The sequence below is a fragment of the Arachis ipaensis genome, chromosome B5 (assembly GCF_059453495.1).
Source record: "Arachis ipaensis isolate K30076 ecotype BB chromosome B5, ASM5945349v1, whole genome shotgun sequence".
Lineage (NCBI taxonomy): Eukaryota > Viridiplantae > Streptophyta > Magnoliopsida > Fabales > Fabaceae > Arachis > Arachis ipaensis.
The window spans coordinates 95,974,864-96,046,952 of NC_142440.1; the positions used below are offsets into that span (position 1 = coordinate 95,974,864).

Genomic DNA, 72,089 nt, shown 5'->3' on the forward strand with positions numbered 1-72,089 from the left:
CTTGGGGCATTTTTGTCCCCTTTCATTGCTTTCTCTTTTCCCATATTTTTGTTTCTTCTATTTTTTTTTCTATTTCTTTTTCTTACATTCTCATATATTCACAATTTTTTTTGGTCCCCTTTTTCTTTGGGGTTTCATGTACAAAAGTTTCAATGCATATGGTTCAATCATTCAATACATGAATATGTTTCCAAATCCCATAATTTTCGATTACAACTACAAATACACCTCTTTACGCCTACCCAAGTTCCCAAGTACACCCTCCCATTTGAACGATACACACCTTCACATACCTAAGCTAATCAAGGATCGAAATCTAGGGACATTCATTGTTTTTCACTTAGGGTTGTTGATGTGCTCTATTTAAGAACAAAGAGGGTTTATCATGGGCTCAAAATTGGTTAGCAAGGGTAGATAGAAGGGTTAAGGCCGTTTGGGAAAAGTGACTATTGAAATGATGGCCTCAATCATGTAAATGCATTCATACACAAAGTAATGGACATATAGAATCAGACAAAGCAAGGATTACAATCATAGAGAGAAAATAATGCACACAAGAATGGAAAATAGTGGTTAGAAGATATAACCACACAATAGGCTCAAAACTCACATGCTTGTGTTTGTAGCTCAATCACTATGTTTCAAAATACATTCTTGAAGCAAGTTCACTGCAAAAAAAAAAATTTCAAAATTGGTAGGGTACCCCGAAATTACAGTTTCTTGGGGAAGAAGTCATTATTTTGACCAAGTAACTCTATAGAGACAAACTATCATGAAAAGGGTATTTACAAGCAAGACTAACTACAAATGCAATGTACTAACTACTAAGCAAAAGATAAATCCATGGGTGTTGAAATGAAGAGGTTGTTACCCATGGAGATCGGTCGAACGACCTCCCCGCACTTAGAATTTAGCACGGTCCTCCGTGCTATCAACAATGCGCAAAGGGCGGTCGGGACCGGAACCTTCATTGTCCCCTTCATCAGAGCTCCCATCACTTGGGTTTGAGGTGGATGTGAATATTTCGGGTTCCTCCATGCTAGGGGTAACACAACGCAAGAGCTTCTTGATGTAAGTGTATCGGCGTTAGTTGCGCCACTCATATCTATCAATCTTCCGGTGTAGATCTTCTATCCTTTGATGGGTGGATCTTTGCCATGGTGGTGACGATGAGGTGGAAGGAATAGTAGATGGGAGGGCTATGTCAAGGCTTGGGTTGTTCACAGGAAGCTGTAAGTATTTCCCGCTTGGGACCACATCGCCCTTAGCCGGAACTATAGCCTTCGTGTCCATGGCTTCCTAAGGAACACCCGCAGCAGCAACTAAATAAGATACCAATGCTGGAAATGGCAAATTACCCCGGGCGTGGACTTGACCCATCGCTTTCTTGATAAGAAGCGGAATGTTCACCGGTCTCTCCGTGAGAACACACCAAACAAGCAAGGTGAGATCCGCCATAAAGGATGACTTATGGGTGCTAGGTAGCACATAGTAGGATAGGATCTGGCCCAAGCTCTAGCTTCTACAGTGAGGAAACGTGCGTCAATGCACTTGGGCCTTATCTGGAGTCGACCATGGGTCCAAAATGTCTCTGGTTCAGCAATGACTCGGAGGATCGAGTCCCAATCAAATCCAAACTCTTCTTGCTGGCGTAAGACCTCTTGGTAGCCATCCATGTCACTTGGTACTGGTAAGACATTAAGCACTTGCTGAATAGCCTCTTCTGAAACTGAGACTTGCTTCCGGCGCACGTATACCGATTGAAGAGAGGGAAGATGGTAGTTAGTGTATAATTCTACCACCCATGAAAGGTTGACCTCTTGTGGTTTTCTCAGAAGAAACTCCCATCCTCGCCGTTCAATGCGGGGTAGAATACAAGAAGCCATCTTGTCCGGCGGGGCGACTAGATGCTCGGCATGATAGTTCCTTTCAACCATGGCAGGGAACACAAGTTCATAGAAGTGGTTGGGGAACCTTGAAGAATCCTTTGCCGGTTTGCTCTTCTCTTTTTCATCAATAGGAGCGGGTGCCTTCGCCTTCTTAGATAGGGGTTTGGCTCCTAATGTAGGGTGCGCTTTAGAGTTTGACTTTTGGGGTGTCCTCTTTGTGGTTAATTTTCTTGATGCTTTCTCCTTGCCTTTCTTGGTGGCCATCCTAAAAAAGGAAGGGAAAGAAGGAAAGCATTAAACCCAAAGGATCATCTCAACAAAAATATGCAAGTGAAAGATAGTGCTCAAAAGAAATAGTGCAACATGGTAATCATAGAGGCATGGTGCACAACACTTGGCATGGGATGCAAGAGGGAGTAAAGCATACAATATGGCATGAGAAGAATAATCTCAAGCATCCATAACAAAGAGCAAGTCATGTTCAATGAGTATCTAATTAGCAAGTCATGACTCGAAGGTGGAAGCAATTGCCTTTCCATTCCTCTTTCTAGAGGTTTCTCCGGCCTTAGGTGCCATAAATGGTTATAGAAAAACAAAAAAAGCTGAACTTTTCCACACCAAACTTAAAAGGTTTGCTCGTCCTCGAGCAAAAGAATAAAGAAAGGAGGAGAAGAAGAAGAGATGGATGAGATGGAGGTGTGTGAATTATTCGGCCAAGGGGGGTTTTAGGTGGTTATGATGTGGAAAAGAAAGGAGTGATGGTTTGAATTTGAGTGGGTAGGTGTAGGTGGTTTGTATGATGGTTTTGGAGGAGTAATGGAGGTGATTGGTGGAGGTTATTTGGGGAAGAGTATTATGAAAAGGTGTGAAGAAGTGAGAGAGTGAGTTAAGGTTGGTGGGGATCTTGTGGGGTCCACAGATCCTGAGGTGTCAAGGATTTCCCATCCCTGCACCAATTAGGCTTGCAAAACACCCTTTGCTGCCAATCCTGGCGTTAAACGCCAGGTTGCTGCCTATTTCTGGCGTTTAACGCCAGCTTCTTGCCCTTTTCTGGCGTTAAACGCCAGTCTGGTGCCCATTTCTAACGCCCATTCTGCTGCCTTTACTGGCGTTTAAAAGCCAGTAGGCTTCTCCTTCAGGGTGTGTTGTTTTTCATTCTGTTTTTCAGTTTGTTTTTGCTTTTTCAATTATTTTTGTGACTTCACATGATCATCAACCTACAAAAAACATAAAATAACAATGGAAAATAGAAATTAACATAGATAAGTAAAATTGGGTTGCCTCCCAACAAGCGCTTCTTTAATGTCAGTAGCTTGACAGTGGGCTCTCATGGAGCCTCACAGATACTCAGAGCATGATGATGGCCTCTTAACACCAAACTTAGAGTTTGGTTGTGGCCTCCCAATACCAAACTTAGAGTTTGAATGTGGGGGTTTTATTTGACTCTGTATTGAGAGAAGCCTTTCATGCTTCTTCCCTTTCCTGTCTGCAAACCATGGTGCTTCCTGAATGGCAAAGAGTTGCTCATCTGGAAAGGTTTCAGAGATCTCAGTAGGAGGGAGGGATGCCCCTGCTACTGGTTCTATCCGGGACAGGTGATCAGCTACCTAGTTCTCTATCCCTTTTCTGTCTCTTATTTCTATATCAAACTCCTGCAGAAGCAACACCCATCTTATGAGCCTGGGTTTTGAATCCTGCTTTGTGAGTAGGTATTTAAGAGCAGCATGGTCAGTATACACAATCACTTTTGAACCTACTAAATAGGATCTAAACTTGTCAATGGCATAAACCACTGCAAGTAACTCTTTTTCTGTGGTTGTGTAATTCTTCTGTGCATCATTTGAAACATGGCTAGCATAGTAAATGATGTGCAGAAGCTTGTTATGCCTCTGTCCCAACACTGCACCAATGGCATGGTCACTGGCATCACACATTAGTTCGAATAGTAATGTCCAGTCTGGTGCAGAGATGACTGGTGCTGTGACCAGCTTAGCTTTCAGGGTTTCAAATGCTTGCAGACACTCTGTGTCAAATACAAATGGCATGTCAGCAGCTAGCAGATTGCTCAGAGGTTTTGCAATTTTTGAAAAATCCTTTATAATCCTCCTGTAGAATCCTGCATGTCCCAGAAAGCTTCTGATTGCCTTTACATTGGCAGGTGGTGGTAATTATTCAATTACTTCCACTTTAGCTTGATCCACCTCTATTCCCTTGTTTGAAATTTTATGCCCAAGGACAATTCCTTCAATCACCATAAAGTGACATTTTTCCCAGTTTAAAACTAGGTTGATTTCTTGGCATCTTTTTAGAACAAGTGCTAAATGGTCAAGACAAGAGCTGAATGAGTCTCCAAATACTGAAAAGTCATCCATGAAGACTTCTAGAAATTTTTCTACCATATCAAAGAAGATAGAGAGCATGCACCTCTGAAAGGTTACAGGTGCATTGCATAGACCAAAGGGCATCCTTCTGTAGGCAAATACTCCAGAAGGACATGTGAATGCTGTTTTCTCTTGGTCCTGAGGATCCACCACAATTTGGTTGTAACCTGAATAGCCATCCAAAAAGCAGTCATATTCATGACCTGCTAGTCTCTCTAGCATCTGGTCTATGAATGGTAAAGGAAAGTGATCGTTTCGGGTGGCTATATTGAGCTTTCTGTAGTCAATACACATACGCCACCCTGTAACTGTTCTTGTAGGAACCAGTTCATTCTTTCATTATGAACCACTGTCATGCCTCCCTTCTTGGGGACAACGTGGACAGGGCTCACCCAGGGGCTATCAAAAATAGGATAAATAATCCCAGCCTCTAGTAACTTAGTGACCTCTTTCTGCACCACTTCCTTCATGGCTGGATTTAGCTGCCATTGTGGTTGAACCATTGGCTTAGCATCATCCTTCAATAGGATCTTGTGCATGTATCTTGTTGGGCTAATGCCCTTAAGGTCACTTATGGACCACCCAAGAGCTGTCTTGTGTGCCCTTAGCACTTGAATTAGTGCTTTCTCTTCCTGTGGATTTAAAGCAGAGCTTATGATCACTGGAAAAGTGTCACGCTCTCCCAGAAATGCATATTTTAGGGATGGTGGTAGTGGTTTGAGCTCTGGTTTAGGAGGTTTCTCCTCTTCCTGAGAGATTTTCAGAGGTTCTTTTATTTCCTCTGATTTCTCCAGATCAGGCTGAACATCTTTAAAGATGTCATCTAGCTCTGATTCAAGACTTTCAGTCATATTGACCTCTTCCACCAGGGAGTCAATAATATCAACGCTCATGCAATCATTTGATGTGTCTGGATGCTGCATAGCTTTGACAACATTTAACTTGAACTCATCCTCATTGACTCTCAGGGTCACTTCCCCTTTTTGGACATCAATGAGAGTTCGTCCAATTGCTAGGAAAGGTCTTCCTAGAATCAGAGTTGCACTCTTGTGCTCCTCTATTTCCAGCACTACAAAGTCAGTGGGAAAGGCAAATGGCCCAACCTTGACAATCATGTCCTCAATTACGCCTGATGGGTATTTAATGGAGCCATCAGCAAGTTGAAGACATATCTGGGTTGGTTTGACCTCTTCAGTCAAGCCAAGCTTTCTGATGGTTGATGCAGGTATTAGATTGATACTTGCTCCAAGGTCACATAGAGCTGTCTTAGTACAAGCACCCTCTATTATGTATGGTATCATAAAGCTCCCTGGATCTTGAAGCTTCTCTAGTAAGCTTTTCAGAATGACTGCACTGCATTCTTCAGTGAGAAACACTTTTTCAGTTTCTCTCCAATCCTTCTTATGAATTAAAATCTCTTTCATGAACTTAGCATAAGAGGGTATTTGCTCAAGTGCCTCTGCAAATGAGATCTTTATTTCAAGAGTCCTGACATAGTCTGCAAAGCGGGCAAATTGTTTATCCTGCTCCGCTTGGCGGAGTTTCTGAGGATAAGGCATCTTGGCTTTATATTTTTCAACCTTAGCTGTTGTAGGTTTATTCCCTACAGAGGTGGTTGGAGAAGCCTTCTTAGAGGGGTTACTATCAGCACTTGCAGGTGTCTAATCCCTTATTGGCGTTTGAATGCCAGGATTGGGCATCCACTGGGCGTTTAACGCCAGTCTTTCACCCTTTTCTGGCGCTTGAACGCCAGAATTATTCCTCTCTGGGCTCTTGCTGTCCTTAAAGGGATTTTGGGCAGTGGTTTGGTCGTCCTCTGTCAGTTGTTCCTTTCTTGGCTTTCTGCTACTTTGAGCTGATTTATTTAATGTCTTCCCGCTCCTTAATTGGACAGCTTGACATTCTTCTGTTATCTGTTTAGATAGCTGCTGTCTTGTCTGATTCAATTGTGCTTCCATATTCTTGTTAGCATTTTTAGTGTCTTGGAGCATCTCTTTGAATTCTGCTAATTGTTTTGTCATAAGGAGTAATTGCTGATTAAGTTCAACAATCTGTTCTTGAGGATTAGGATCAGTAGTTACTGCCATAGCCTCTTCTTTTATTGAGGACTCACTATTTGAGTATAGATGTTGATTTCTAGCAACTGTATTTGAGTTCTTGAGCCTCTTCAATTGTTTTTCTCATGTGTATAGATCCACCAGCTGAGTGGTCTAGAGACATCTGAGCTTTTTCTGTAAGCCCATAGTAGAAGATGTCTAACTGTACCCACTCTGAAAACATTTCAGAGGGGCATCTTCTCAGCATCCCTCTATACCTCTCCCATGCATTATAAAGGGATTCATTATCCTCTTGCCTAAAGCCTTGGATGTCCAGCCTTAGCTGTGTCATCTTTTTTTGGAGGGTAAAATTGATTCAGGAATTTGTCTGTTAACTGTCTCCATGTTTTTATGCTTGCTGTGGGTTGGTTATTTAACCACCTCTAAGCTTGATCTTTTATAGCAAATGAAAATAGTAGTAATCTGTAGACATCCTGATCCACTTCTTTATCACATACTGTGTCAGCAATTTGTAAGAACTGTGCCAGAAACTCAGTAGGTTCTTCCTGCGGAAGATCGAAATACTGGCAATTTTGCTGCACCATGATAATGAGCTGAGGATTTAGCTCAAAACTGCTTGCTTTGATGGGGGGTATACAGATGCTACTCCCATATGCAGCTGTAGTGGGGTTAGCATATGACCCCAGAGTCCTTCTGGACTGTTCATTTCCACTTATGTCCATGATGGAGAAAAAGGAATTGATATGAATTGCAAATAAATTAAATGAAAAATTTTATTTATTTAATTAAAAGTGACCGAAATTAAAATAGAATATAATAAAATAAATGGAAAATAAAATAAAATAAAATTTTGAAAAAAAGAAAATAAAAGCAAATTGAAGACTAAATTAATTAATTAATTAAAAAGATTTTGAAATTAGCAATCAAAAAGATATGATTGAAAATTATTTTGAAAAAGATTTGATTGAGAAGATATGATTGCAATTTAATAAAAAAGATTTGATTGAAAATTATTTTGAAAAAGATATGATTGAGAAGATATGATTGCAATTTAAAAAAAAAAGATGTGATTGAAAAGATATGATTGAAGAAATTAAAAAGATTTAATTTTTGAAAAATATTTGAAAAGATCAATTTTTGAAATTAGAATTTTGACTTGACTAAAAAGAAAAGATATGATTTTGAAAATCTTTGACTACTTTAATGCTAAATTTCGAAAATTATGAGTAAGATAAGGGAAAGATATTTTTTTTATTTTTGAATTTTAATGAGGAAAGAGAAAAACAACAAAATGACACTAAACTTAGAAATTTTAGATCAAAACAGAGAGGACAAACAAGAAAACTTTAAATGTCAAGATGAACACCAAGAACACTTTGAAGATCAAGATGAACACCAAGAACAAATTTTTGAAAAATTTTTAGGTAAATAAAGCACAAGGGACACCAAACTTAAAATTTTTAGAAAATCAAACCCAAATTTTCGAAAATTCAAGGAAAAACACAAAGAAGACTCCAAACTTAGAATTTGAAATTAAACTCAAATAAAAGACTCTAAACCAACAAAAATAAAATATTCCTAATCTAAGCAACAAGATAAACCGTCAGTTGTCTAAACTCGAACAATCCCCGGCAACGGCGCCAAAAACTTGGTGCACGAAATTACAATCACACTTTTGCAACTCCGCACAACTAACCAGCAAGTGCACTGGGTCGTCCAAGTAATACTTTACGTGAGTAAGGGTCGATCCCATAGAGATTGTCGGCTTGAAGCAAGCTATGGTTATCTTGTAACTCTTAGTCAGGATATCAATAATTCTCAGATTTGATTGTAAAAAGTAAAAGAACATGAAATAAATACTTGTTATGCAGTAATGAAGAATAGGTTGAGGCTTTGGAGATGCTTTGTCCTCTGAATCTCTGCTTTCCTACTATCTTCTTCTTCATGCATGCAAGGCTCCTTCCATGGCAAGCTTTATGTTGGGCATCACCGTTGTCAATGGCTACTTCCCGTCCTCTGAGTGAAAATGTTCCAAATGCGCTGTCACCGCACGGCTAATCATCTGTCGGTTCTCGATCATGTCGGAATAGGATCCATTGATCCTTTTGCGTCTGTCACTACGCCCAACAATCGCGAGTTTGAAGCTCATCACAGTCATCCCTTCCCAGATCCTACTCAGAATACCACAGACAAGGTTTAGACATTCCGGATCTCAGGAATGGCCGCTAATAATTCTAGCTTATACCACGAAGACTCTGATCTAAATCATGAGGCTAAGAGATATGCATTCAATCTAAGGTAGAATGGAGGTGGTTGTCAGGCACACGTTCATAGGTGAGAATGATGATGAGTGTCATGGATCATCACGTTCATCAAGTTGAAGTGCGAATGAATATCTTAGAATAGAAGCAAGCGTGATAGAATGGAAAACAGTAGTAATTGCATTAATTCATGAAGAACAGCAGAGCTCCTCACCCCCAACAATGGGGTTTAGAGACTCATGCCGTAGAAGATACAATATGAAACGTGTAAAGTGTCATGAGGTATAAGATGAATCACTAAAAGTAGTTTTTATAGTGAACTGGTGACCTAGGGTTACAGAAAATGAGTAAGCTAGGGTGTTTAGTGTAAAAATTCACTTCTGGGGCCCACTTGGTGTGTGCTTGGGCTGAGCATTGAAGCTTTCATGTGTAGAGACTTTTCTTGGAGTTAAACGCCAGCTTTTGTGCCAGTTTGGGCGTTTAACTCCAGTTTTTATGCCAGTTCCGACGTTAAACGCCAGAATTCTTGAGCTGACTTGGAACGCCTGTTTGGGCCATCAAATCTCGGGCAAAGTATGGACTATTATATATTGCCGGAAAGCCCAGGATGTCTACTTTGCAACGCAATTGAGAGCGCGCCAATTGCGTCTCTGTAGCTCCAGAAAATCCACTTTGAGTGCAGGGAGATCAGAATCCAACAGCTTCTGCAGTCCTTTTTCAGCCTCTGAATCAGATTTTTGCTCAGGTCCCTCAATTTCAGCCAAAAAATATCTGAAATCACAGAAAAACACACAAACTCATAGTAAAGTCCAGAAAAGTGAATTTTAAATAAAAACTAATAAAAATATAATAAAAACTAATTAAAATATACTAAAAACATACTAAAAATAATGCCAAAAAACGTATAAATTATTCGCTCATCAGGTAGCGAATAAAACCATGTTTTTGCTTGCCCTTCAAGAGAGAAGGGAAAGGCAAAAACCATAATAGCCAACTCATTGGCTCCATGCCTTCGAGCCGTAGATCAAGCAACTTGAAAGTCTCTTAGATGTCGGATGGGGTCTTGACCCGGCAACCCATGATACTTAGGAAGTATATGTATCAAGCTACTCTTCAACTCAAAATTTGGATCAAGGTTGGGATACCTTTCTTGCAAAGGTTGAAGTATGATATCCAAAGCTCCTTGCTCATGCAAAGTGATTCGTCGTGGCTCCGTGATTTAGTGAAAATTGTCGTGTCGGTCTAGAATTTCCTCAAATGAATGAATTTTTATTGTAAGTATAGTTCTACACGAACAAACAATCCTCCCAATAAAAAATATTGGTTGTGTCACAATAACAAACCCCAAATAAGAATTAAATGAAGTATTTCAACTCCGGGTCGTCTCACAGGGAATTGCAATGAAATGCTCAATTATTGGCTATAAAGGAACAAAGGGGGGTTGGTTGATAGAAGGGGCAATAAAATAAATGACAAGGAGTGTAAATCGAGCAATTAAAGAAAGCAATTAATAAAGAGAGACATTCATGGCAAGAATTGAGATCATAGGCTTTCTATCCTAGTCATTCAATGATCCATTCATCTTATTTAGTCAACTCCAACAAATAGGGAGAATGTCAAACAAGACTAATCAATCATATCACAATTATAAACAAGAATTTATCTTATTACGTCATCTCCAACATTGGAAGAAGATATAGGTTATCTTCTATGAGAGAAAGTCTAACAAGACTAGCTAATCTCAATCCAAAAGTCCTAATCAACTTACTAATTAAATTAGCAAAAGATTAGCGTCAATGGACACAATATTAGCTAACAACTCTAGATCACCAACATGAGTTGGGTTTTTATGACTCAAGATTGCCTAATTACTCTTTCCAAGCCAAGAATGCTCAAAATCTACTCTAACATCCAACCAAGCATTTTATCAAACACTTGGAAGGCATAAAAGGAAAGCATAATAAATGACAAGAAATAGTAAAATCTATAAACTACAAATTGTAAGGAGACAAGATCAACAACTCAAATTAACAATAAAAGAACACCACACATTAAATTTCATTAAATGTAAATCAAATCCAACAAGAGCATCCATGAACATAAAAGAGAGCATAAAAGGGAAATTAACAAGAAAACTAAGAAGATTAAGACAATAGAACACTAAAATATAATGAGAATTAAAATCAAAAGAAGAATTGAAAATTGTATTTAAGAAAATTAAACCTAAACTACCCTAAATTCTAGAGAGAAGGGAGAGCTTCTCTCTCTAGAATTCTACCCTAAAACATGATGAAAACTAAACTATGACTCCTTGGTTCATTCCCTCCTCAATCCTTGGGTTCAATAGCATCAGAAATGAGTTGGATTGGGCCTAAAATGAGCTACAAAATCGCTGGGGGCGAGTTCACTTTAGTGGGCCACGAGCAGCATCGGTGTGCACGCGTACATGGCGCGTGCGCGCCCCTGAACGCGAAGTAACATATAGCAAATGTTATATCATTTCGAAGCCCCGGATGTTATCTTTCCAACACAACTGGAACCGCCTCATTTGGACCTCTGTAGCTCAAGTTATGGTCGATTGAGTGCAAAGAGGTCGGGCTTGACAGCTTTACGGGTCCTTCATTTCATGAGTTCTCCCACTTTGCATGCTTTTCTCCTCACTTCTTCCATCCAATACTTGCCTTATGAACCTGAAATCACTCAATAAATATATCAAGGCATCGAATGGAATTAAAGTTACTTAAATTTAGCTATTTTAAGGCCTAAAAAGCATGTTATTACATTTAAGCACAAATCAAGGGAGAATTGCAAAACCATGCTATTTCATTGAATAAATGTGAGAAAAGGTGATAAAATCCCCCAAATTAAGCACAAGATAAACTACAAAATCGGGGTTTATCAAATCTCTCCACACTTAAACCAAGCATGTCCTCATGCTAAGAATAAAGAAGGACAAGAAAAGGGTATGAACATTTATTCAATGCAAATAAACTATATAAACCTATCTACATGCATGCAACAAAATGCAATATGATTCTACCTACTTGGTTAAAAGTAAATCAATCTCCAAGAACATATATAAGCAAGTAAGGCAAAGGTCATATGACGACTCACAAACTCTACCAATTCAAATATCAAAATAAAGTACAAGTAGACTTGCAAGAAGAAAGCTCATGAAAGCCGGGAACAAGGAATTGAGCATCGAACCTTCACCGGAAGTGTTTCCGCTCTAGTCACTCAAGTGTATAGGGTCGATCACTCAATTCTCTTCTACTCATGCTTTCCATGATTTGTTTTTCATCTAACAATCAACAATTATTCAATGCATGCATACATTCATCATGAGGACTTATTCATAGGTTGTAATGGGGCTAGGGTCAAGGTAGGATGCATATGGTCAAGTGAGCTTGAAATTTGAATCTTTGATTAACCTAAGATCTCACCTAACACATATAACAACCTATACAATTCTAGTACACAATCTAGCTACCCATGATTCCCACTTTTCCACATACTCATGCATTCTTTTTAATTCACATTCCATATGCATTGATTTTTATTGAACTTTACTTTGGGGCATTTTTGTCCCCTTTTTATTTCTTTTTCTCTCTTTTTTTTTTCTTTTTCCATTTTGATGAATGAACTTTTGTTGATATAGAATTTTCTCAATTGAATGAATTCTCGTTGCAAGTATAGTTCTACACCAACAAAGAATCCTCACATGCAAAAATTTTTGTTATCAAAAAGAACAAACCCTAATGAAAATTAACCGAAGTATTTGGACTCCGGGTCGTCTCACGAGGAATTGCAATGAAGTGTTTAATTATTGGCTATGAAGGATGTAAGGGGGGGTTTTGATTGATAAGAGGCAAGGAAGTAAATGGACAAGAATTTAAATGAAGCAAGTATTTAAAGAAGACAAGTAAATAAGAGAAAGCAAGTAATAAAGAGAGAGACATTCATGGCAAGGATTGAGAATATAAGCTTTCTATCCTAGTCATACATTGATTAATTCATCTCATTTAGTCAACTCCAACAAATGGAAGAACGTATCATGTCATCTTCACATAGGGAGAAAGTCAAACAAGACTAATTAATCATGTCACAAATAATAACAAGAATTTATCTTATAACGTCATCCCCGAAGATAGAGGTGCTGGTGTATTTTGGAAAACGAATTCCAAACACCTAAAACTAGCCGGCAAGTGTACCGGGTCGCATCAAGTAATAATAACTCACATGAGTGAGGTCGATCCCACAGGGATTGAAGGATTGAGCAATTTTAGTTTAGTGGTTGATTTAGTCAAGCAAATCAAGTATTGGTTTGAGTGGTTTGTGATTGATAGAAGCTAAATTGCATAAAATGTAAAGGAAGTAGGAAGAATTGTAGTAAATTAAAGAGAACAGAAAGTAAAAGTGCTGAATCTTAAAGAACAAGTAAATTAAATTGCAGAAGCTTAGATTGCAAGAAATGTAAATGACTAAATCTTAAAGTGCAAGAAAGGTAAATTGCTTGAATTATAAAAGGAATTGGGAGCTGGGATTGCAGAAATTTAAACAAGCAGAAGTAAATTGAAATGAACAGAAGAGCAAAAGATGAATTGAATTTAAGTAGATCTCAAACAGAAAAGTAAAAATGCTTGAAAAATTAAAACAGAAAGTAAATGTAGCTTAATTGCAGAAGTTAAAAGAGAGATTGAAGATCTCAGGAGTGGAAGAGACTAGAAAATAAGTCTAGATCTCAAATCCTTCCTTGATCCAACAAGAACAATTGCAAAAGAAATGGAAAAGTAAGTTGCAGAAGAAGTAGAATAGTGAAAGCAGTAAACAAAATTTTGAATGTAAATCAAAACTTCTAAAATTATGCAGAAAGATTAACAAAAGATCTCGAGGTGAGATTGAAACAGAATTTCTTCAATTCTTCACCCACGATCCAAGACAAGAAGTAAAGAGTGCTCATGCAAGAACAAGGAAGAAGAGAGATCAATTCTCCTCCCAAATTCTCGATCCAAATTCAAAGTAAAACTCTAAAAATTATAAAACGAAAATTCTCAAAGAAGCAAAAAGGTCCACTACTAAATTAAACTAGCTTCTATTTATACACTTTCTATTCTTGGATTTTAAAATTTGGGTGGGCTTTTTAATTTGGTGAAGAATTGAATTAAATTGGATTTTTAATTAAATTTTCAGCCCATGTGTTGCTCCCAGTGGAATGCTCTGCTCTTGTGGGGAGCGGAGCATCAATGCTTGTGTTGGAGCTCCTTGTTGCGTGCCAAGGCTTGGGAGGCATTCAGGATAGCGCTCCGCTCTTGTGGGGAGCGGAGCATTGTGGCTTGTGTTGGAGCTTGTCTTGTGCGCACACCAAGTTCCCTGCCCGTGTCATGTTGCGCGCTCCAAGCTTCCATGGCCGTGTCAAGCTTATGCATGGAATGAAGAGAGTAGCGCTCTGCTCTCCTTGGGAACGGAGCATTGGCACTTCTAAGGGAAGGTCCTTGGTTCAATTCTTGCTGGAGCCTTTTGGTGCAAATTTCCTTGGTTTCTTGTAGCGCCTTCTTTCCACTCTTCATGACTACCCTTGGTTCAAATCCTTGTGAATGCAATTTGGCCAAGTTTTACTCATTTTCCTTAGTGAGTAGCGCTCCTCCACTCTCCCTTGCTCATGAGTTCGAACCTTATAGCCTTTACTAGCAAACTTTGTTTTTGGATTTATTCTTGAGTGAAGCCCGATAATCCTCTCAAGGGGAGTGGAGTATCATTCTTCTCTCCTTTGTTTCTTGGTTCCAAATTGTGCTCCGCTCTCAAGGAGAGAGTAGCATCCAAGCTTGCTTCCTTAATTCTTTGTTGTGCTCCCAATAGAGTGTTGTGGCTTGCCTCCTTCATTGTGCCATGCCTCTTTGTTTCTTTTGCCACTCTTCTCTTCCTTGGGCCACGCTTCTTAGGCCACGCTTTCTTATTTTCTTCTTTTCTTCACCTACAAGTAATCAAAACAACCAATCAAAGTATCACCAAATTCATAAGGTTTATAAATCATTTAAATATCAATTAAATTTAGCTTAAACTCATGATTTAGTATCAATTAAATGGTGGTTGATTGATTCAAAGAAATCATGCAATTCCATTCCAAATTACTTACTTACAATGCAAGAAAGTGCATAAAACCTAATAAAAATAACGAAAAAGACTAGTAGAACTAGGCTAAGATGACTTGTCATCACAACACCAAACTTAAAAATTTCTTGTCCCTAAGCAAGCATTAAACATAAGAGAAGATAAAATGAAATAGAGAAGTATGCATGTCCTTATTAAGCAGATAGTTGAACTTGGTTCATGGGGTTTTATGCAGGTCAATAGTAGCTCATTTATTACTTTTTGCTTATTTCCCTTGTTAACTTTTTCCTTCTTTCTTTTGTTTAGAGAGCTTATTACTTATTGAAGGCTTGGTGGCAAAAGTTGCAGTAGCCTTTGGTTTAATTAAACTCAACATTCCTTCACCAAAGACACATGGCTCACCTTTTTCTTCCTAGGATCATTGATGCCCAGCATCTCTTTGGATAACTAAGTGTTTTGTAGCTAGGTTGCTCTTTATTGTAGACTTTCAGTTGGCAATCCCAAATCAGTTGATCTAAGTGGCCAAGTTTTAAAATACTCCTTAGAACTTACTTGTCCAAGCATATCCTAGTACAAAAACACCACAGGCATATGTCCTAGGGTCCAAGCTATTGGTGCCTTGCCTTATTATTTATTTCTTTGCCACTTTTTGGCTTTTTTTATTTCTTTTTTCTTTCTGTTTTGGTTTATTTTCAAGGGATTTTCATTAGTTGAAGGATCATAGCAGCAAACTAGCTTAAGCTTCAAGTAACATGTCATTTTGCAGCAATTATTTTGTGAGCTAACAATTGCATCAAACACATACCACCACTAACTTTCATTCTAACTTTTGCAACATTGAACAATTACTTTTCTAAATCAAACATCTTTCTTTTATTCAAACAGTAAGGGGGACAAAACAAAATACTCAAGCTAATGAAGGATGACAATTATTATGCAGATAGTTTATTCTAGCAAAAATTATGCATATAGCTTTCTTTGGCAAAAATTAAAGCATTTCATAACAACAACGATCAAGTATAGATACAACCTGTTAGGTTGCAGCTTTTCATTCTTCCTTTTGTTATGCTCCTTCTGAATCGTAATGCATATGTTCTTTAATTTGTTGGCTGTTTTCCTGCATACTCCTCAAACGTTGCTTGCTTTTCAAGCCCTTTAGGTATCCGGTTAATCTGCCAAGCTTGTTTGTGGGCTTTTGAACTTACTTTGGTGTATGAACACCAAACTTAGTTCCTTGCCAATATTTCTCATGCAGCAATTTAACTATTTGTGAAATCCTTTTTCCTAGCTAAAGGTAATAAAACTAAAAACTATGAAACATCAAATAGTTAACTAGTTTATCAAAATGTTTAAAGCTGGCATTATGCAGGAAGTGAGAATGCGTTTTATGATGAGACTTTGGTGGCACACTGATAAACCACTAGTTTATGGTTTATAATGTGTTTAATTGTGTGGTTTTATCATGCTCTTTACCCACTTATTCATATGATTAGCATGCATTTATATTTCCTTCCTAAAATCATTACATGATTGAAAACTTGCTTCCTAGAGACTTTTAATTATGTATTTTAATTTTCCTTTATTCCATTCGATGACGTGATCTGTGTGTTAAGTGTTTCAGGCTTTACTTGGCATGAATGAGTTGGAGATTGGAAAGGAAGCTTGCAAAAATAGAAGGAACACAAGAAATTAAGGAGATGACCAGCGAGAAGTGATGCGGCCGCATGGCTCACGCGACCGCGCAAAAGAGAGGAAATCGCAGTGACGCGGTCACATGGCTCACGCGACCGCGCGGATTGGAATAGCACAAGTGATGCGGAGGTGTGGACGACGCGCCCGCGTGGCAAAGCAAAATGCCGCAAGACGCGTCCGCATGAATGACGCGATCGCGTGACATGCGCGATCTGCATAATCTGCAGAATTCACTGGGGGCGATTTTGGGCCCTGTTTTGACCCAGTTTTCGGCCCAGAAAAGCATACTAGAGCCAGAGAACATGCAGAGACCAACAACAACATTCATTCTACACAATTTTTAGTTTTAGATCTAGTTTTACTCCTCTCCGAGGTTTTTTCTCTACACATTCATAGTTCTTAGGATTTTTATTGCTTTTTTGCATTGGGATATTGAGAAGAGTTATTACCTCACCAAGACTTCGTCATTCTAGTTCGTTTTCTTTACTTGGCTTTACTCTTCCATGTCCTTTAATTTACTCAGTTTTACTATTGGATTATTTTAGAATTTATTAATACAAGAGTCACTTTTATTTTTAATTGATTTCTTTGAGTTTTATTTAACGTGTCTTTCTTTAATTCCCTTTCCTATGTTATAAATTCCACATTCACAATGAGCGAGTAGTTCTCTAACTTGATGGGGAGTTGATTGAGAGGAACCCTTGAGTTGGAATGCTCAAAGGAGAAATTGTAATTGGGTTTATTGTTGGATTGCTCTCTAGTCACTAACGCCAGTCCTTCCAAGTAAGCGGATTGGGACTTGTGAATAGAAACAGCATTCCAACTTGTTTGACTTTCCCTTACCTAGTAAGGGATAACTAAACAGAACGACCTTCAATTATCAATTAATCTTGAGAGTACTGCAACAAGAATAGGGCTTCCAACTAATGAACTCCCAGTCAAGGCTTTTATTTAAATTACATTAATTTTCTGATTTAATTTCCTGTCATTCAACTTAATCTTTTTGAAAACCATCTGATTAATAAAATAGCAAACTTTCCTACAACTCGTTGGGAGATGACCTGGGATTCATATTCCCAGTATTTTAATTTTAATTTTTGTGACAACCTTTCTAAATTGATAAGCGGATTTCTGGTTGTTAAGAACTATACTTAAAATGCACAACTTATATCAATTCTTAATTAGCCAATTTCCGCCACGTAAATTTTTGACGCCATTGCCGGGGAGTTGCAATAGAGTGCTAAAGTTATTAATTGGATTTTATTTATTTACATTTTATTTTATCTTTCTACCATGAGCTGCTTGTTTCTTTCGTTAGATGACACGTTCACTTCCTGATCCAAGCTTGCTAGTATTCGATCCTGAGATTGAAAGAACTATTTCACGAATAAGGCAAGCTCGACGTCGGTTAGTTCTCTCTGAGGGCGGATCTAAAACGTCACTTGAGAAAGAAACCAGCCCCCGTTCTACTGATTTGGTTGATTTACGTGCAGGTAACATGGCAGCAGCTACGAGAGTTACTATCCAGGAGGCTGGAGCCCCTGATTTTACAATGCAACCATTTCAAGCGCATCATCCAGCGATGGATACAGATTTTAAAATAAAGACCGCACTGCTCAATTTGATGCCCAAGTTTCATGGCTTGCCTGCTCAAGAGCCTATCAAGCACTTGAGAGATTTTCAAGCAGCCTGTTCTACTGTCAGGCGTGATGGTGCAGATGAAACTTCAGTTTTGCTGAAAGTTTTCCCGTTTTCTCTTGAGGGGAAGGCAAGAGAGTGGTACTACACTCAACCAGCAGCAACTGTATCCAACTGGGATACACTGAGAAGAGAATTCTTGGAAAAATTATTTCCAGCTGAAGTTACTGATAAACTGAGGAAAGACATTTCCATGATTGTTCAGGATGAATCTGAGACTCTCTATGAGTACTGGGAGCGCTTCAATAATCTTCTGGAAGCATGCCCCCACCATATGATTGACAAGATAGTGTTACTCGGCTACGTCACACAGGGCATGAGGCCCCAAGATAAGACCACATTGGAAAGTGCTAGCAATGGGTCTATGAAAAAGTACAAGACCACTAATGAGGCATGGCAATTGATCAGCAACTTAGCTGAATCTACTAGGAATCACAGGCAGAAACAAGGCCGTTCAAAAGCCGTTGCAGAAGTATCCTCTAGCAGAGAGACTGCTACTTTAACTCAGAGTATCTGTGAAATGACCAACTTGCTGAAGCAGATACAATTGAACCAACAACAAGTTCAGCAAGCTCAACCTTCTCCACCACAGCAAAACCAACAGTTAGTCCCACAGAGAGTTTGCAGAATCTGTAATGATTATAGCCACTATACTAATGAATGTCCGTAGCTGATGCCAGGGCATTTTGGCCAGTTTCACTGACCTTTTCTTTACTATTTTTAGGGTAGTTTCATGCATTTCCTTAGGAAATAAGCTAGTTTTGGGTAGATATTCACTTACATCTTGATTTAAGCATACATTTTGCACTTTACATGATTTCATGAGGATTTTGCATGAATTTAAGGACAAATTGAATGTTGCATTTCCCATGACTTGGATTAGAACTTTGATGCACTTTATTGCTTGATTTCAGGACAAAGGAAGCAAAGAAGAACCACATTAGTGGCTACGTTAGTTACACTAACGTTAACACTAACATGGAATGGGAGTAACTTGCAAAGTTAATGAGAAAAGTAATTGCCAATAATGCTCTCGAAGCCATTATTGCCCACGTTAAGAGTCACGTTAACTAAATTAATGTGAACTCTAACGTGGAAGAAAGGAAATAGAGCCAACGTTAGTGACACTTAACATTATCACTAACGTTGGACCAAGCTCATAAGTGGCCACGTTAGTTGCCACGTTAACTTAGTTAACGTGGCCTCTAACGTTAAGAAGAAAAGGGGAAGCCAACGTTAGTGACATTCAACTTTGTCACTAACGTTGGCCAAGTCACAATAAGCCACGTTAACTTCCACGTTAACCTAGTTAACGTGGAAGCTAACGTGAAGAGACAAAGTGGTCGACAACGTTAGTGACACCAAACATTGTCACTAACGTTGGAAGGAACCAACATAAGCCCCAATAAGCCACGTTAACTCCCACGTTAACTTAGTTAACGTGGAAGTTAACGTGAAGAAGGGAGGTGATAGCCAACGTTAGTGACACCCAACATTGTCACTAACGTTGGAATGAGCCCACATAAGCCACTATGATCCACGTTAACTTAGTTAACATGGAAGCTAACGTGGATAAGGGAATGATGAGCCAACGTTAGTGACATTCAACTTTGTCACTAACTTTGGAGATGGCTAGCATGGCCACGTTAGAAGTCACGTTAACCTAGTTAACGTGGACTCTAACGTGAGAATTAGGGGCACATTGGAACGTTAGTGACAATGGTAAGTGTCACTAACGTTCTCGAAGGTTGGCAAGCCTACGTTAAAAGAGCCACGTTAACTAAGTTAACGTGGACTCTAACGTAGGCAAGGGGGAGAATCCTCAACGTTATTGGGAAAGTTGAGTCCCAATAACGTGTGCGAAGGACATAGTGGAAACGTTAGTGGCAACATTTGTGCCACTAACGTTGAAGTTAACGTGGCTCTTAACTTTGGTGAGGAACGTCAGTGAAAAAGGTGATTATCACTAACGTTCTCGAACCCACATTTTCACTGAACGTTAACACCACTAACTTCCTGAGCTAAAAGTCTCTGCCCACTTCACACTTTCTCTCTGCCAACTTCAAACTCAAGATCCAAAGTCCCATACCCAAGACTTGAAGAATCAACTAGAAGAACAGAATAGTAGTATATGTAGGAGTAGCTTTGAATTATTAGGAGAGTTGGAAAATATAGGGAGCCTCTGGGCATAGAATTACTCTCTGTATTTACTTTCTCTGCACTTCTAGTATCATCATGTATTCTCCATCATTGTTTTCATTTTCCAAAGCTATGAACAACTAAACCCCTTTCATTGGGTTAGGGAGCTCTGTTGTAATTTGATGGATCAATACTAGTTTTCATTATTCTTCTTCTATCTTTTCTCTTGATTTTACTTGAAAGCTTTCGATCTTTATCCAATTGGATAGTTATCTTGGAAAAGAAGCTATTCATACTTGGATCTCTTCTGAACCTTGAAAGAGGAATAAAGAGATCATGCTAGAAATGCTTTCTCATGCCGGACCAAATTGGGTTTGGATGGATATGTGACTTTAATCCTCTTAACACTTGATTTGGGAAATGCATGTGGTATAATCAGTGACCATACTTCATCTCATCTCATGAGCAATTGACCAAGAAATTGGCTATTGATCAAGATTTGAGAGATTGAATTACAAGAAATTGTAATTCAATCACTTAAGATTGCCAAGGAGATCAATGAGTGCATTGATTGAGGAAGAGATGAAAATGAAATTGATCCAGAGAATGCAACATCTCCTAAGCCCAATGAACCCCCCATTTCTGATCTTACCCATTCTCTTTAATTTCTGTTACTTACTTTTATGAGCAATTCCCCCATTTCCCATTTACAATTCTGCAATTTACTTTCAGTCATTTACTTTTAGTTCCTTAATTCTAGCATTTACTTTTTCTGCCATTTACTTTGCCGCCATTTTATTTTCTGCAATTCTCAACTCAAATTCTGATTCGCTCAACTAGAACATTCCTCTAATTAAAGTTGCTTGATCAATCAATCCTTGTGGGATTTGACCTCACTCTATTGTGAGTTTTTACTTGACGACAAATTCGGTACACTTGTCGAAGGAAATTTGTTATGAGACAAGTTTTCCGTGCATCAAGTTTATGGCGCCGTTGCCGGGGATTGATTGTGCATCAACAATGATTAAATTGGAAGATAACTAGATTGAGCATTTTATTTTTGTTTGATTTAATTTTCTGTTTGAGTCATTTACTTTCTGTTTTAGTTAATTTCTTCCCTTCCCCCTACTTTTTCTTTGTTTTTTACCATTCATTTCACTAACCCACTAACTGTTTGATATATTGCATCACTCACACTAACAGTAATTCTGACAAATATACTTTCTGCACCTATTCTCTTTGCTTGTACTTGTTGGTTGTATGACAGGGAAAAGAAGCGGGGCTTCAACTTCCTTTGATTCTGAACCTGAGAGAACCTTCCTTAGACTAAGGAGGGAGGCAAGAGAAAAACGTGTAGTTGGTGCTGAAGAAGAGGAGGAACACTTTGAGGAATACTTTGAACCAAACATGGAAGAAAACATGGAAAACCATCGTGAAGAAGAAGCTCACAACCATAGCGAAAGAGGTCGAGCAAATCATGCTGGGGAGGATAGAAGAGTTCTAGGCTCTTACATTAATCCAAACCCAGGAAACTGTGGAAGTAGCATTCAAAAGCCAACCATCCACGCCAACAATTTTGAACTAAAACCACCGCTCATCACCCTTGTTCAGAACAACTGTTCGTTCGGAGGAAGCGTCCAAGAAGACCCCAATCAACATCTAACCACCTTCCTGAGAATATGTGACACAGTGAAGTCTAATGGTGTTCATCCTGACGCCTAGAGACTGCTCTTATTTCCATTCTCACTCAAGGATAAGGCAGCCAAGTGGTTGGAGTCTTTCCCAAAGGAGAGCTTGACAACTTGGGAAGATGTGGTGAACAAATTCTTAGCAAGATTTTACCCCCCTCAACGAATCAATAGGCTGAGAGCTGAGGTCTAAACTTTCAGGCAACAAGATGGTGAGACTCTGTATGAAGCATGGGAGAGGTTTAAAGACCTAACAAGGAGGTGCCCACCAGATATGTTCAATGAATGGGTTCAGCTGCACATTTTTTATGAAGGGCTCTCATATGAATCAAAGAAGGCCGTAGACCATTACCCGGAGGATCTTTGAACAAGAAGAAGACCATTGAGGAGGCCATAGATGTCATTGAAACTGTAGCAGAGAATGACTACTTCTATTCTTCCGAAAGAGGGAACACTAGAGGAGTGATGGAGCTAAACAATGTAGATGCTCTGCTGGCTCAGAACAAGCTCATTACCCAGCAGCTGGCTGACCTCACCAAGAAGATGGAGAGGAACCAAGTAGCAACAATAACCACTTCATCAACAACCCAAGAAGGAGTGAATGATGAAGCTGAGGGAAGTCAAGAGCAAGCCAACTACATTGGAAATTCACCTAGGCAAAACCATGATCCATACTCCAAGACCTACAACCCTGGATGGAGGAATCACCCAAACTTTGGGCGGGGAAATCAACAAGACCAAAGCCTTGATCAAAGACGCCCAAATCCTAACAATGCAGCCCACCAACACTTCACATCTAGACCTTATCAACACCCCCATAACAACACCTCTCCACATCCATATCAAAACTAAAATAACTTACCTCATCCTTCCACCTCTAATCCCGACCTACAATCATTTGATGACAGACTCTCAAGGATTGAGAATCTACTTGAAGGCATAGGCAAAGAGATTCAAGACAACAAGGCATTCAAGGAGGAAGTGCGAGCCAATTTCAAGAACCAGGGAGACACAATCAAGAGGTTGGAATCTCAAGTGGGGTATCTCTCTGAGCAAATTCCCAAACCCACAGATGGATTTCCAAGCGACACAGAGAAGAATCCGAGAGGTGAAACAAAGAAAGTAAGAATGGAAGATTGCAAGATGGTCACTATAAGTGATAAGGAGACTGAGGACAAGCCAAGCAAGCTGTCAGAACAACCTGAAGATACCTCAGTAGAGAAGAAGGAAAAAGATCATCAATAACCAGAAATCTTACAACAGGAGCTGCTGAGACTCTATGCACCTTTTCCCCAACTGCTCAATGGTGCTGTGGAGAAGAGAATATACTTAGGTTTCTAGATTTGTTTGCATCTCTGCATGTGAACATACCGTTCATCAAGAGTATCCAACAAATGCCTGCATACATCAAGTATATGAAGGAGCTGCTTCCCAGGAAAAGCTCACTCAAGGGAGGCCAAACTATAGTGATGAATAAGGAGTGCAGTACCCTCATTCAACCGCAGTTGCCTACAAAAAGAAAAGATCCAGGGAGTTTTCATGTCCCCTGTGCCATAGGAGAAACAATGTTTGATAGAGCACTCTGCGATTTGGGAGCAAGCATCAACTTAATGCCCTTATCCCTGGTGAAGAGGCTGCAGATCAATGAGATAATGCCCACAGATGTAGTCATCAGGCTGGCTGACAAAACTCAAAAACAAGCAATAGGGGTGGTGGAAAATGTGTTGTTAAAGGTTGGAAAATACTTCCTCCCAACAGACTTTGTCATCCTGGACATGGAAGAAAGTCACACTCACCCAATCATATTGGGAAGACCATTCCTAGCTACAGCCAGAGCACTCATAGATGTGGAGCAAGGGGAGCTAATATTGAGGATCCATGATGAACGACTCAGCTTTAATGTCTTCAAACTCTCATAAGAAGCAGACGAAGAGAACAACGAACCAAGCAAAGATCATGATGATATGCTTAAAGAGGAAGCAAGCACTGAAGCACAACCAGCCCACCTGGGAAAACCCTTGGTTGATGAACATGGAAATAAGCAGTTGTCACAGCTCAAGGAAAAGCTGGAGGAACCTAAACCACCAGAGACATGTGAAGACAACGAAAAAATTCCCTTAGAGGAAGAAGCCATAAAAAGCAAGGAAACATCAAAAGGGACAAAGAAAGAAGGTGCCAAGGGGGTGGAGGAACAAGAAGATCCCTACAGAAGACTTCTCTCTAGGGGATAAAGTGATCTCAGCTTACTTCCCAGATATTCTCCCTAATCTCCCCACTGTACCATCTCAGTTACCTAAGGTCTTCACTATCAACAGAGTTCTCTCCTTGGAACATGTAGAGATCATTGATACAACCAATGGATATAAGTCCAAGGCAAGAGGAGAGGACTTGAAGCATTATCAACCTCCCTGATGAAGGAGAACCGTCGAGCTAGCGACGATAAAATAGCGCTCTGTTGGGAGGCAACCCAACCTCAGTTAGTTTTCTTTCCATCTTTATTTCAATAAGGATCACAAGTTGTTTCCCCTGTATTGCGAGGAGCTAAGTTTGGTGTTCTACACCAAAACAATTCAAGAGTGAAAGTGTGATTCTAAGTTTGGTGTTCCACCAAAGACATTAGTTAGAATTACACCCCACTCCCAAAACATATTGCTAGCTCCAACCAATCAAGGGAAACCACTTAAATGTAGTTAGGCTTTAGTAATAATTGTTTTTTTAACAACAAGATATGAGGTTCTCTGCATATATGCAATGTTTTGTACTGGGCAAGGAACTAAGTTTGGTGTTCACACACCAAATTAAGTTCAAAAGCCACAAGCATACATGCAAGCTAACTATGTCTCAAGTGCTTTGGGAACAAGCAACTTCCAATAACTTTGCAGGAATCTTATGAGGAAATAGTGCACCTTCACCCAAGGAAGTGAAGTAGCAAGGACTAGGATGATGACAAAGAAAGATGGCAACTAGAAATCATCACCCGAAGGTTGCATTGTTACTTAATTCCATTATACTCAGAATTGTTGAAAATTGGAAGTCCGAATGCACTTTTGATTAATAGTTACTCGTAGTTGGAACCTTTTTCAAATTCTGACTTTTAAGTTTTTGTGTTGAAGAGGTCTGTGTTTACTAGTCTTTATGTCAATGCATCCTCTCTTTACTTACTTGTATGCTTGTCCCTTTGAATCAAATGTAAAAGAGAATGAGTGTTTTTAAAGACCAGAGAGGAGTTCATACTATGGAGTAAGTTCATGAGTTTATGGTATAGTCATAAGTTAGCTAAGTTGGTTCAACCACAAGGTGGGAGGACAACTATCTGTCATGAATACTATGCTTGAGACACACCCCATGAGACTAGCTAAATAAGAAGATCCTAATAAGAAAAAAAAGGAAAGAACAATAAAGGTTGAAAATTAAAAGAAAAAGAGTAAGCAATAAGGCAAGGCACCAATGGTTTTAATCTTGAGGCATGTGTCTGTGGTGCTCCTGTATGAGGGATCTACTTGGATGAATAAGCTCTTAGGGGTGCCTTATCACTTGGTAACTTGGGTTAACTAACTCGGGATTATCAGCTGAAAGTCCACTATCAAGAGTAACCCTCACTACAGAGCATTTAGTAACCCAAAGAGGTGCTGGACACCAAGGTCTCAAGAAAAGAAAATAAATAAACTATATGCCCATGGTGTGTATGTATGGGGGAGAGACTTGAGCAAGTAAGTCCTTAGGGGTGCTTCAATACCTAGCACCTTGAACCAACTGGTTCAGGAGTGTTGGCTGAAAGCTTATTTTAAAGAGTTGCCCCCTTACAGAACACTTAGCCTAAGAACACAAATAAGCCCTGAAATAACAACAAAAGGATCAATGAATAAAAGTCTCATGGGATGAAATCACAGTGAGTATTCTAGGACATGATAAAGGTCTGAAAGCCAGGAATGAACCTAAGTTGCTATGCATGAAACCACCATAAAACCAGGGACATGACTTCCACAAGAATGACTCATTTCTCTTGGTATTCCATTCATCATTCTCTTGTTCTAGTACTTGCTTAGGGACAAGCAAGCTTTAAGTTTGGTGTTGTGATGCCAGGGCATTTTGGCCAGTTTCACTGACCTTTTCTTTACTGTTTTTAGGATAGTTTCATTCATTTCCTTAGGAAATAAGCTAGTTTTGGGTAGATATTCACTTATATCTTGATTCAAGCATACATTGTGCACTTTACATGATTTTATGAGGATTTTGCATGAATTTAAGGACAAATTGAATGTTGCATTTCCCATGACTTGGATTAGAACTTTGATGCACTTTATTGCTTGATTTCAGGACAAAGGAAGCAAAGAAGAACCACATTAGTGGCTACGTTAGTTACACTAACGTTAACACTAACGTCGAATGGGAGTAACTTGCAAAGTTAATGAGAAAATTAATTGCCAATAACGCTCTCGAAGCCATCATTGCCCACGTTAAGAGTCATGTTAACTAAGTTAACGTAAACTCTAACGTGGAAGAAAGGAAATGGAGCCAACGTTAGTGACACTAAACATTATCACTAACATTGGACCAAGCTCATAAGTGGCCACGTTAGTTGCCACGTTAACTTAGTTAACGTGGCCTCTAACGTTAAGAAGAAAAGGGGAAGCCAACGTTAGTGACATTCAACTTTGTCACTAACTTTGGCCAAGTCACAATAAGCCACGTTAACTTCCACGTTAACTTAGTTAACGTGGAAGCTAACGTGAAGAGAAAAAGTGGTCGACAACGTTAGTGACACCAAACATTGTCATTAACATTGGAAGGAACCAACACAAGCCCCAATAAGCCACGTTAACTACCACGTTAACTAAGTTAACGTGAAGAAGGGAGGTGATAGCCAACGTTAGTGACACCCAACATTGTCACTAACGTTGGAATGAGCCCACATAAGCCACTATGAGCCACGTTAACTCCCATGTTAACTTAGTTAACGTGGAAGCTAACGTGGATAAGGGAATGATGAGCCAACGTTAGTGACACTCAACTTTGTCACTAACTTTGGAGGTGGCTAGCATGGCCACGTTAGAAGCCACGTTAACCTAGTTAACGTGGACTCTAACGTGAGAATTAGGGGCACATTAGAACGTTAGTGACAATGGTAAGTGTCACTAACGTTCTTGAAGGTTGGCAAGCCTACGTTAAAAGAGCCACGTTAACTAAGTTAACGTGGACTCTAACGTAGGGAAGGGGGAGAATCCTCAACGTTATTGGGAAAGTTGAGTCCCAATAACGTGTGCGAAGCACATAGTGGAAACGTTAGTGGCAACGTTTGTGCCACTAACGTTGAAGTTAACGTGGCTCTTAACTTTGGTGAGGAACGTTAGTGAAAAAGGTGATTGTCACTAACGTTCTCGAACCCACATTTTCACTGAACGTTAACACCACTAACTTCCTGAGCTAAAAGTCTCTGCCCACTTCACACTTTCTCTCTGCAAGTAAAGCTAAGCCCAATGAAGAAGAAAACTGCTTCAAACTCAAGATCCAAAGGCCCATACCCAAGACTTGAAGAATCAACTAGAAGAACAAAAGAGTAGTATATATAGGAGTAGCTTTGAATTATTAGGAGAGTTGGAAAATATAGGGAGCCTCTGGGCATAGAATTACTCTCTGTATTTACTTTCTCTGCACTTCTAGTATCCTCATGTATTCTCCATCTTTGTTTTCATTTTTCAGAGCTATGAACAACTAAACCCCTTTCATTGGGTTAGGGAGCTCTGTTGTAATTTGATGGATCAATACTAGTTTTCATTATTCTTCTTCTATCTTTTCTCTTGATTTTACTTGAAAGCTTTCGATCTTCATCCAATTGGGTAGTTATCTTGGAAAAGAAGCTATTCATACTTGGATCTCTTCTGAACCTTGAAAGAGGAATGAAGAGATCATGCTAGAAATGCTTTCTCATGCTGGATCAAATTGGGTTTGGATGGATATGTGACTATAATCCTCTCAACACTTGATTTGGGAAATGCATGTGGTATAATCAGTGACCATACTTTATCTCTTCTCATGAGCAATTGACCAAGGAATTGGCTATTGATCAAGATTTGAGAGATTGAATTACAAGAAATTGTAATTCAATCACTTAAGATTGCCAAGGAGATCAATGAGTGCATTGATTGAGGAAAAGATGAAAATGAAATTGATCCGGAGAATGCAACATCTCCTAAGCCCAATGAACCCCCCATTTTTGATCTTACCCATTCTCTTTAATTTCTGTTACTTACTTTTATGAGCAATTCCCCCATTCCCATTTACAATTCTGCAATTTACTTTCAGTCATTTACTTTCAGTTCCTTAATTCTAGCATTTACTTTTTCTGCCATTTACTTTCCTGTCATTTTATTTTTTGCAATTCTCAACTCAAATTCTGATTCGCTCAACTAGAACATTCCTCTAATTAAAGTTTCTTGATCAATCAATCCTTGTGGGATTTGACCTCACTCTATTGTGAGTTTTTACTTGACGACAAATTCGGTACACTTGCCGAAGGAAATTTGTTATGAGACAAGTTTTCCGTGCATCAGTAGCTCCAGCAGGAAGACAACACCGTGGCAGCCACTCATAATTTTTATGACCGCCCCAACCAAGGGTACAATCAAGGTGGCAACTACAACCATGGATGGCAGGACAATTCTAACCAGAATTGGAGGGATAACAACAATAACAGAGGAGACAGAGACAATCAGGGAAATCAGAGGTGGAATAATAACAACAACAGGCAGCAGAACCAAAACCAGCCTTACAGAGCACCTCACCTGAGATAGTCCCAAGGACCACAGAATACCCAACAGCAGACCTCTCAAATTACTTATCCTTCCTCATCTTCTAATGATGATTTACTACAATCCATTGATCGAAGACAATAGACCATGGAAAATAACATTAATGCCACTCTAAATGGTCTGAACGCTACTCTGCAAGCTCTTGTCTCACAGATTGGATCAATGAATAACTCCAATAACCAGCCTTTGAGCTCCAGTGGAATCCCCTCTCAACCATTACCCAATCCTAAGGGTGGCATTAATGTCATCACCCTGAGGTCCAGAACCACACTACGGGAGAGAAATCAGGAGGAGCTAAGCCTACCAGAACACGCCTTAGCTGAAGAGGTAGTGGAAATAGAAGATGCTGAAGAGGAAGAGGACATACAGGACGTAGCTGAAAAAGAAGAAGTTTAACCATAGGAGGAAGCACCACAGGGCGCAGATACTACAGAAGACACCATTCCTATCCCATTTCCACAACTTGCAAGGAAGCCTAGGAAGCAGCTGGAACCTGATCCCAAAATGGTAGAGATATTCAAAAAGGTTGAGGTAACTGTTCCTCTTTTTGATGTTATTCAATAGGTACCTAAATATGCAAAGTTTCTAAAAGATTTATGTATACATAAAAACAAAATTAATGAATTAGAAACTATTCCTTTAGGTAGTTCCATATCTGCTTTAATGGGAGGTTTACCTGAAAAGTGTAGTGACCCAGGCCCTTGTATAGTTAATTATACTATTGGTGGTGTGATAATTTCTGACTGTATGTGTGATTTAGGAGCATGTGTGAGTAAAATGCCTTTGTCTATATATGATATTTTGAGGCTCCCTCCCTTAAAAAGGTCGGCAACTCGTTTTGTGTTAGCAGATAAGAGCATTATTACAGTAGTTGGAGTTGCTGAAGATGTATTAGTGGGCATTAAGGGACTCACATTCCCCACTAATTTTTATATTCTGGAGATACCCCAAAATGACTCAGAGAAGCCATCATCAATCCTACTTGGAAGACCTTTCCTGAAGACATCAAGGTTCAATGCTTTTTCAGAAACATACTCTTTTGAAATAGATGGCCGATTAGTAAGTTTCAACCTGAATAGGGTTATGAAGCACCCTCCAGAAGATCATTCTATCTTCCAGTGTGACATCATAGATGAAACTGTAGCTGAAGTTCACCAGGAGGAATTAGAGGAGAAGCACACAGGACAAGGTCCAAGTGTGGGGACATTCTCAGAGGACAATGACAATGCTTTACCATTGTTACCAGCTCCAGACAACCCAGAGCCTGACCATGATCAGAAGTTAGAATTAAAACCCCTTCCTCCACACCTAAAATATGCTTGCCTTGAGGACAAGCAACAGTGTCCAGTTATCATTGCAAGGGAACTCACTTCTCAACAAGAAGAGCAGTTACTTAATATGCTGAGGAAGCACAAGAAGGCAATTGGGTGGAGTTTGGCAGATATAGTAGGCATCAACCCTCAAGTATGTGAGCACAGAATATTTTTAGAAGAGGGAGCATGACCCGTTCGTCAACCCCAGAGAAGACTGAACCCCACTATCTTAGAGGTTGTCAAAAAGGAAGTGACCAGACTACTAGAGGCTGATATCATATATCCCATCTTAGACAGTGAATGGGTAAGCCCAGTACAAGTGGTGCCAAAGAAGTCTGGAGTCACTACAGTGAAGAATGAGCATGGAGAGCTCCTGACAACTAGAGTTCAGAACGCCTGGAGGGTCTGCATTGACTACAGACGCCTCAACCAAGCAACCCGTAAGGATCACTATCCTCTTCCATTCATTGATCAAATGCTGGATCGCCTGTCAAATAAATCACATTATTATTTTTTAGATGGTTACACAGGTTATTTCCAGATTCATATAGCTCCTAAGGATCAGGAAAAGACTACTTTTACATGTCCTTTTGGGACTTATGCTTACAAGAGAATGCCCTTTGGCTTGTGCAATGCACCAGCTACTTTCCAAAGGTGCATGATGAGTCTTTTCTCTGATCTTATTGAGGACTGTATGGAAGTTTTTATGGATGATTTTAGTGTTTATGGCGATTCCTTTAGCCTTTGCTTAGATGGATTATCTAGAGTATTAGATAGATGTGTCAGTACAAACCTTGTATTAAATGTTGAAAAATGTCACTTTATGGTTAAACAAGGGATTGTACTAGGACATGTTGTGTCTAATACTGGCATTTCTGTAGATCCAGCAAAGGTGGATGTTATTTCTAGTTTACCTTACCCCTCTTTTGTGAGGGAAGTCCGTTCGTTCCTTAGTCATGCAGGTTTTTCAGGAGATTCATTAAGGACTTCAGTAAGGTGGCACTTCCCTTATCCAGACTACTGCAAAAGGATATTGAGTTCGAGTTCAGTGAAGATTGTAAACAAGCGTTTGATAAGCTGAAAACTGCCCTGACTCAAGCTCCAATTGTGAGAGGACCAGACTGGAGCCAGCCAATCGAAATAATGTGCGATGCTTCCAACCATGCAGTAGGAGCAGCATTGGCCCAGCGTGAAGGTAAGGATCCTTTTGTTATTGCTTATGCGTCTAAAACTCTAGATGCAGCACAGTCTAATTACACAACTACTGAGAAAGAGCTTCTTGCTATTGTTTTTGCTCTGGATAAATTCTGAGCCTATTTACTTGGTACGAAGGTAGTAGTGTACTCGGACCACACAGCTCTAAAGTATCTATTAGCTAAAAAGGAGTCCAAACCAAGGCTTATACGTTGGATACTGCTATTACAAGAATTTGATTTAGAAATTAAGGATAGGAGTGGTAACCAGAATTTAGTGGCAGACCACTTGAGTTGCCTTGAGCACATTTCAGATGACCCCACTCCTATAGCTGATAATTTCCCATTTGATAACTTGCAAGCAGTATCTGAGATAGTCCCTTGGTATGCACCTGTAGCTAATTATCTAGTTAGCCGCACCTTTCCTCCAAACTTTTCTAAGCATCAAAGAGACAAGCTGAAAAGCGAGTCTAAATATTATATATGGGATGACCTATATTTATGGAGATGTGGCACTAACCAAGTAATTAGATGGTGTGTGCCTCAATCAGAATTCCAGTCCATCTTAGAGGCCTGTCACTCATCTGAGAGTGGAGGACATTTTGGCCCTCAAAGAACTGCTAGAAAAATCTTAGACTGTGGATTCTGGTGGCCTACTCTTTTTAGAGACGCTGCTAAATTTTGTAGATCTTGTCTCCCATGCCAGAAATTTGGTAATATATCCAGGAGGGATGAGATGCCTCAACAAATTATGCTTTTTTGTGAAATTTTTTATGTTTGGGGCATTGACTTCATGGGTCTATTTCCAAATTCTAATGGTTATTTTTATATATTGTTAGCTGTAGATTACGTTTCCAAGTGGTTGGAAGCAATTCCTACCCACACTGATGATGCTAACACTATTGTTTCCTTTGTAAGAAACCACATTATTTGTCGCTTTGGATCCCCACGAGCAATCGTGAGCGATCAAGGCACCCATTTTTGTAACAGGAGACTAACAGGATTAATGAAGAAGCATGGGATAATTCATAAGGTTGCAACAGCATACCACCCTCAGACTAATGGGCAAGCCGAGGTGTCAAATAGAGAAATAAAGCGTATCTTGCAGAAGATAGTCAAACCTCATAGAAGAGACTGGAGCACCAGGATACAAGATGCACTTTGGGCGTACAGAACCGCATACAAAACACCCATTGGGATGAGACCTTTCCACTTAGTTTATGGAAAAGCTTGTCATCTCCCTGTTGAAATAGAGCACAAAGCCTTTTGAGCAGTAAAGGAGTGCAACATGGGAATTGAGAAAGCTAGAGCTGAAAGGAAATTGCAACTGCAAGAATTGGAAAGCCTTCGCCTGGAAGCTTATGAGAACTCAAGACTATAAAAGGAGAAGATGAAGGCTGTACATGATCAGCACATCAGGAGGAAAGAGTTCCAACCTGAGGATTTAGTCCTCCTGTACAAATCTCAACTGAGGCTCATGCCAGGCAAGTTGAGATCAAGATGGGAAGGTCCATACAGAGTAGAGAAGGCCGAACCGTATGGAGTTTATCACCTAAGCCATCCTTCAAGCTCTGAACTTATCAAAGTTAATGAACATCGTTTAAAGCTATACCATGGCGAGCAGCTGAAGAAAAACAAGGAGCTCGAGATCTTCCTCTTGGAAGATCCCCACATAGCCGAAGACTGAGCTAGTGGAGCGTCCAACTTACAGACGTTAAAGCAAAGTGCTAGGTGGGAGACAACCCACCATGGTATGATTGTTCCGTTCTTTATTTTTAATTTTCCTATTCAATAACTCTTCTTCTTATTAGTACATTTCGTGCATTTGCATTTACATACTTTTATTTAAAAAAAGAAAAAACATGTTACGCGACGCGATCGCATCATTGACGCGTCCGCGTCGCAAGGAGATGGGAGAAAATAAAAACAAATAGAGAGTCACGCAGGAGCGTGGCTGGAGGCATGCCAATGTCACAAATCATCCCATGCGACCGCGTCGTTGATGCGTCCGTGTCGAGTGGGAATACTGGCCTCCCACGCGACCGCATGCCCCACGCGGCCGCGTGACCAGGATTTCAACGTAAAAAGGTGCACAACCGAAAGTTGTGCTAGAGTGGTGCTGGACTGGCGCTGGACGCGTAGTCCCTCTCACGCGACCGCATGACCGACGCGATCATGTCACATCCCAATAATTGACCACTCACGCGATCGCATGCCCCACCCGATCGCGTCACCCAATATTTGGCAATTCATGATTTTGAATAGAGAGTTGTGCGAGTGCGAGGTTGCCCTCGCGCCAGTAGCATAAAACAAGTCACGCGACCGCGTGACCGACGTGACCACGTCAATTATCATAAGCGCATTTTGCGCGACCGCGTGCCCACACGGCCGCATCGCTTGCGCCGCACAGCTTCCCTGATTTGCCAATTATCTTATCTTTCTTTTACCCAAATCCTATTTTCTCTTTTCCCTCCTTATTTCTTCTTCCTCCCTTCCCCCTTCTTTCTTCTTTCTCACTTTTTACACCCTCTCTCTCTCTCTCCCCCCATTAACAATGTTTTCTTTTTTCTTCTTCTCTCCTTACTTTTCTATTATTCTTCTTAATTTTATATATTATCTTCTTTTCTTTTCGTTTTACCTTTATTATTCATATTTTCTTTTTCTTTCTTTTTCCTTTTTAATTTGTGTTATACATTTATGTGAGTCATTATTTCTCATTATATGCTTGTGGATTGTTCTAAATTTGTTTGGCAATTATATATTACTTTTTAAAGGGTTGCTTGCATGTTCAATTTAATACTTTCCATACATTATTTCACCATGCATGCTATGTGTTTGTGAAAAAGTCCATATGGCATTCTGCACTTTTCTCCGTTATTCTACTCTACTATTAAATGCCCGTTTTTCACAAAACCCCTTTTATATTTTATTCATTATAAATAATTGTCAATACAAATGTGATGGTTTATTATGAGTGATGCTTGATCTATTCTACTCATGCCTTTGCCAGCATGCCAATAAACACCTTGCATTCACAAAACCCCTTGCATATGCACTATCTTTTTTCCATTGATGACTTTTCACATGTAGTCATGACCATGTGATAACATCATTTACCTTTTATTGTGCATTCATAACCACCCTTTTTCGTTCTCTTGCTCTATCTCTTTGAATTTAATTTACTTTCTCTTTCATTTTTCAACTGCGGTTAAACCCTCAACAAAGAGACTTAAGATGATTATAAAGGTTAATGATAAAGAAAAAGCCCTCCCAGCAAAAGACACTGCACGATTTCCCAATCGCTACTATGAGCAGATGTTCCCCATCCTGGCAGAAAGGAGCTACAACAACGAATACCTTCTTCTCCTCCCAAACCATATTGCTACCTTTGTTGAGCCACAAATTGCACAAAGACAATGGGGTTTCCTACAGAGACAGCCGAGGCAGGTCAATCTTTCTTGGGTAGTCAAATTCTACTCCAACTTCCACCTGCCAACCCTGCAATCTGTCTTTGTCCGTCAGAAGCAAGTACCCATTACAGAAGAGGCCATTCAAAAAGCTCTAAGTCTTCCCCCTATTCCAAAAGGTTTAGACGCCTTTCAAGAAGCCGCACTCAAGCGCCAGATGTACCAATTTGACTGGGATGCCGTTCTCAGAGTTATCGCACTACCTGGCCGCCGATGGATCTACGGATACCATCGTACCCGCCCTAAGGGAATTTCGGCTTCAGCACTTACCTTGGAGGCTCTCGCATGGGCACAGATCATGTCCCATTACATCTTTCCAAGCACTCATGAGTCCTCCTTCACCGCGGACATGGCCGTTCTACTATGGTGCATCCTTACAGACCAGCCTCTGAACCTACCAAGACACATCTGGAATGCCATGGGACACGTACAAATTGCGGGCAACTTACCTTTCCCCGCCTTGGTCTCAGATCTCGTCTCAGCAGCTGGAGTCTCCTTCAGAGCTGAGAACACCAAAGCCATACTTCCACAGGATGATCAATATGTCCCTAATGGGAAATATATCAGACCCTCAGCAGCCACTACAAGCCAGCCCACTGAACCGGCTCAGGACATTCCTCCTTTTGTACCACAATCACCTACCACAGACCAACTGCTCTATCAGATACTCGAAAGGTTGGATCGGCAGGAACACAAAGCTAAGATGAGAGAGCGCTGTAACAAGCGCCAATTCACATACCTCAAGGAGCTGATTATGGGAAAATTCAAGGACTCGGACACCCCGAACTCTACTTCCTTTACCAGCACAGGGAGCCATGATGGTCCCGACTGTGGAGATACTGCTATCAGCCTACCCCTGTTCCTGACAGATGGCATCGAGGATGGTGCAAAGCCTTAAGTGTGGGGAGGTCGGTCAGTACCTGACTTCCGGAGGTAATTTCTCTTCCCTAAACACCAATAAATTAGGACATTTAGTTAGTTTTTCTTTTATAAAATAGGATAAACTGCATAGTAATAGATTAGTTGCATGCATGTTCTACTTGATTGAAAAGACAATAAGTTTCTTCTAAGACTCTATTTTTGGAACAAAATTTCACTAATTTTAATTAAATTTTTATGTTAAATTTGCTTGAAGTTGTATTTGGAACATGATTTTTGAGCTAAAGAACACACAACCTGTGAGATTTGAGCCTTTATGAATGGTTACATTATTTAACCATAATTATTTTATTCTTGTGTGTTTACTTCTCTATGATTGTAATCTATATTTTGTTTCATCCTATATGTCCAATATTTATTATATTTATATATTTGCATATGATTGAGGCCATTAATTGTTTAGCTCACTTATCCAAATTAAGCCTACCCTTTCAATTACCTTTGTTAGCCACTTTGAGCCTTTAAATCCCATTTGTTCTATATTTTACCACATTATTAGCCTTAAGCGAAAAAACAATTATATATCCTAAACTGAATCTTTGGTTAGCTTAAGATAGAATTGTGTGTGCTAATTAAGTATGGGAAATTGTGGGAACAAAAGATAATAAGGGAATGTGTCATGATAATAGAATGGGAATTTGGATACCTACTCATGTGAAATTATAAGAATTAAAAATCTATGTGCATTGATAAGCTATGTTTATTTTTATGCTTATAATAAAAAAAATAAAAAATATTCAATAAATAAATAAGGGGACAAAATTACTCCAATGTTAAGTTAAGAATTCAAAGGTCAATGCATGTATGATAAAATAAAAGTTGATACATGAGTATGGAATGTGAAAGAGAAATTCTGGGTAGCTAGGTATGAATTCTAAAGTTATATAGAATATATATATAGGTTATGTTAAAGCTTGGGTTAATTAAAGATTCAGTTTATAAGCTTACTTAGCCATATATGTATCCTTACCATTACCTTGGCCCCATTACAACCTTGAAAAGACCTCATGATGTTTGCATTGGTATATCAAATGTTGTTGATTGATTAGGAGAAGAACAAAAATTAGAAAGCATGATTAGAGAAGGATGGAGTGATTACCATATACACTAGAGAGACTAGAGTGCACATACACCATCAGTGAGGGTTCAATGCTTGAAATTTTATGTTCCCTACTTTTATGAGTTATCTTCTTGCATTTTTAGCTGTTCTTACTGTATAAGAATTGAATTAGTGGAATTTGATTTATATTTGTCTTGAAGAACTTATTTACTATTGATCAAGTGGACAGAAATCATATAGTTGCATTAATATATATATAGGTTGCATTGCATTGCATGAGTTTTACATGTTCCTACTCATTTATTTTATCTCTTTCAACTAAGCATGAGGACATGCTAATGTTTAAGTGTGGGGAGATTGATAAACCACTATTTTATGATTTATAATGTGTTTAATTGTGTGGTTTTATCATGCTCTTTACCCACTTATTCATATGATTAGCATGCATTTATATTTCCTTCCTAAAATCATTACATGATTGAAAACTTGCTTCTTAGAGACTTTTAATTATGTATTTTAATTTTTCTTTATTCCATTCGATGCCGTGATCTGTGTGTTAAGTGTTTCAGGCTGTACTGGGCATGAATGAGTTGGAGATTGGAAAGGAAGCTTGCAAAAATAGAAGGAACACAAGAAATTAAGGAGATGACCAGCGAGAAGTGATGCGGCCGCATGGCTCATGCGACCGTGCGAAAGAGAGGAAATCGCAGTGACGCGGTCGCATGGCTCACGCGACCGCGCGGATTGGAATAGCACAAGTGATGCGGAGGCGTGGACGACGCGCCCGTGTGGCAAAGCAAAACGCCGCATGACGCGTCCGCATGAATGACGCAATGGCATGACATGCGCGATCTGCATAATCTGCAGAATTTGCTGGGGGCGATTTTGGGCCCTGTTTTGACCCAGTTTTCGGCCCAGAAAAGCATACTAGAGCCAGAGAACATGCAGAGACCAACAACAACATTCATTCTACATAATTTTTAGTTTTAGATCTAGTTTTACTCCTCTCCGAGATTTTCTCTCTACACATTCATAGTTCTTAGGATTTTTATTGCTTTTTTGCATTGGGATATTGTGAAGAGTTATTACCTCACCAAGACTTCGTCATTCTAGTTCGTTTTCTTTCCTTGGCTTTACTCTTCCATGTCCTTTAATTTACTCAGTTTTACTATTGGATTATTTTAGAATTTATTAATACAAGAGTCACTTTTATTTTTAATTGATTTCTTTGAGTTTTATTTAACATGTCTTTCTTTAAATCTCTTTCCTATGTTATGAATTCCACATTCACAATGAGCGAGTAGTTCCCTAACTTGATGGGGAGTTGATTGACAGGAACCCTTGAGTTGGAATGCTCAAAGGAGAAATTGTAATTGGGTTTATTGTTGGATTGCTCTCTAGTCACTAACGTCAGTCCTTCCAAGTAAGCGGATTGGGACTTGTGAATAGAAACAGCATTCCAACTTGTTTGACTTTCCCTTATCTAGTAAGGGATAACTAAACAGAACGACCTTCAATTATCAATTAATCTTGAGAGTACTGCAACAAGAATAGGGCTTCCAACTAATCAACTCCCAGTCAAGGCTTTTATTTAAATTACATTAATTTTTTGATTTAATTTCCTGTCATTCAACTCAATCTTTTTGAAAACCATCTGATTAATAAAATAGCACACTTTCCTGCAAACTCGTTGGGAGACGACCTGAGATTCATACTCCCAGTATTTTAATTTTGATTTTTGTGACAACCTTTCTAAATTGATAAGTGGATTTCTGGTTGGTTAAAAACTATACTTGCAACGCACAACTTATATCAATTCTTAATTAGCCAATTTCCGCCACGTCAAACACCAAACTTAGAATTCTTCATTCTCCCTTATATTGTTTTGGTGTGCAACACCAAACTTAGCTTCTTGCAATATAGATAAAGCTAATTAACCTTTTTATTAAAATAGTTATGAGAAGAAAACTACCTCAGGTTGGGTTGCCTCCCAACAAGCACTTCTTTATTGTCATTAGCTTGACATCCTTCATTCTTGCTTAGCTTAGGTTCTGAACCTCTTTTTCCTTGTCCCATTGCCCTCCTAAGTAAGGCTTTGCTCTGTGCCCATTTGCTGTGAAATGTCTCTGTGTAGCTTCATCTAGTTACTCAAGACTTCCATAAGGAAAAACCTTTGTCACTAAATATGGGCCAGTCCATTTAGACTTGAGCTTGCCAGGGAAAATCTTGAGCCGTGAATTATACAGGAGTACCTGCTGTCCTGGTTTGAACTCTTTCTTTAAAATCTTCCTGTCATGCCACCTTTTGGTTCTTTCCTTGTATATCTTAGCATTTTCATAGGCTTCTAGCCTAAATTCATCCAACTTATTTAGTTGTAGTAACCTTTTCTCCCCTGCTGCCTGAGAATCAAGGTTGAGGAGTTTAGTAGCCCAAAAAGCTCTGTGTTCAAGCTCTACAGGGAGATGGCATGATTTTCCATACAATAGCTGAAAGGGAGACTTTCTAATGGGAGTTTTGAAAGCTGTCTTGTATGCCCAGAGTGCATCTTCTAGCTTCCTGGCCCAATCTTTTCTTGTGCTTCCCACTGTTTTCTCTAAGATCTTCTTCAGCTCCCTATTTGCTAATTCAGTCTGGCCATTAGTCTGAGGGTGGTATGGTGTGGCTACTTTATGGATTACTCCATATTTGTGGAGGAGTTTCTCCATCTGTTTGTTGCATAAATGACCACCACCATCGCTAATAAGACCCTTGGGCACTCCTTATCTAGTGAAAATGTGCTTCTTAAGGAATTGAAGGACAATCTATACATCACAGGTGGTTGTGGCTATGGCTTCCACCCACTTTGAGACATACTCCACTGCCACCAAGATGTATCTGAAAGAGTAGGAAGGAGGAAAGGGTCCCATGAAATCAATACCCCATAAGTCAAATAGCTCCACTTCCAGGATGAAATATTGAGGCATCCCATTCCTTCTTGTCAATCCTCCAGCTCTTTGACATTTATTGCATTGGTGAACAAACTCTCTGGCATCCTTGAAGATAGCTGGCCAATAGAAGCCACTCTGTAATACCTTTGCAGCCATTCTCTCTGGTCCAAAGTGTCCACCGTATGCTGAACCATGACAATGCCACAATATGTCCTTCATTTCATTTTCAAGGACACACCTCCTAATCATTCCATCAGAGCATCTCTTGAATAGAAAATGTTCGTCCCACAAGAACTTCCTTGCTTCATTGAGTAGCTTCTTCACTTGTTGCTTGGAAAATTCTTGAGGTATTTTTCTTCCTACTTTGAAATTTGCTATGTCAGCAAACCAAGGTGTTTGTCGAACTTGGAAAAGGTGCTCATCAGGGAAATTCTCATTTACTTGCTGTGGTCTATCTTGCTTGGCTTCTTGTGGCACTCTTGATAAATGATCTGCTACTTGATTTTCACTTCCTTTTTTATCTCTCACTTCAATATCAAATTCTTGTAGCAGTAGCACCCACCTAATAAGCCTTGGCTTTGAATCCTGTTTAGACATTAAATACTTGAGAGCAGCATGGTCAGTATACACTATAACCTTTGAACCAATCAAGTATTGCCTAAACTTATCAAATGCATATACAATTGCTAAAAGTTTTTTCTCAGTGGTGGTATAATTTTTCTGTGTTTCATTCAACACCTTACTGGCATAATATATGACATGATGTAATTTGTCTTTCTTTTGCCGCAGCACAGCAACAATAGCAAGGTTACTTGCATCACACATAAGTTCGAAAGGTAAATTCCAATCAGGGGGTGTGATGATTTGTGCTGTAATGAGTTTTCTTTTGAGAGTTTCCAAGGCATGTTTACATTTGTCATCAAAGATGAAAGGGGTATCGATCATTAGTAAATTGCTCAATGGTTTTGCTATTTTTGAGAAGTCTTTGATGAACCTTCTGTAAAAGTCAGCATGCCCAAGAAAACTCCTTACTGCTTTCACATTAATAGGTATAGGGAGTTTTTCAATAACTTCTATTTTAGCTTTATCAACTTCTATACCTTTACATGACACTTTATGCCCAAGAACTATTCCTTCCGGAACCATGAAATGGCACTTCTCCCAATTCAATACCAAATTAGTTTCTTGGCATCTTTTCAAAACAAGAGTTAAATTATGCAAGCAAGTGTTAAATGAATTGCTAAAGACAGAAAAATCATCCATGAAGACTTCTAAAAATTTTTCTACCATATCAGAAAAGATGGAAAGCATACCTTTGAAAAGTGGTCGGGGCATCGCATAGCCCAAAGGGCATCCTCCTGTAGGCAAAAACTCCAAATGGGCATGTGAAGGAAGTCTTCTCTTGATCCTTGGGATCCACCACTATTTGATTGTACCCAAAGTACCCATCAAGGAAGCAGTAATAAGCATGGCCTGCTAATCTTTCCAACATTTGATCAATGAAGGGCAGAGGAAAGTGATCTTTCCTTCTAGCTTCGTTTAGCCTCCTGTAATCTATGCACATTCTCCACCCAGTCACTGTCCTAGTGGGGATCAGCTCATTCTTCTCATTGGTGATGACTGTCATTCCTCTCTTTTTTGGTACAACTTGAACCAGACTCACCCACGAGCTGTCCGAGATTGGGAAGATTATCCCAGCATTCCATAGCTTCATCACTTCTTTTTGAACCACCTCTTTCATGGTAGGGTTGAGTCTTCTCTGAGGTTGAACCACAGGCTTTGACTCTTCCTCCAATAAAATTTTATGCATACAGATGGCAGGGCTGATGCCTTTGATGTCCTCAATTGTCCAACCCAAGGCTGTTTTGTGAGCTTTTAATACTTCAATCAACTTTCTTTCCTCTTCCATGTTCAAGGAAGAGTTTATGATTACTGGTAAGGCTCCTGCTTCCCCAAGAAACACGTATTTGAGGTGAGGAGGGAGAGGCTTCAACTCCTGTTTTGGCTTATCCTCCTCCTTCTCTTCAATGGATATTTCTACCACTTCCTCACCTTGTTCTTCCTGGTTCTCTTGATAGTTGTCCTCAAACATTTCTTCTACCAAGCTTTCTATCATATCCACCTTCATGTAATTTTCTTGCTCAGAGGGGTGTTGCATTGATTTGAAGACATTGATTACCATTTGCTCATTATGCACCCTGAAGGTCATTTCTCCCATCTCCACATCAATAGTGGTTCTTGCTGTAGCTAGAAATGGTCTTTCCAAGATGATTGAGTTGTTTCCTTCCCCTTCTGTGTCCAAAATTACAAAGTCTGCAGGGAAGATAAACTCTCCAACCTTCATTAGTAAATTTTCCACAATTCCATTGGGTGTCTTGATTGATCTGTCGGCCATCACTAGTGACATCCTAGTAGGTTTGATTTTGGTGCACGAAATTGTGATCTCCAGGCTCGAACGAACCCTGGTAATGGCTTCAAAGCTTGGTGCTCTGATCTTAATTCATAATTGTCACAACTTCGATACAACTAACCAGCAAGTGCACTGGGTCGTCCAAGTAATACCTTACGTGAGTAAGGGTCGAATCCCACGGAGATTGTTGGTATGAAGCAAGCTATGGTCACCTTGTAAATCTCAGTCAAGCAGATATAAAGTGATAATGGTGTTTTCGAATATTATATAATAAAAGAGGGATAGAGATACTTATGTAAATCATTTGTAGGAATTTCAGATAAGCGAATGGAGATGCTTTTCGTTCCTCTGAACCTCTGCTTTCCTGCTATCTTCATCCAATCAGTCTCACTCCTTTCCATGGCTAGCTTTATGTGATACATCACCACTGTCAATGGCTACTTTCGGTCATCTCTCGGGAAAATGATCCAATGCCCTGTCACGGCACGGCTAATCGTCTGGAGGCATCACCATTGTCAATGGCTTCATCTTATCCTCTCAGTGAATAATATGCTCACGCACCCTGTCACGGCACGGCTATTCATCTGTCGGTTCTCGATCATGCTGGAATAGGATTTACTATCCTTTTGCATCTGTCACTAACGCCCTGCAATCGCGAGTTAGGAGCTCGTCACAGTCATTCAATCATTGAATCCTACTCGAAATACCACGGACAAGGTTTAGACTTTCCGGATTCTCTTGAATGCCGCCATCATTCTAGCTTACGCCACGAAGATTCTGGTTAGGAGATCTAAGAGATATTCATTCTAGCTTAATTCATGTAGAACAGAAGTGTTTGTCAGGCACGCGTTCATAGGGGAGAAGGATGATGAGCGTCACACATAATCATCACCTTCATCACATTCTTGGGTGCGAATGGATATCTTAGAAGCGAAATAAGAAGAATTGAATAGAAAACAGTAGTACTTTACATTAATCTTTGAGGAACAGCAGAGCTCCACACCTTAATCTATGGAGTGTAGAAACTCTACCATTAAAAATACATAAGTGAAGGTCCAGGCATGGCCGAGATGGCCAGCCCCCAAAACGTGATCAAAGGATCATAAGGTAATCCCAAAGATGGTCAAAAAGACTAGTAAAGGGTCCTATTTATAATAAAATAGTCACTAGGGTTTACATGAGTAAGTAATTGATGCATAAATCCACTTCCGGGGCCCACTTGGTGTGTGTTTGGGCTGAGCTTAAGTGTTCCACGTGCAGAGGCCATTTGTGGAGTTGAACGCCAGTTTCTGTGCCAGTTTGGGCGTTCAACTCTGGTTTTGGATCCTTTTCTGGCGCTGGACGCCAGATTTGGGCAGAAGGCTGGCGTTGAACGCCAGTTTACGTCGTCAATTCTTGGCCAAAGTATAGACTATTATATATTGCTGGAAATCCCTGGATGTCTACTTTCCAACGCAATTGGAAGCGCGCCATTTCGAGTTCTGTAGCTCCAGAAAATCCACTTTGAGTGCAAGGAGGTCAGAATCCAACAGCATCAGCAGTCCTTTTTCAACCTCTGAATCTGATTTCTGCTCAAGTCCCTCAATTTCAGCCAGAAAATACCTGAAATCACAGAAAAACACACAAACTTATAGTAAAGTCCAGAAATGTGAATTTAACATAAAAACTAATAAAAACATCCCTAAAAGTAACTAGATCCTACTAAAAACATACTAAAAAAATGTCAAAAAGCGTATAAATTATCCGCTCATCACAACACCAAACTTAAATTGTTGCTTGTCCCCAAGCAACTGAAAATCAAATAGGATAAAAAGAAGAGAATATACTATAAATTCCAAACTATCAATGAAACAGAGCTTCAATCATATGAGCGGGACTTATAGCTTTTTGCCTCTTGAATAGTTTTGGCATCTCACTTTATCCATTGAAGTTTAGAATGATTGGCATCTATAGGAACTTCAGATTTCGAATAGTGTTATTGACTCTCCTAGTTCAGTATGATGATTCTTGAACACAGCTTCTTTATGAGTCTTGGCCGTGGCCCTAAGCACTTTGTTTTCCAGTATTACCACCGGATACATAAATGCCACAGACACATAATTGGGTGAACCTTTTCAGATTGTGACTCAGCTTTGCTAAAGTCCCCAATTAGAGGTGTCCAGGGTTCTTAAGCACACTCTTTGTTTTTGCTTTGGACCTTGACTTTAACCGCTCAGTCTCAAGTTTTCACTTGACACCTACACGCCACAAGTACATGGTTAGGGACAGCTTGGTTTAGCCGCTTAGACCAGGATTTTATTCCTTTAGGCCCTCCTATCCACTGATGCTCAAAGCCTTGGGATCCTTTTTATTTGCCCTTGCCTTTTGGTTTTAAGGGTTATTGGCTTTTTCTGCTTGCTTTTTCTTTTTCTTTCTATATTTTTTTTTTTCGCCTATTTTTTTTTTTCTGCAAGCTTTGTTCTTTGCTGCTTTTTCTTGCTTCAAGAATCATTTTTATGATTTTTCAGATTATCAAATAACATGTCTCCTGGTCATCATTCTTTCAAGAGCCAACATATTTAACATTCTTAAACAACAACTTCAAAAGACATATGCACTGTTCAAGCATTCATTCAGAAAACAAGAAGCATTGTCACCACATCAATATAATTAAACTAAGTTCAAGGATAAATTCGAAACTCATGTACTTCTTGTTCTTTTAAATTAAAACATTTTTCATTTAAGAGAGGTGATGGATTCATAGGACATTCATATCTTTAAGACAAAGTTATTAACTACTAATGATCATGTAATGAAGGCACAAACATAGATAAGCACATAACATAGAAAAGGAAAAACAGAGAAAGCAAGAACAAGGAATGAATCCACCTTAGTGATGTCCTTGAGCTCTTCTATGTCTCTTCCTTGCCTTGGCTGCTCCTCCTTCATTGCTTTTAGATCTTCTCTGATTTCATGAAGGATGATGGAGTGCTCTTGATGTTCCACCCTTAGTTGCTTCCAATAATTGTGTGGAAGAAAATGTATCCCCTGAGGTATCTCAGGGATCTCTTGATTTGCAGTCAAATGTTCTACCACTGAGCTATAGACCCTTGATGGAAGCTTTTGTCTTCCCTTTCTTCTTTCTAGAGGTTTCTCTGGCCTTAGGTGCCATCAATGGTTATGGAAAAAAAACAAAAAAGCTATGCTTTTACCACACCGAACTTAGAATGTTGCTCGCCCTCGAGCAAAAGAAGAAAGAATAGAAGAATAAGAAGAAGATACGGAGGAGATGGATGGGAGTGTGTATTCGGCCATATGGGTGGGATTGGGTGGGAGAGAGATGTTGAATTTTGAAGGTAGTGGGTGTATGGATGTGAGTGGTAAAGGGTTAAGAGTGTTTGTTGGGAATAGAGGATGATTGAGAAGAGAGAAGAGAGTGAGTGGAGGTAGGTGGGGATCCTGTGAGGTCTACAGATCCTGAGGTGATCCTGTGAGGTCCACAGATCTTGAGGTGTCAAGGCATTTACATCCCTGCACCAATTTAGGCATGCAAAATGCCCTTGCACACAACTCTGGGCGTTCAGCGCCAGGTTGGTGCCCATTTTGGGCGTTCAACGCCCATTTGCTGCCATTTCTGGCGTTGAACGCCAGAACCATGCTTGTTCTGGGCGTTCAGCGCCAGGATGCTCCCATTCTGGGCGTTCAGCACCAGAACTATGCTCTGTTCTGGCGTTTGAACGCCAGACAGATGCTCCTCCAGGGTGTGATTTTTCTTCTGCTGTTTTTGATTCCGTTTTTGAATTTTTTGTTTATTTTGTGACTCCACATGATCATGAACTTAAGAAAACATGAAAAACAATAAAAATAAGAATTAGATAAATATTGGGTTGCCTCCCAACAAGCGCTTCTTTAATGTCAATAGCTTGACAGTGGGCTCTCATGGAGCCTCACAGATGTTCAGAGCATTGTTGAAACTCTCCAACACCAAACTTAGAGTTTGGATATGGGAGTTCAACACCAAACTTAGAGTTTGGTTGTGGCCTCCCAACACCAAACTTAGAGTTTGACTGTGGGGGCTCTGGTTGACTCTGCTTTGAGAAAAGCTTTTTCTGCTTCCTCTCCATGGTTGCAGAGGGAGATCCTTGAGTTTTAAACACAAGGGAGTCCTCATTCCATTGGAGGACTATTTCACCTCTGTTAACATCAATCACAGCTCTTGCTGTGGCCAGGAAAGGTCTTCCTAGGATGATGGATTCATCCTCTTCCTTTCCAGTATCAAGGACTATGAAATCAGCAGGGATGTAAAGGCCTTCAACCTTTACTAACACGTCCTCTACTTGTCCATAAGCCTATTTTCTAGAGCTGTCTGCCATCTCTAGTGAGATTTTAGCAGCTTGCACCCCATAGATTCCCAGTTTCTCTATTACAGAGAGGGGCATGAGGTTTATTCCTGAACCAAGGTCACACAGAGCCTTAAAGATCATGGTGCCTATGGTACAGGGTATTATGAACTTTCCAGGATCCTGTCTCTTCTAAGGCAATGTCAGTTGATCCAGATCACTTAGTTCATTGATGAACAAGGGAGGTTCAACTTCCCAAGCATCAATGCCAAACAATTTGGCATTCAGCTCCATGATTGTACCAAGAAACTTGGCAGTTTGCTCTTCAGTGACATCCTCATTCTCTTCAGAAGAGGAATACTCATCAGAGCTCATGAAGGGCATAAGGAGGTTCAATGGAATCTCTATGGTCTCTAGATGAGCCTCAGAGTCCTTTGGTTCCTCAGAGGGAAGCTCCTTATTGATCACTGGACGTCCCAGGAGGTCTTTCTCCTTGGGATTCACGTCCTCTCCTTCCCTTACAGGTTCGACCATGGCACTTATGTCAATGACCTTGCACTCTCCTTTTGGGTTCTCTTCTGTATTGCTTGGGAGAGTACTAGGAGGGATTTCAGTGATCCTTTTACTCAGCTGGCCCACTTGTGCTTCCAGATTTCTAATGGAAGATCTTGTTTCATTCATGAAACTTACAGTAGCCTTAGATAGATCAGAGACTAGATTTGCTAAATTAGAAGCATTTTGTTCAGAGTTCTCTGTCTGTTGCTGAGTGAATGATGGAAAAGGCTTGCTATTGCTAAACCTGTTTCTTCCACCATTATTAAAGCCTTGTTGGGGCTTTTGATCCTTCCATGAGAAATTTGGATGATTTCTCCATGTTGAGTTATAGGTGTTTCCATAAGGTTCACCTAAGTAGTTCACCTCTGCTATTGCAGGGTTCTCAGGATCATAGGCTTCTTCTTCAGAAGATGCCTCTTGAGTACTGTTGGATGCAGCTTGCATTCCATGCAGACTCTGAGAAATCATATTGACTTGCTGAGTCAATATTTTATTCTGAGCCAATATGGCATTCAGAGTATCAACCTCAAGAACTCCCTTCTTCATAGGCGTCCCATTACTCACAGGATTCCTTTCAGAAGTGTACATGAACTGGTTATTACCAACCATGTCAATGAGTTCTTGAGCTTCTGTAGGCGTTTTCTTTAGGTGAATGGATCCACCTGCAGAAGTGTCCAGTGACATCTTTGATAGCTCAGATAAACCATCACAGAATATATCCAGGATGGTCCATTCTGAAAGCATGTCAGAAGGACACTTTTTGGTCAACTGTTTGTATCTTTCCCAAGCTTCATAGAGGGATTCACCTTCTTTCTGTCTGAAGGTTTGAACATCAGCTCTAAGCTTGCTCAGCTTTTGAGGAGGAAAGTACTTGGCTAAGAAAGCCGTGACCAGCTTATCCCAAGAGTTCAGGCTGTCTTTAGGTTGAGAATCCAACCATAATCTAGCTCTGTCTCTTACAGCAAAAGGGAAAAGCATGAGCCTGTAGACTTCAGGATCTATTCCATTAGTCTTAACAGTATCACATATCTGCAAGAATTCAGTTAAGAACTGAAAAGGATCTTCAGATGGAAGTCCATGAAACTTGCAGTTCTGCTGCATCAGAGAAACTAATTGAGGTTTCAACTCAAAGTTGTTTGCTCCAATGGCAGGAATGGAGATGCTTCTTCCATGTAAATTGGAATTAGGTGCAGTAAAGTCACCAAGCATCTTCCTTACATTATTATTATTTTCGGCTGCCATCTCCTCTGCCTGTTCGAAAATTTCTGAAAGGTTATCTCTGGATTGTTGTATTTTAGCTTTTCTTAATTTTCTCTTCAGAGTCCTTTCAGGTTCTGGATCTGCTTCCACAAGAATGTTCTTATCCTTGCTCCTGCTCATATGACAAGGAAGAATGGACAGAAAAATAATAATAATAATAGAGATCCTTTATACCACAGTATAGGAATCCCTTTGTGAGTGGAAGGAAAGAGGGGGAGATAAAGAATGTGATGTAAAGGAAGAAACACAACTGTACGAATGGAAGAGATGTAAGATGAGATGTTAGGATATGAATGAATAAATAGAATAGGATGGGGGAGGTATAATTTTCGAAAATTATTTTGAAAAGGAGTTAGTGATTTTTGAAAATTGGTTTTTGAAAATTTGTTAGTATTTTTCGAAAATTTTTTTTGAAATAAAAATAAAAATAAAAATAATTAGTTAATTAAAAAGAAATTTTTGAAAAAGGGGGAGATATTTTCGAAAATTAGAGAGAGAGAGTTAGTTAGGTAGTTTTGAAAAAGTTAAGAAACAAACAAAAAGTTAGTTAGTTAGTTGAAACAAATTTTGAAAAAGATAAGAAGTTAGGAAGTTAGAAAAGATATTTTGAAAAGATATTTTTGAAAAGATATGATTGAAATTAGTTTTGAAAAAGATTTGATTTTTAAAATCACAATTAATGACTTGATTCATAAGAAATCACAAGATATGATTCTAGAACTTAAAGTTTGAATCTTTCTTAACAAGCAAGTAACAAACTTCAAATTTTTGAATCAAAACATTAATTGTTTATGTTATTTTCGAAAATTTGGTATAAAAATAAGAAAAAGATTTTTGAAAAATATTTTTTGAATTTTCTAAAATAACTAAGAATTTTGAAAAAGATTTGATTTTTGAAAAAGATTTTGAAAAAGATAAGATTTTCAAATTGAAAATTTGATTTGACTCATGAGAAACAATTTGATTTTTAAAATTTTTTGAAAAAGTCAACTCAATTTTCGAATTTGATGAGAGAAAAAGGGAAAGATATTTTTTTGATTTTTGAATTTTTATGATGCAAGAGAAAAACAAGAAAAATGATGCAATGCATGAAATTTTTAGATCAAAACAATGAATGCATGCAAGAATGCTATGAATGTCAAGATGAACACCAAGAACACTATGAATGTCATGATGAACATCAAGACACAATTTTGAAAAATTTTTAATGCAAAGAAAACATGCAAGACACCAAACTTAGAATTCTTTAATGCTTAGACACTAAGAATTCAAGAATGCATATGATAAACATGAAAAGACACAAAACAAAAAATCATCAAGATCAAACAAGAAGACTTACCAAGAACAACTTGAAGATCATGAAGAACACCATGAATGCATGAGAATTTTCGAAAAATGCAAGATGCATATGCAAGTGACACCAAACTTATAATATGACTCAAGACTCAAACAAGAAACACAAAAATATTTTTGATTTTTATGATTTTCTACTTTTTTTGGATTTTTATTTTATATTTTTCGAAAAATTCTTTTGAAAAAGAAAATAAGGAATCCAAAATTTTTAATATGAATTCCAGGAATCTTGCATTCTTAGTCTAAAGCTTCAGTCCAGGAATTAGACATGGCTCACTAGCCAGCCAAGCTTTCAAAGAAAGCTCCAGTCCAAAACACTAGACATGGCCAATGGCCAGCCAAGCTTTAGCATGTAAATCAGAAACAGTAGCAGGTGGATTAACTCCAACTAGCTTGCTCTTGATAACAAATTGCTGCCTCAGTCCAAATAAATTTAGACATGGCTTTACAGCCAGCCAGGCTTCACATGCTTCATGAAACACTAGAATTCATTCTTAAAAATCTTGAATAAATTTTTGAAAACATTTTTATTATTTTCGAAAACAGATGAGAAAATTTTAGAAATATTTTTGAAGAATTTTTGAAAATAAAATAAAAAGAAAATTACCTAATCTGAGCAACAAGATGAACCGTCAGTTGTCCAAACTCGAACAATCCCCGGCAACGGCGCCAAAAACTTGGTGCACGAAATTGTGATCTCCAGGCTCGAACAAATCCTGGTAATGGCTCCAAAGCTTGGTGCTCTGATCTTAATTCATAATTGTCACAACTTCGATACAACTAACCAGCAAGTGCACTGGGTCGTCCAAGTAATACCTTACGTGAGTAAGGGTCGAATCCCACGGAGATTGTTGGTATAAAGCAAGCTATGGTCACCTTGTAAATCTCAGTCAGGCAGATATAAAGTGATAATGGTGTTTTCGAATATTATATAATAAAAGAGGGATAGAGATACTTATGTAAATCATTGGTAGGAATTTCAGATAAGCGAATGGAGATGCTTTTCGTTCCTCTGAACCTCTGCTTTCCTGCTATCTTCATCCAATCAGTCTCACTCCTTTCCATGGCTGGCTTTATGTGATACATCACCACTGTCAATGGCTACTTTCGGTCATCTCTCGGGAAAATGATCCAATGCCCTGTCACGGCACGGCTAATCGTCTGGAGGCATCACCCTTGTCAATGGCTTCATCTTATCCTCTCAGTGAATAATATGCTCACGCACCCTGTCACGGCACGGCTATTCATCTGTCGGTTCTCGATCATGCTGGAATAGGATTTACTATCCTTTTGCGTCTGTCACTAATGCCCTGCAATCGCGAGTTAGGAGCTCGTCACAGTCATTCAATCATTGAATCCTACTCGGAATACCACGGACAAGGTTTAGACTTTCCAGATTCTCTTGAATGCCGCCATCATTCTAGCTTACGCCACGAAGATTCTGGTTAGGAGATCTAAGAGATATTCATTCTAGCTAAATTCATGTAGAACAGAAGTGTTTGTCAGGCACGCGTTCATAGGGGAGAAGGATGATGAGCGTCACACATAATCATCACCTTCATCACGTTCTTGGGTGCGAATGGATATCTTAGAAGCGAAATAAGAAGAATTGAATAGAAAACAGTAGTACTTTGCGTTAATCTTTGAGGAACAGCAGAGCTCCACACCTTAATCTATGGAGTGTAGAAACTCTACCGTTAAAAATACATAAGTGAAGGTCCAGGCATGGCCGAGATGGCCAGCCCCCAAAACATGATCAAAGGATCATAAGGTAATCCCAAAGATGGTCAAAAAGACTAGTAAAGGGTCCTATTTATAATAAAATAGTCACTAGGGTTTACATGAGTAAGTAATTGATGCATAAATCCACTTCCGGGGCCCACTTGGTGTGTGTTTGGGCTGAGCTTAAGTGTTCCACGTGCAGAGGCCATTTGTGGAGTTGAACGCCAGTTTCTGTGCCAGTTTGGGCGTTCAACTCTGGTTTTGGATCCTTTTCTGGCGCTGGACGCCAGATTTGGGCAGAAGGCTGGCGTTAAACGCCAGTTTACGTCGTCAATTCTTGGCCAAAGTATGGACTATTATATATTGCTGGAAAGCCCTGGATGTCTACTTTCCAACGCAATTGGAATCCCGCCATTTCAAGTTCTGTAGCTCCAGAAAATCCACTTTGAGTTCAGGGAGGTCAGAATCCAACAGCATCAGCAGTCCTTTTTCAACCTCTGAATCTGATTTCTGCTCAAGTCCCTCAATTTCAGCCAGAAAATACCTGAAATCACAGAAAAACACACAAACTCATAGTAAAGTCCAGAAATGTGAATTTAACATAAAAACTAATGAAAACATGCCTAAAAGTAACTAGATCCTACTAAAAACATACTAAAAAAAAATGTCAAAAAGCGTATAAATTATCCGCTCATCAGATTTCTTCTATCGCACCTAAATCGCATAGGGCGTTTTCCAATGTCATCTTGCCTATGGTGCATGAGACCACAAAATCTCCTGGGGATCTTTGAGCTTTCGTGGGATACCCCTTTGGATAACAACACTACATTCTTCCGTGAGCATAATAGTCTCCTTTTCTTGCCAGCTTCTCTTCTTGTTAATCAGTTCCTTCAAAAACTTGGCATATAGGGGCATTTGCTCAAGTGCCTCAGCCAAGGGTATGTTGATCTCCAATTTCTTGAAGATTTCAACAAATTTAGGGAAGTATTGGTCCTTAGTCTCCTTATTGAACCTTTGGGGATATGGCAATGGAGGTGTGATGTTTACTTCCTGCCTGTGGTCTTTAGTTGGCTCTTCAATTGCTTCCTTCCCTTTTCTTGAAATTTTGGCTGTTCCTCCTTTCCTTGAGCCTGCCTTGAAGTTTGCTTGCTTGCTGTTACATCCTCATCATTGGCTTCCTCTTTTTCACCCTATTTCTTGTCATTCTCCTTTGGCTTCTTGGTTGCTTCTTCATTCTTCATCAAGATCTTTCCACTCCTTTGTTGTATAGCTTTGCATTCCTCCTTTGGATTAGGAATGGTGTCACTTGGGAGTGAGCTCAAAGGTCTCTCAATAGCAATTTGCTTGGAAATCTTTCCAATCTGCCTTTTCATATTCTTCATGGAGGCTTCCTGGTTCTTTGTTGTCATCTCTTGCTGCTTCATCATTTTCTCCATTAAGATCTCCAAGTTGGTGATCCTCTGAGTGTCTTGTGAGATTGGTTGGTTATGGGGTATTGAGGGTTGAGGATAAGTGTTTTGATTGGTGGCTTGGTTAGTGGATGGATGATGGTTAGAGTTAGGGTAAGTGTTTTGTGATTTTCTGTATGTGTTTTGGTTATTGTTTTGCTGGTTGTTGTGGTTTGTGTTCTTCCAACTATTTTGATTTGAAGTCCTTTGCCATGGCTGTTGAGTTTGATTGTGATTGTCTCCCCATCTGAGGTTTGGGTGGTTCTTTCATGAGGGGTTGTAAGTGTCACCATAAACCTCATCTGTCCCAGAATTTTGATTGTGCATATACTGGACTTGTTCTTGCTGTTGATCCTCTTGAGTTTCTTCATTTGTCCCCCATGTGGATGATGGTTAGCTTGTGTTGACTGCTGCAACTTGGAGGCTATCAATCCTTTTGGCCATTTGCTCAAATTGTTGTTGAATTTGCTGCTGCATCATTTTGTCTTGAGCTAAGATTGAGTCCACTCCTTCCAACTCCATCACTTATTTCCTTTGTGATGGTTGGCATTGCCTTTGGTGAGCAAAGAATTACTGGTTGTTAGCCATCATATCAATGATATTTTGAGCTTTCTCTTCAGTCTTCATCAATTGTAGAGAACCTCCTGCTGAATGATCAAGAGCCTCCTGAGATTTCAATGTCAACCCTTCATAAAAATTCTGTAATCTGTCCCATTCACTGAACATTTCAGGAGGGTACTTCCTAATTAGAGCCTTGTATCTCTCCCATGCTTCATAGATGGGTTCAGTATCCATTTGTGTGAATGTTTGTACTTCAGTTTTCAACCTGATGACCCTTTGAGGTGGGTAAAATTTGACAAGGAATTTGCTCACTAGATCGTCCCAATCGTTGATGCTATCTCTTGGGAAAGATTCCAACCATTGGGTAGCTTTATCTCTGAGAGAAAATGGAAATAACAATAGCTTGTAGCTGTCAGGATGCACTCCATTGGTTTTGACAGTGTCACAAATCCTCAAGAAAGTAGACAAGTGTTGGTTTGGAACTTCAAGTGGTCCTCCTCCGTAAGAGCAATTATTTTGAACCAAGGTGATGAGTTGTGGCTTTAGTTCAAAGTTATTTGCATTAACATTTGGGATAAGAATGCTACTCCCACAATGTGTAGGATTTGCAAATGTATAGGAAGCCAAAACTCTTCTCTGTGGTGGATTGTTGTTGTTATTGGCTACTCCTCCTGGTGGATTTGTTGGGTTTGTTGAGTGTTCTTCCATGTCTTGGAACTCTTCTTCTGAATCCTCTTCTCCAACAATATTTTTCCCTCTCTCAGCTCTTCTTAATCTCCTAAGGGTTCTTTCGTCTTGTTCACAAAAGGTGGGTATAGCTCCCCTTGTCCCTGACATACAAACCAAACATGAAAATCACACAAAACCAGAAAGACAATAAAACTTCAATCCATTGCTAGAGTGAATTTTTAGTTAGCTTAAGCAAAAATTCAAATAGTTATTGTGTTAGTTAAAAATTAAAGAAATAGAAAAGAAAAAGTGCTTGATCTAGATCTCCAATTCAGTTAATCATTGTCAATCTAATCAATCCCCAGCAACGGCGCCAAAAACTTGATGGTGTATTTTGGAAAACGAATTCCAAACACCTAAAACTAGCTGACAAGTGTACCGGGTCGCATCAAGTAATAATAACTCACATGAGTGAGGTCGATCCCACAGGGATTGAAGGATTGAGCAATTTTAGTCTAGTGGTTGATTTAGTCAAGAGAATCAAGTATTGGTTTGAGTGGTTTGTGATTGACAGAAGCTAAATTGCATAAAATGTAAAGGAAGAGGGAAGAATTGCAGTAAATTAAAGAGAACAGAAAGTAAAAGTGCTGAATCTTAAAGAACAAGTAAATTAAATTGCAGAAGCTTAGATTGCAAGAAATGTAAATGACTAAATCTTAAAGTGCAAGAAAGGTAAATTGCTTGAATTATTAAAGGAATTGGGAGCTGGGATTGCAGAAATTTAAACAAGCAGAAGTAAATTGAAATGAACAGAAGAGCAAAAGATGAATTGAATTTAAGTAGATCTCAAACAGAAAAGTAAAAATGCTTGAAGAATTAAAACAGAAAGTAAATGTAGCTTAATTGCAGAAGTTAAAAGAGAGATTGAAGATCTCAGGAGTGGAAGAGACTAGAAAACAAGTCTAGATCTCAAATCCTTCCTTGATCCAACAAGAACAATTGCAAAAGAAATGGAAAAGTAAGTTGCAGAAGAAGTAGAATAGTGAAAGAAGTAAACAAAATTTTGAATGTAAATCAAAACTTCTAAAATTATGCAGAAAGATTAACAAAAGATCTCAAGGTGAGATTGAAACAGAATTTCTTCAATTCTTCACCCAAGATCCAAGACAAGAAGTAAAGAGTGCTCAAGCAAGAACAAGGAAGAAGAGAGATCAATTCTCCTCCCAAATTCTCCAAGATCCAAATTCAAAGTAAAAACTCTAAAAATTATAAAATGAAAATTCTCAAAGAAGCAAAAAGGTCCCCTACTAAATTAAACTATCTTCAATTTATACACTTTCTATTCTTGGATTTTAGAATTTGGGTGGACTTTTTAATTTGGGGAAGAATTGAATTAAATTGGATTTTTAATTAAATTTTCAGCCCATGTGTTGCTCCCAGTGGAATGCTCTACTCTTGTGGGAGCGGAGCATCAATGCTTGTGTTGGAGCTCCTTGTTGCGTGCCAAGGCTTGGGAGGCATTCAGGATAGCGCTCCGCTCTTGTGGGGAGCGGAGCATTGTGGCTTGTGTTGGAGCTTGTCTTGTGCGCACACCAAGTTCCTTGCCCGTGTCATGTTGCGCGCTCCAAGCTTCCCTGGCCGTGTCAAGCTTATGCATGGAATAAAGAGAGTAGCGCTCTGCTCTCCTTGGGAGCGGAGCATTGGCACTTCCAAGGGAAGGTCCTTGGTTCGATTCTTGCTGGCGCCTTTTGGTGCAAATTTCCTTGGTTTCTTGTAGCGCCTTCTTTCCACTCTTCATGACTACCCTTGGTTCGAATCCTTGTGAATGCAATTTGGCCAAGTTTTGCTTATTTCCCTAAGTGAGTAGCACTCCTCCACTCCCCCTTGCTCATGAGTTCGAACCTTGTAGCCTTCACTAGAAAACTTTGTTTTTGGATTTATTCTTGAGTGAAGCCCGATAATGCTCTCAAGGGAAGTGGAGCATCATTCTTCTCTCCTTTGTTTCTTGGTTTCAAATTGTGCTCCGCTCTCAAGGAGAGCGTAGCATCCAAGCTTGCTTCCTTAATTCCTTGTTGTGCTCCCAGTAGAGTGTTGTGGCTTGCCTCCTTCATTATGCCATGCCTCTTTGTTTCTTTTGCTACATTCTTCTCTTCCTTGGGCCACGCTTCTTAGGCCACGCTTTCTTATTTTCTTCTTTTCTTCACCTACAAGTAATCAAAACAACCAATCAAAGTATCACCAAATTCACAAGGTTTATAAATCATTTAAATATCAATTAAATTTAGCTTAAACTCATGATTTAGTATCAATTAAATGGTGGTTGATTGATTCAAAGAAATCATGCAATTCCATTCCAAATTACTTACTTACAATGCTAGAAAGTGCATAAAACCTAATAAAAATAAAGAAAAAGACTAGTAAAACTAGGCTAAGATGACTTGTCATCAAAAGGAAGGTATGATGTTATCCTTATACTCGGAGAAAGTCTAATAAGATTAACTAATCTCAATCCAAAAGTCCTAATTAACTTACTAATTAAATTAGCAAAAGATTAGCATCAATGGAAACAATATTAGCTAACAACTCTAGATCACCAACATGAGTTGGGTTTTTATGACTCAAGATTGCCTAATTACTCTTTCCAAGCCAAGAATGCTCAAAATCTACTTTAACATCCTTCCAAGCATTTTATCAAACACTTGGAAGGCATACAAGAAAAGCATAGTAAAAGTGCAAGAAATATAAATCTACCAACTATAAATTGCAAGGAAACAAGATCAACAACTCAAATCAACAATAAAGAAACATCAAACATTAAATTGCATTAAAAGTAAATCAAATCCAACAAGAGCATCTATGAACATAAAAGAGAATTTAGCATTACAAATCATGAGAATGAGAGAGTAGAAGTAAGAAATCATAGGAGAAACAAGATGGAAACATGTAATTAAACCTAGATTTAAGATGGAAATTAACCTAACCTAATTCTAGAGAGAAGAGGGAGCTTCTCTCTCTAGAAACTAACCTACATGATGCTATACTACCAAACAATTGCTCCCCCACTTGCCCAAGCTTGAATTCTGCATGAAATAGTATTAAAAATGAGTTGGGTTGGGCCCAAAGTGCTTCAGAAATCGCTGGGGGCGATTTCACTTTAGTGGGCCACAGGCAGCATCGGCGCGCATGTGTACATGGCGCGAAATAACATATGACAAATTTTATATCATTTCGTAGCCCCGGATGCTAGCTTTCCAACACAACTAGAACCGCCTCATTTGGATCTATGTAGCTCAAGTTATGGTCGTTTGAGTGCGAAGAGGTTAGGCTTGACAGCTTTACTGTTCCTTCATTTCTTCATGAGTTCTCCCACTTTGCATGATTTTCTCCTCACTTCTTCCATCCAATACTTGCCTTATGAACCTGAAATTACTCAACAAACATATCAAAGCATCAAATGGAATTAAAGTGAATTAAATTTAGCTATTTTAAGGCCTAAAAAGCATCTTTTCACATTTAAGCACAAATTAAGAGAGAATTGCAAAACCATGCTATTTCATTGAATAAATGTGAGAAAAAGGTGATAAAATCCCCCAAATTAAGCACAAGATAAACCACAAAATTGGAGTTTATCAAATCTCCCTACACTTAAACCAAGCATGTCCTCATGCTAAGAATAAAGAAGGAAAAGAAAAGGGGTATGAACATTTATTCAATGCAAATAAACTACATGCTCCTATCTACATGCATGCAACTAAATGCAATATGATTCTACCTACTTGGTTAAAGTAAATCAATCTCCAAGAACATATATAAGGAAGTAGGGCAAAGGTCATATGACGACTCACAAACTCTACCAATTCAAATATCAAATTGAAGCACAAATAGACTTACAAGAAGAAAAGCTCATGAAAGCCGGGAACAAGGAATTGAGCATCGAACCCTCACCGGACGTGTATCCGCTCTAGTCACTCAAGTGTATAGGGTCGATTCACTCAATTCTCTTCTACTCATGCTTTTCAAGATTTGTTTTTCATCTAACAATCAACAATTATTCAATGCATGCATACATTCATCATAAGGTCTTATTCATAGGTTGTAATGGGGCTAGAGTAAAGGTAAGGATGCATATGATCAAGTGAGCTTGAAATTTGTATCTTTGATTAGCCTAAGCTCTCACCAAACACATATAACAACCTATACAATTCTAATACAATACCTAGCTACCCATGATTCCCACTTTTTTCACATACTCATGCATTCTTTTTAATTCACCACACATATGCATTGATTTTTATTGAACTTTACTTTGGGGCATTTTTGTCCCCTTTTTATTTCTTTTTCTCTATTTTTTTATTTTTTTATTTTTTATATATATATATATTTTTTTTTCTTTATCATTTTTTTTGAAGTATATACAAACGTATCAATGCATATGGTTTTACATATAGTGCATGAATATGTACCCAATTCCCAATATTTTTAACAAAAATAAAAATTACACTTTTACCTCAACCAATGTCCCAAGTTTTCCATACCCAAATGATACACACTCTCACTAGCCTAAGCTAATCAAAGATCCAAATTAAGAACATTATTATTTTTCGCTTATGGGTAGTGATGTGCTAACATTAAGAATAAAAGGAATTAAATAGGCTCAAAATTGGCTAACAATGGTTGATGAAAGGTAGGCTATTTGGGTAAGTGAGTTAAATGAAATGATGGCCTCAATCATATAAAGGCATGTATACATGGAATAATGGACATATAGAATCAAATAAATCAAAGATTACAATCATAGAAAGAGAATAATGCACACAAGAATGGAAAATAAGTGGTTATAAGATGTAACCACACAATTGGGCTCAAAACTCACATGCTTGTGTTCTTAGCTCAAAACCATGTTCCAAAATACATTCTTCAAGCAAGTTTGTCACAAAAAAATTTTTCAAATTGGTAGGGTGTCCTAAAAAAAGTTTCTTGGAAAAGAAATCATCACCCTAACCAAGTAGTTCTAACATAAAAAGAAATGATAGAATATATACAAATTATAACTAACATGCAACCTATCATGCAATGCAACAACTAACTAACAAAGAAATTGGTGTTGAAAGAAAATTGTTACCCATGGAGATCGGTCGGACGACCTCCCCACACTTAGAAATTTGCACCGTCCTCGGGTGAACTTGTTTGTTGCCCCATTTAGAAGCCTTTCCATTCCTTTCCTTCTTGGTGGCCAACCTAAAAGGAAAGAAAAAGAAAGAAAATTAAGCCTACAACAAAGATAGCAAAGCAAGTAGAACATAAGCGAGGGCTAATGCCAAATAAGAGTAAGGTTCTCGCTATATGGTAGCTACAACATGTGAGTGAGAAAACAATATAAGTTAAGGCATATTAACTAACACTTGATGCAAGAGTAAAGTCAAAGCATGAAAAGCACTCAAAAGCATCAAGTTCAACTAGAAAGAGTGGGTCATGAAAGACATGCAAGTTCATATCAATACACAAAGAATATAAGAGTTATACAAGATTAAGCATTGATTTAAAAGTTTCATCACCCAACAATATCAAACAAGTCAAGAAGCACTAAGATTAACTAAGGAATTCTCAACAATTGAGTAGGAAAATGCAACACCATTATTTAAAATAAGAAACTTACAAAAGAAGATAAGAACAAGCTATAAAAACAAAATTAAAATGCAATATATGAAAATAAGCAAATGAAATAAAAGAAAATAGAAGAAAAGAAAGAAAAATTTTTTTTTCAATCGGCGCGGACGCGTCATGCACGCTTACGCGCCGATGCGCAGTTTGGCCAAAGGACGCGGAGTGCCAGGTGCGCGCACGCAGCAGGCACAGAATAGGCACAAACTGGGCATAACTCTCTGGAACATGTACCAGGAGGGCAGGTGACGCTATCGACGCGCACGCGCACAGTGTGCGTGCACGCGCATTTTTCAATTAGCTTCAAGGACGCGTACGCGCGGGTGGTTTTTGCCTCAAGCATGGTGCTGGCGCAGTGTAGGCGCAACTCTCGGGTCAATGTATGGAGGGATGAATTTTTTGCATCCACGCGTCCGCGCACATGGCGCGCCCGCGTCGATGGTCGAAAATGCTTGAGGTGCGCGTACGCGCCAAGTGCGCGCACGCGCGGGTTGGTGCTCTATTTTTCAAAAATTTTCCATGTTCTTGCACCAATCCAAGCATTCTAAACCTCCAAACAGCTACCCAAAAACCATAAAACCTTATTCAACATATCAAACTACCAAATAAACTCATCAAACAAAACATGGAATTAAACTAATTCTATTAATATGTACAAAAGAGAGAAAAATGAAAAGAGTTTACCATGGTGGGGTGTCTCCCACCTAGCACTTTTGTTTATTATCCTTAAGTTGGACTTATGGGGAACTCCTCATCAAGGTGGCTTGTGCTTGTAACCATCTTGGAACACCCACCAATGCTTGAATCTCCAATAAGCTCCATTCTTCAATGTTAATATCTTCAAGCTTTGATGGAGTTCTTCACAAACCATGAGCTCCCAAAGTTGGTTTTCCTTGTGCGATCCGGGATCCCATACTTTGTTTTGACACCCATCTTCAAATTGATCATCATGATTCCAATTGGGTGGCATGACCTTAGAATTCTCAATTAAGCATCTAAACATTCTCATAGACCCTTGCAATTTGGTTTTACACCAACCATTGCCATCCAGCTTCGAGCATGCAACCATCATGAACCTAGAAGGATGTCTCCAACCACTACACAACTCTCTCCTACTCTTAACTCCAAAAATCACATTGCAAAGATAGCTCATAGACCCCGGCAACGGCGCCAAAATTTGATGGTGCCCCAAAGGTGTATTGGTAAAGATTTTCTTCAATAAAATCGCGTTGCAAGTATAGCTCTACCAACAACAATCCTCGGGTATCAAATTTAGAAGAGGGATTTGGTTTTCACAAGTTCAACCCCAATAGAAATAACCGAAGTATTCAAACCTCGGGTCATCTCACAAGGAATGGGCAAACATGTGCTTAAACATTGGTTAGAAATCTGGGGTTGTGAGTTATGAGCATGAAAATAAACGGGAATCTTAACGAGCAAGTAATCTTAAATTGCAAGAAACTAATTCAATTAACTCAGCAAAACATGAGCAATTCCAATGACCAAGTAACATCCCACATAATTCTATTCTAAACCAAACATGTAACTATAACTAAGGCAAATAGTTGAGAATTTTGGTTTTCAAATATGAATAATAAAAGCAACTCTTGGTTAGCCATGGGAATTGGGGTCACTATCCTTGTCTAACAACCATATCTTGACAATTATGAGGAACCAAGCTCATTAAGTCTACTTCCAAAAGTCTTAAGTACGTAATATCTACTCCTAGACTTGAAGTACGTCAAATGTGATCCCAACCTACCTACTAATTAGATTAGTAGTGGGTTGGCGTCAATGAGTATCAAATTGATCACCAAGGGTTCTCAAATCACCAATTCATTGAGACCCAATGACTCAAGTTTACCCAATTCCCTTGGCCTAGGCCAAGAGTGAAGAAGACTACTCCATAATCAAAGTAAACAATTCATCGAACACATGGTAAGCATTAACAAAAGACATGATCAAAATAGCAATTAAATTGAAATTTACAAGTACCCACTAACAATTGTCAACATACAATCATCCAAATAACAAAATTAAACATAGAAATCATCAATGTAACATCCACAATTCAAGATTCACAACATTCATGAAATGGGTATAAAATGAGAATTGACAAGAATTCATAAACTATCACAAGATATAAGCAAAATTATTCTAAGAAATTCAAATTGAACAATTAAAACTAGTAATAAACAAGATCCAATTCACAAATCAACAAGGGAAGATCAAATTAAAACTAGATCTAGAGAGGAGTAAGGGTTTCTCTCTCTAGAATAACAAAAGAACCAAAAACTAGCTAAAATTGTGTCTTAGTGTAAAAATGATTGATCCCCCCTTTCCCCCTAGCATCCTTGGGTCTTTTCCTTACAGAAACAGCTTCAAATTGGGTCTCATGAGCCTCAGAAATCGCCAGGCACGATTTCCTTTAATGAGGTCACGTGCATCTTCCCACGCGAGCGCGCCATGCGTGCGTGCGCGCCGATTGCATTTGCGATCCACGCGTGCGCGCCAAGTGCGTGTGCGCGTCGATAGGAATCTTCTGATCTACACGGATGCGTCCATCCTTGTGCGCCGCTTCCAGCAAACCTCATCTACGCGTGCGCGTGCAGTGCACGGGCGCGCCGATGCTGCTTTTTCCAAGATCTCAATTCTTTATGTTCCTCCCTTTTTTGTACATGCTTTCTCCCTCTCTTCTAAGTCATTCCTACCCTATAATTCCTGAAATTACTCAACAAATACATCACGGCATCGAATGGTAATAGAAGAGGATTAAAATATGGCAATTTTAAGGCAAAATAAGCATGTTTTCCATTATGGCAATTTTAAGGCAAAAATAAGCATGTTTTTCAGGCTATCCGACCTCTTCTCAAAGAGGTCGGTCGAATCAACAGGAAAGCCTAGTAAGGGACCCAAATAGAGGAACACGACCCAAATCCAAAGGCAGTCCAAGCCTATAGAGATAAGGGCGGTTCCCTTAAAAGATAAGCTGACCTCAACTCAAAGATAAGATAAGATAAGATAACTAACTTATCTTATCTAAAAAGGTCACTCTACACCATTATGAATACACTGGAGCACCCAGGTATAACTCATACTCTAATTCTACTAAAAACTTGCTTAATACCCATGCTAACTTAAGCATCGGAGTCTCTTGCAGGTACCCCCCACCCTCCAGTGACAAAGGATCAGCAGTGCAGCCAGTCCAGCAAGTCAGACACGACAGCTCTGGTCGCTACCCACCAGCTGGACACATCATCTCCGACCAGTACAGAAGATCTCGACCGAGATCGACCTACAGTTTCAGGTATCCCTCGAAACATTGGCGCCGTTACCGGGGAACTTGGAAGTCATCCCATCACCATGGCGGACGATCATAACAATGACCACGATTCAGATCTAGAGGATAGAACACCGCACAAAAATGCGGACACTATGCTAAAAGACACTCTGGAATCCAACGGGGACAAAAATTCATCAAATTCGGGAGTGATAGAAGCGCTTCAAGATCGATTAAAGCAACTTGAAAAAGAAACCCATCATCAACGAGAAGTCGGGAAGCATCTACAAAGAGAGGTAAGACGACGTCGAGAATTAGAAGATAAACTTCTAAAACTCGAAGCCGATCTCAAAGCAAGAGCTACTCGGACCACCCCTGAGGACAACTCACGCAAAGATCAAGATCCATTCACTAGGAAAATCATAAAGACCAAAATTCCTAAGGACATCAAACTTCTGGATATGACTTTGTACGATGGCACTACGGATCCCAACCATCATCTCAGCAATTTCAGAAGTAGAATGTACCTTACCGACGCCTCAGATGCAGTTTGTTGCAAAGCTTTTCCAACAACTCTCACAAAGACAGCAATCAGATGGTTCGACAACCTACCTCCAAAGTACATCTCAAGCTTTGATGACCTAGTCAAAATGTTCCTGGCCAGATTTTCCATTCAAAAAGACAAGGCTAAGTACGCCCCCAGCCTACTAGGAATCAAGCAAGGAGATCGGGAAAGTCTTCGCAACTACATGGAAAGATTCAACAAAACATGCGTAGACATACAAAGCTTACCAACAGAGGCCGCCATCATGGGCCTCATCAATGGCCTACGAGAAGGACCTTTTAGCCAATCCATATCAAAGAAGTACCCCACATCTCTGGATGAAGTACAGGAACGAGCAGAGAAATACATCAACATGGAAGAGAATTCTCGACTAGGAGAAACCTCAAAATCCGGATTCACCTACCGAGACAAAGACAAAGAGTCCAAAAAGAAGGAAGATTGACAAGGGGAAAAAATAAAAAAATATCATAATTACACCCCTCTTAGGGTGTCCCTGGTGGATGATTACAAAGAAGTCTGCCACACAGAAAAATACCCCAAACTCGACCACTCAAAGGCAAAAGAGGAGGAGGAAACTGGAATGAATATTGTGAATACCATCAAGTCCGTGGGCACTCCACTAATTAATGCTTTGACTTAAAAAATGTCATAGAAAAATTAGTGAGAGAAGGAAAACTAGATCGGTTTCTGGCCACCCGAGACGATGAGCAAAGAAAAAGGAGAAGAGACGAGGAGGTGGGAAGAACCGAGCGATCACCTCGAACACCAAAAAGATATGTCCATATGATACACGGAGGATTCGTAGGAGGAGGAATCTCCAAATCATCTCGCAAAAGATATCTCAAAGAAGTATATCATGTCGAAGGAAAGGAGGAAGCACCAGACATCCTCGCAATTTCGTTTACCAAGGAAGACGCATCTGGCATCATCTCAGGACACGACGATCCCATGGTCATCACCATTATACTGGCTAATGCAAATCTCCATCGCACACTGATAGACCAAGGGAGCTCTGCCGATATCTTATTCAAAACTGCCTTCGACAAGCTCGGCCTGGAAGATAAAAAACTCAAAGTATATCCAAACAGCCTGTTCGGACTGGGAGACACTCCAGTGGCTGGGATACATCCCGCTACACACAACCTTTGGAAAAGGAAATCAATCCAGAACACTCAAAATAGACTACATCGTGGTCGACGTGAGTTCAGCCTACAACGCCCTAATAGGTCGAGCAACATTAAATCAACTTGGCGCAATAGTTTCAACTCCACATCTATGCATTAAATTCCCAACTGCAGAAGGGATAGCTACGATAAAAGTAGATTAGAAGATGGCACGCCGCTATTATAACGAAAGTCTAAACCTCAGAGGCAGAGGAGAAGAATTCCACACAATCGAACTCGGTGGAGTGCAGAGGCGAGAAGAACTCCGTCCACAACCTGAAGGCAAAATAGAGAAAGTCCAGATCGGAGACATCCCGGACAAAACAACCAATATTGGCACGACTTTAAAAAGAGATATAAAAGAATTACTTGTACAGTTCTTACGAGACAACGTCGACCTTTTTGCGTGGAAGGCTGCAGACATGCCAGGCATAGACCCCGAGGTAATATGTCATAAGCTAGCAGTCTACCCTGGATCTCGGCCAGTACAACAGAGGCGTAGAAAGCTCGGCCCAGAAAGATCCCAAGCTGTAGAAGAGCAGGTACAAGCTCTACTGGAGGCAGGATTCATAAGAGAAGTCAAGTACCCACTATGGTTAGCTAATGTCGTCTTGGTGAAAAAATCAAATGGGAAGTGGCGAATGTGCACCGACTATATAGATCTCAACAAAGCCTGCCCAAAAGACCCTTATCCACTCCCAAGTATCGACGCTCTGGTAGATGCCTCCTCCGGATATAAGTACCTCTCGTTTATGGATGCATATTCCGGATACAATCAAATCCCATGTATCCACCCGATCAAGAAAAAACTCATTTTTAACACCAAAAGCAAATTACTGCTACATTGTGATGCCTTATGGTCTCAAGAACGCGGGAGCTACTTATCAAAGGCTAATGAATAAAGTCTTTTCAGATCATATTGGAAAAGTCATGGAAGTTTACGTGGACGACATGTTAATTAAAACACAAAGTGAAGAGACATTATTGTCCGACCTAGTCCAAGTGTTCGACACTATAAGGAAGCATGGCATGCGACTCAATCCTGCAAAATGCACATTTGCAGTAGAAGCAGGTAAGTTCTTAGGTTTTATGCTCACACAAAGAGGAATTGAGGCAAATCCGGATAAATGCCAGGCAATACTCAACATGAAGAGCCTAACTTGTGTCAAAGAGGTACAACAACTCAACGGGAGACTGGCAGCCTTATCCAGATTCCTAGCGGGATCAGCGATAAGATCTCTTCCCTTCTATCCTACTTTAAGGAAAGGAAAGAAGTTAAAATGGACAAAGGAGTGTGAACAAGCCTTCCAAGATTTCAAAAGATTTCTGGGACGGCCACCTATCCTATCTCGGCCACGAGAAGGAGAACCACTCATATTATACCTCGCAGTAGGAAGTCGGGCAGTAGCCTCAGCATTGGTTCGAGAGGACGACAAAGGGCAACAACCTGTATACTTCATTAGTAAAGTGCTACAGGGATCCGAGCTGAACTACCAAAAAATAGAAAAATTTGCCTATGCACTCATATTAACATCTCGACGTCTCCGCCCGTACTTCCAAGCTTACACCATTAAGGTTCGGACTAACCAGCCCATAAAAGGGATATTGCAGAAAATATATCTAACAGGCAGAATCCTACAATAGGCAGTCGAGTTGTCCGAATTCGACCTTCAATACGAAGCTCGGCAATTGAAAGCAACCAAGGAACCCAAATTGAGCTTTCCCTCAAATTCGGGTTCCCTGCCTCAAACAACCAGGCGGAATATGAAGCACTACTAGCTGGTTTGAAGCTGGCTAAGGAGGTGGGAGCTAAAAAACTCATCATCTTCAGCGACTCACAAGTAGTCACCTCACAAATAACAGGGAGCTACCAAGCCAAAGATCCCACCATGAAAAAATATTTGGATAAAACCAGGGAACAACTCGGACAACTCGGGGAATATGAGATCCGCCACATACCCTGCGAACAAAATGCCCGAGCTGATGCACTCTCAAAACTAGCCAGCACCAAACCAGGGGGCAACAATAGAAGCCTCATCCAGGAAATGCTATAGAACCCGTCAATCTCGGAAGAGGAAAAGTCCTAGCCATAACAGGTCAGGATCAAGGATGGATGACCCTCATAATTAACTACCTCAAAACAGAAACACTCCCTACAGATGAAAATGAGGCAAAGAGGTTAAAACGGGAGGCACAATACTACACTATCATAAACAATACTCTATACAAAAGAGGAATTTCAATACCATTGCTAAAATATGTACCGACTTCCAACACGAAGGAAGTTCTAGAAGAAATACACAGTGGCATCTGTGGCAATCATCTCGGAGCACAAAAGTACTTCGGGCAGGATTTTATTGGCCAACTCTACAAAAGGAGGCTACAGAGTTTGTAAAGACATGTCCACCATGTCAAAAACATGCCAACTTTCATATCGCCCCACCAGAGGAGCTCATCAGCGTAACCTCACCTTGGCCATTCGCGAAATGGGGACTCGACCTTCTCGGACCCTTTTCCCAAGTTTCGGGACAAGTTAAATTCCTCATAGTAGGGGTAGACTATTTCACAAAGTGGATCGAGGAAGAACCCCTAGCTAATGCCACTGCTCAAAGAAGTCAAAAATCCCTATATAGGAACATTGTCACAAGGTTCGAGGTTCCATACTCCATCACCACAGACAATGGCACCCAATTCACAGATGCAGGCTTCAGAAAATTAGTAGCCAACTTAAACATAAAGCACCAGTTCACCTCCGTCGAACATTCCCAAGCCAATGGAGAAGCCGAAGCTTCCAACAAAGTCATATTGGCCGGGCTAAAACGGAGATTACAAGAGGCCAAGGGAGCTTGGGCCGAAGAACTTCCACAAGTCCTATGGGCATATCGAACAACGCCACATTCCCCCAAAAAGGAATCACCCTTCCGATTAGCATACAGAACGGAGGCAATGATCCCGGTAGAGATCGAGGAAGGGTCGCCTAGAGTGGTCCATTACAATGAAGAAGCCAACTCCCAACTTCAAAGGGAAGAGCTCGACCTACTTCCTGAAATCCAAGAAAGGGCTCGGATCAGGGAAGAAGCACTAAAACGTCGAATGGCTTCTAGATACAATCAAAAGGTAGTGCCAAGAGGTTTCACTGAGAATTATCTCATCCTAATCCGAAATGACATTGGAACAACTCGACCCAGAGAAGGAAAGCTGGCAGCAAACTGGAAAGGACCCTACCGAGTCATAGAAGTACTTGGGAAGGGCTACTACAGGCTATCCGAACTCGACGGGCGAGAACTCCCTAGGTCGTGCACGCCTGCAACCTAAGAAGGTACTATAGCTAGAGAAGGTAAAAGATCTCATCATAGGATGCACTTTTTTTCCTGAAAAAGTTTTTTAATGAGGCACCAAGTTGAGATCCAGAAATTGTCCAACTCAAAAGGATAAAAACTCTATATGTACATATTTTCATTTTCTTTTAAATAAAATATATTAGACGTTCTACAAAGTTTTCTAGACGCATTAATCTGAAACATTCATCGTCCGATTATAAAGCGACAGATTGGCAGAAAGTGAAAAACAAATTCACTGCACGATCACGATAAAGACCAACAAAGATGAAAACCAAATTCATCTAAAGGTTGACTAAACGAGGATTTAACCCACCTTCTACAAATCGGCAAAGATGAAAGTAGAATAACGCAAGAAGTTATCGAAAGTGATCCGGAGAAAGGACCTGACGAGGTCCTGATGGATTGCTAAATAATAACTTAAAAGACTGGCCGACGTTAAGAAGTCGGACCAAGTCAAACCAAGTTATAAGTAAACCCTGGAAAGAGGTCTGGCCAACCCTATAAAAGAGGATTACTTTAACTTAGAAGGGCTCGACATGACGAAGTCGGCCCAAAACACAAAGTTATAGAAGTAATCCCTGAAAGAGACCTGAACAAGGTCCAAGAAAGAGGATTACAAAAGTAACTTAGAAGGGCCCGACATGACGAAGTCGGCCCAAAACACAAAGTTATAGAAGTAATCCCTGAAAGAGACTTGAACAAAGTCCAAGAAAGAGGATTACAAAATAACTTGATCCGACATGACGAAGTCGGTCCAAAACATAAAGTTATAGAAGTAATCCCTGAAAGAGACTTGAACAAAGTCCAAGAAAGAGGATTACAAAATAACTTGATCCGACATGACGAAGTCGGTCCAAAACATAAAGTTATAGAAGTAATCCCTGAAAGACACTTGAACAAAGTCCAAGAAAGAGGATTACAAAATAACTTAATCCGACATGATGAAGTCGGCCCAAAACGTAAAGGTTATAAACGTAATCCCTGAAAGGGACCTGAACAAGGTCCAAAAAAGAGGATTACAAAGGTAACTTAGAAGGGCCCGACATGACGAAGTCGATCCACATAAAGTGCAAAGGCTACAAAAAGTAATACTTGCCAGAGACTTCACAAAAGGTCCAAAATAACAGGATTTTTGCCTCAAAAGGAATCAAAGCCAAAAGCACAAAAGCCACTCAAAGAGATCGAGCGACAAGACCCCAAGCACTACCAAAAGCCTAGAAAAAGTGCCTAGACGAGATAAAGATCGATATGATACTAAAGGCGCGAAGTTGTGATAGAAACAAATTCAAAGGGGCTACCCAAATTAGCACCAAGAACTTGGAAGCTATTTTTTGTTTTTTAGCCTAAGATTGCTAAACAAGCAACTAAACAAGTGTCAACAGTCAGGAAAATAAAATTTACAAAATAAAGGGTTTAAAAGCCCACAAGCCGGGCTATCTACACAATCAAGATAAAAAAGTTCAGTTAAGCATTAGAAGCCTTCCCGGTAGCATCAGCACGGGGAGAAGGAGGGCAAGTCTGAATGGGCACAGCATCCACGGTCCCATCATCTCGATTCAGGATTTGACAGTCTAGATCGGATACGGGATGACTGACCTCAACTGAAGGAACTTAAGAAGTTGACACTTTGGCGGCAGGTGCAGGGGGAGGTTCGACATCATCATCATCCGGGGCGTCAGGGACAATCTTACCATCCCTCACAACATTGTCCAGGCTGAAGAGAGAAAGATCGACCTCGGGAGCCAGAATTCGAACCTGCTCCTTCAGGTTCTCATAAGCAGCATTCACGCTGCCAACAAGGTGACCTTGGAGCTCGGAGTAATCAGCTCGGGCAGACTCCAACTCCTCCCTCAAATACATTACCTCCCGATAGGATGTAACATAGCTGTCTTTATGCCTCAATGCCGTGTCCTCGGCCAACCTCACAGAAGCCGCCAAGGCAAGGGAGCTAGCCTTCTCGCTCTCCAGCTCCTTCTCCAGTTTTGTCACTTTCACTTCGAGCCCCTCCTTCAAGCCCTTCATCCGATCAAACTCCTGTTTAGCCTCCTCCATGAAGGCTTTGGTGGCATGAAGAGGAAGATTTTGGGCAGTTCGGTACAAGGCAGCCCCCATGTGTGCCATCTTAACACTACTCCGAGTTATAAAGTCCAAATGGCGAAGGAGTGATACATCATCCATAGGGAGGGCACCGTAAGGGGCATCAAGGTTGAAAGGCTCAATGGTCTTTTGCTTTTTGTTGGGAGGAGCACCAGAAGTAGCAATAGAGGCTTGGGGAGGATCAATCAAACGAACCCAGGGAGTCGTGATTACCTTCCTCGCCCCAGGTGAGCTCGGAACGGCCAGCTTCGACTGAGCCTGGGATGATCCCTCCCCAGCCGCCTTGGCCGAGATGTTTTTGGCTCCGGTAGCTTTCCTCGCCCTTTTGAAGGCCTTCATAGATTCATTATCCTTAATCATTGATGAGCGGATATTTTATACGCTTTTTGGGGTTAATTTCATATAGATTTTAGTATGTTTTAGTTGGTTTTCAGTTTATTTTCATTAGTTTCTAGGAAAAATCCACATTTCTGGACTTTACTATGAGTTTGTGTGTTTTTCTGTAATTTCAAGTATTTTCTGGCTGAAATTGAGGGAGCTGAGCAAAAATCTGATTCAGGCTGAAAAAGGACTGCTGATGTTGTTGGATTCTGACTTCCCTGCACTCAAAATGGATTTTCTGGAGCTACAAGATTCCAAATGGCGTGCTTTTAATTGCGTTGGAAAGTAGACATCCAGGGCTTTCCAGCAATATATAATAGTCCATACTTTTCTCAATATAAGGCCAGCATAAGGATATGGAAACAGCTGACAGAAAAATTCCTGAATCAATACTTTCCCCCAAAACGGATGACACAGCTAAGCCTGGACATCCAAGGCTTTAAACAAGGAGATAATGAATCTCTTTATGTTGCCTGGGAGAGATACAGAGAGATGCTACGAAAATGCCCCTCTGAAATGTTTTCAGAGTGGGTTCAGTTAGACATCTTCATTTATGGGCTTGCAGAAGTAGCTCAGATGTCTCTAGATTACTCAGCTGGTGGATCTATCCACATCAGAAAGACTATTGAAGAGGCTCAAGAGCTCATTGATATAGTTACCAGGAATTAGCATCTGTACCTAAGCAGTGACCCTTCCATGAAAGAAGAGGTTAAAACAGTAACTGCTGAACTCAGCCCTGTAAAACAAGCTGCTGAATTCAATCAGCAATTGGACTTTCTAACAAAGCAGTTAGCCGAATTCAAGGATAAACTACAAGAGACAAGGATGGCTAATATAAATATGGAAGAACAATTGAAGCAAACAAAGCAGCAGCTATCAAGACAAATAACAGAAGAATGCCAAGCAGTTCAACTAAGAAGTGGGAAAACATTAAATACCCCATCTCAAGGCAGCAAAGAGCCAAGGAATGAGCAAACCACCCAAAATTTACCTGAGAACAGTAAGAGCCCAGGGAAAAGTAATTCTGGCATTAAAACGCCAGCAATCTGGTGGAAGGCGGGCGCTGAACGTCCAGACCATGCCCAAGACTGGCGTTCAACGCCAGTAACAAGCAAGGACTGGCGTTCAACGCCAGAAACAAGCAAGGATCCGGTGTTGAATGCCCAAAATGGGCAGGATCTGGCGTTGAACGCCCAAAATGGGCATAGTTCTGGCGTTCAGACGCCAGGAACAGACAAGGAATTGGCGTCTAACGTCACTCCAGCTTCTAACTCTGGAACTCAATTACGAGAGAGGGATCAGATACATATAAGTGCTGATGACAACCCCTCTAAAAAGGCTTCTTCAACCACTTCTGTAGGCAATAAACCTACAGCAACTAAGGTTGAGGAATATAAAGCCAAGATACCTTATCCTCAAAAACTCCGGAAAGAGGAACAGGATAAGCAATTTGCTCGCTTTGCAGATTATCTCAGGACTCTTGAAATAAAGATTCCATTTGCAGAGGCACTTGAGCAAATACCTTCTTATGCCAAGTTCATGAAAGAGATCTTGAGTCATAAAAAGGATTGGAGAGAAAAAGAAAGAGTTCTCCTCACTGAAGAATGCAGTGCAGTTATTCTAAAAAGCTTTCCTGAAAAGCTTAAAGACCCTGTTAGTTTTCTGATACCATGCACATTAGAA

At 39.8% G+C, this 72,089-nt stretch overlaps 3 non-coding genes across 3 annotated transcripts; 1 reads left to right on the forward strand and 2 right to left on the reverse strand.

The window, feature by feature from the left end:
* Nucleotides 1–18,258: 18,258 nt before the first annotated feature.
* Nucleotides 18,259–18,366, reverse strand: LOC148565061 (small nucleolar RNA R71). The gene has a single exon (XR_015885118.1). It is a non-coding gene; the product is annotated as a small nucleolar RNA R71 (small nucleolar RNA).
* A 3,719-nt stretch (nucleotides 18,367–22,085) lies between these two features.
* LOC148565062 (small nucleolar RNA R71) lies at nucleotides 22,086–22,192 on the reverse strand. The gene has a single exon (XR_015885496.1). It is a non-coding gene; the product is annotated as a small nucleolar RNA R71 (small nucleolar RNA).
* Nucleotides 22,193–47,643: 25,451 nt separating this feature from the next.
* On the forward strand, nucleotides 47,644–47,751 carry LOC148565063 (small nucleolar RNA R71). Its single transcript, XR_015884214.1, has one exon. It is a non-coding gene; the product is annotated as a small nucleolar RNA R71 (small nucleolar RNA).
* Nucleotides 47,752–72,089: the final 24,338 nt, after the last annotated feature.